The 72089-nt window shown below is 42.5% G+C and overlaps 1 protein-coding gene across 2 annotated transcripts; it reads right to left on the minus strand.

Moving 5' to 3' along the window:
- Positions 1-18621: 18621 nt before the first annotated feature.
- RASGEF1B (RasGEF domain family member 1B) lies at positions 18622-49148 on the minus strand. 2 transcript variants are annotated; one of them, XM_080399883.1, is made up of 14 exons: positions 49019-49148; positions 36116-36298; positions 34260-34382; positions 33139-33276; positions 29152-29364; positions 28979-29053; positions 27599-27694; positions 26910-27012; positions 26071-26150; positions 24672-24767; positions 22612-22707; positions 21250-21373; positions 20529-20601; positions 18622-19317 (listed from the first exon to the last, which is right to left on the minus strand). In XM_080399883.1, the coding sequence occupies exons 2-14, from the start codon at positions 36290-36292 to the stop codon at positions 19293-19295; spliced, it is 1419 nt and encodes a 472-aa protein (XP_080256009.1). In that variant the 5' UTR covers positions 36293-36298; positions 49019-49148; the 3' UTR covers positions 18622-19292. The 2 variants fall into 2 exon arrangements, with proteins under 2 accessions (XP_080256009.1, XP_080256008.1); XM_080399882.1 differs by lacking the exon at positions 49019-49148 and adding an exon at positions 43703-48567.
- Positions 49149-72089: the final 22941 nt, after the last annotated feature.

Consider the following 72089-nt stretch of genomic DNA (forward strand, 5'->3'; position numbering starts at 1 on the left):
TTCACCCAAAATTCTTTCTTGTCCCACTCACAAACTTAAAATTGCTAATCAAAAGTGCCAGTACTGGAGGAGAAATACCGAAGGTAGTCTCTAAAGCAGGGGTCCTCAAACTTTTTATTTAAAAAGGCAGCTGGCGCACAGATGAAGTGGCAGGCAGTCATCTGTGGCTGCTTGGTTTCCCCCCTCAACCCCCGGCAGGGGGTGGGGGGGTCTGTAAATACCGGGGGCCAGATTGAGGACCCTGGAGGGCCGTACCCGGCCTGTGGGCTGTAGTTTGAGGACCCCTGCTCTAAAGTCTTTGCTGGTATCCCTCCTACGTGCAATTCCTGGCAGCCCCCACTAGTGAAAAATCTCTACAAATTATTATCTATGAAACACTCCAGGCAACTCCATCAGATGCACCGTCAGGCTGCCTAACTATAAATCCTCTCTTGGCTTCACCAGACCTCAGGGTTCAGCAGAGCTTCCACAATCGCTGCCTACAGCTGGGATGAAGCAGCTCTCTTAAACTTTAACAGGACCAGCCTGAGAAGGGCTGCACATTCTTTTACTTCCAATGGAGATCTCAGTGACAGTAAGACTAAAAGTCTTAAGTCTAAGTATAAAAATTTATTTATTATATATAAATAAATAATGGCTACATGTATTTCACTGACTACTCAAGACCTCAAAACATAAATACTACAGTGAACAGAGAAGCATGTGATGAGAAAACACATCCCAGCAACTGTTTACTCTCTGAGAGTGAGCTGCTCTGGGAAGCAGCAATTCAGTCGGGTTCCCTTGAAGCATAAGGCTGGCTGTCAGCTCCCTCTTATCCTGTTGCAAAAGTCCATAAGAAATGCAGCTGGGAGTCGGGAGACTGCTCCCTGCTTACAGTACACCAGGGCTGTACGGGGTCTTGCTCTGTTGGCAAAGTGAAAAAGGCAATGGGTACCCTCAGTTTGCATATCAGGAGCCTTTTCTTTTTAGCAGAAATTATTCTCTCACCAGCAGCCCAACAGTCAGCAAGTACACAGCTACAGTGGATGCATCATCTCATTTAAACTTCTGGATAATAAGCGTTGCAACTGAGCTATTGTTGATCCAGGTTTAAGGGCAAGTTCCATTTCCACTGAAGTCAAAGGGCAAATTTTCATTTAACTTGTTACTGATTTTTTGGTACTGTTCATGGCACGTAAGTTACATTGTTAGAAATTTTTAAAAAAAAATATTTTAAAAACTCACTGGAGATACCACTACAGATTCCAACAGCAGTTTGGAACTTAAAAGATGTGAACAGTTCACATATGAAGGATGTTACCAACTGAGATTATTCTAAGGAAGATGAAGAATGACTAAAATCGTTAAACTGAGATTTTGTGGGAAAAACAACCAACCAACAATATAATAGCACTCAGTCCTCTGCTTTTATCTCAAATGCACAAAGAAACAGCCCTGCATCAAGATTTTTAGGAGTGGCAAAAATTGAGCCCTTAATAAATTGAGACCTGTGTCATGTATCAACTGCAGTGACAGCTTCAGAGTAACCCTGAACACACTCTTGCACAGCTGCAGCTGGGGTGCTGGACACAGGCACACTGATTTCACAGTGCTGCATTGTTCCAACACTGTGGCAAAACGCACCTGAGGCAAAATGTACTGAAGTCATGGCTGTGAAAGAAATGGTCTTGGGGCTGTGTTGGGCCAGGAGGTATGTGTACTGTTTGCACAGCACATAAGCTTTTGGAGGAATCCAACCAGGAACACACTTGTGCACAGCTACTACTGCTTCACTACCAGCAGACTCAGTCAAGATGAAGGCCCTCCTATGCTTGTTGCTCACAGGCACAGCATAAACAGTTCCTATGTTAAAAGTTTGCAATTACAATAGCCAAGGTGACCAAGGAGAGTGGAAGAACAGTTCCACACAGAGAAAGAAGTTGCCCAAGCTCACACAGAAGTGACTAACAGATGTCTGAAAGGTATAAGCTGCTGGGGCCCTAAGGACACTAATGAGCCTTAATGGCCCTGATTAACCCCCACTATGGGCCCTACACCTATACCTATTTACACTCATCCTGGAGGTTTTAGTTCTCAAGTACAGTGGTGTAGTAGCCTCCAGCTTAGCTACAGCTATAACCAACTGTTAAGGTACTTGATCCAGACCTCAGCCTGGCTTGATCTTGGTCCTTACTGAGTAGAAACCTCCCAGTAGCCTGGCAATGTTGAACTTGATCTTAGCCATAACCTGTGGACTGGCTTGACCTTGGACATGTCTCATCATTCTGATGTTGCCTTATGATCTTATCGCTCTCTACAACTGAAAGGAGGTTGTAGCAAGGTGGGTGTCAAACTCTTCTCCTAAGTAACAAGCACTAGGACAAGAGGAAACGGCCTCAACTTGCGCCAGGGCAGGTTTAGATTGGACTTTAGGAAAAACTTCTTCACTGAAAGGGTTGTCAAGCATTGTAACAGGCTGCCCAGGGAAGCGGTAGAGTTACCATCCATTTAGATGATGACTAAATGGCAGGTATTTAGAAGACATGTAGCCATGGCACTTAGGGACATGGTTTAGTGGTGGACATGGCAGTGCTAGGTTAACAGTTGGATTCAATGATCTTAAAGGTCTTCTCCAACCAAAATGATTCTATGATCTCTAGATCTGCAGTCTCACTCAGATTTTGCCTAACAGAGGGATTACTTTCCCTTCTGTACAGGAATGTCAAGCAACCTTACTAATTTAGATGTACTACAGCATTATACATTGTCTTCAGTTTTGATGTGCTCACTAAGCCACCATCTGTGCAACCTGAAGTTAGTAAAAGAGCTCATCCTGGATCCAAATAAATGTCTTATGTCTGATTTAAGAGGCTGTGATTTCTTAAAAGGCAAGGCAGAAGGTAGGCAGAGGGCTGCACCCCACCCAAAGGGGCTACTGGCTAACTGACTGGCAGTGATGCACAGGAATCAGCTGGGAGACTTGGTGAAGGAAGCTGAGAAGACAAAGAGAATGGCCACCAAGGGAAGACAGGGGCAGAAGGGATAGTGATCTAGCAGCCTCATGGAGGACCTAAAAAAAGGACTCTGAGAGCATGTACATAGCAAAGCCCTCCACTATTCCTGGTTGCCCTGGGCATTCAGAGCTCCTCTACACTGCCTGAACACCCTCAAAGTTTCTGCAGAGGGATGGGCCAGCAGACAGCCTGAAGAAGCAGAAGGTGCAGGAGGGATGCACCTGCAGACGCAAGCAGCATTCCTATGCCCCCTCACCATAAAAGGGACAAGGAGCTGAAACCACTCTGAAGCAACTCAGTTCTTGCTTTCTGGTCTTTCCTGGACAGTATGTACTGAAAGAAAAAGCTGTACAACTGTATTACACAAGCCCTGTAGTCTGCAATTCCCACTCGCCTACCTGCAAATGGCAGGGGCAGCAATAAACCTACAAAGCGCAACTGGAGTGTCCTGTTTTTAATCCTTTCCATTTGTATTGCTGGCCCTTAAGAAAAAAGGGATGAGGCAGTTATTGCCATGAAGTATCAAGGAGCAGAAACTTGAAAAGATGGGGCTTTAGATTGTGCCTTGCTGCTGCAGAGTTCATGTTTTGAAGAACAAAATCGATGGTAAATGTCTGGGGTTTGTTATTGTAGACAGGATTCAAAGAGGTAGGGATTACAAAATAACAACGCTTCTGCTTCTTTGATGCTTTGGTAAATGTTTCTGCATTCTAAGAATTTTGTTCTTAATTTTGTGGCTAGCCTGTTGAATCACTAAATCTAGACAATGTGCTCCTACCTGAAACATGACACATTCCCATCTGCCTATGGTAATCCTAGAAAGAGTGTTTTGTTTGGGGTTGGTGTCATGTCCAGTGTCGTGTCCCCCACATTCCCGAAGAGTTTTTTTTTTTGTGTGTGTGTGTGGTATTTTTGTGGTTTTGGCTCATCTAGCACCTCAGGGCACTAACCATCTTTGGAGCAGACCCATAATTAACAAACAAAAAAACCACTGTTTGAAACCTAAAGCACATAAACCATCTAAGCTCTATCACCGTAAAGAAAAAAAAAGATTGTAACAGTTAAATGTGTCTGTACTGCACCATCACTGATTTCAGGGCCTGTCTGGCTTTAGTGGTCTGCCTCATTTCTTTAACAATAAAAACTTTGTCAAATGAAACTGAAATGAAGCTTACACTTTTCTGTCATACCACAATAGAGAGTCCATTTTCCTTATTTGCTTTTTGTCTAAGTTTGTTTTAGAAACAGAACTACTTGTCAGAGACCTGAGATCAGAATCACAGACAGCACAACTGTTCTCTCTCTTCTGGCTAGAAATAAAGGCAACCAAAAATCACCACCCCCGCTTTGAAATAATAAAAGGTCTGGTACCTGACATGTGAATAGGGACTGCAGCCACACTGTTTATCAGCAGCTTCAGGATATACTTTAATCTCTCTTACCCCTCTCTATGCTTTTGAAAACAACAGATAGCCCAACTGGGCAATGGCAAGATTTGCAGTACAAAAATATCTTAAGTTTTCATTTAGAGGCCCCAGTGCTGACTTTCAGCAAGGTTCCTACAAGCTGACACCACTTGGCACCAGTGATTTATCACCACAGATATACTTCAAGATGCAGCCCCCCACATACTTGGGAGCCCTCAGGCTGTGAGCCTGCCCAGGGTGTTGTACTGCAGCTGCTCCACCAGAATTCATAGGCTGAAACAGAGGGACACACAAAGAGTGGCAGGAAAGTAAGTGGAAGGGAGACACAACCTAATGCATGGGTGCTCTCTCCACTTCAACCACACCAACCAAACATCCTTCAACCAAATCTGGCCAAGTGGGGCAAAAAAATGCATTAATTCTGTGACAGGGATTGCTCTAAGTTGGAAGACATGGGCAGGGCTGGAGACCTGAAAAGGTAATTGATGCTAGTTATTAATCTATCTTATAATAGCCTCCCACAAGCCCTAGAGCATTTACAGCCTCACTTCTGCTCAGAGCTTTTTAAGTATGTCCAAAGTTTTACCTGTGTACAAAGATTCAAGAGACGCCTCCCCCCCAGGGACCCTGCAGCCTGTGCAACCAGGACACACCAGCACTGATGGAGACAAAGGGAAGAGCAGAAAAACAGAGTCCTTTGGCCATGGCAATCCAGCAGATCAACAACAGTCCAGGTGTAGCACCCATAGCCTGCCTGCCATGCCCCCCCCCCCCCCCGCCAGAAGCCAGAAGTTTTGGCTCATAAGGAATATAACTACTACATCTGAAAAAAAGGCCAGCAGAATTTAGAGAGATTGCAGAATTTTCTCAGACTGCAAGATCACAATTCTAAGCATGTTGTGCAGGCACACATTTTTCTGTCTCTAATTATGCATATAGTTCCTTCTATGGCTTCTCTATATGATTGTGTACTCACCATGTGTCCTGGTTTCAGCTGGGACAGAGTTAATTTTCTTCTTAGTAGCTGGTGCAATGCTGTGTTTTGGATTTGGTGTGAGAATAATGTTAACAGTCATTTTCAGTTGTTCTTAAGTAATGCTTATATTAAGTCAAGGATTTTCAGTTTCTCAGTCCCTGCCAGCAAGAGGGCTGGAGGGGCACAAGAAATTGGGAGGGGACACAGCCAGGACAGCTGACCTGAACTGGCCAAAGGGGTATTCCAGGGCACAGAATGTCATGCTCAGTATATAAACCGGTAGGAGTTGGCCAGGGCCTGCTGATCTCTGCTTGGGGACTGGCTGGGCATTGGTCAGCAGGTGGTGAGCAATTATATTGTGCATCACTTTTCTCCCTTCCCTTTGGAGTTTATTCATCTCCCCTTCTCCCTCCTTTTCATTATAAATATTATTGTTATTATTACTATTATAGTTTTTCACCCTATTTGCTTTTATTTTAATTATTTAAATGTTCTTATCTCAACCCTCAAATTTTATATTCCTTCCTGATTCTCCTCCCTGTCCCTCTGGGGTTGGGAGAGTGAGTGAGTGGCTGCGTGGTACTTAGTTACTGGCTGGGATTAAACCACAACACCATGTCGGCTTTCTTCACTGCTGCCCAGCTCATTTCCTTTGATCTAGCAGAACTGACGCTTGCGTACAACCATGCATGGTTTTTCTTCCTCTGTGGCATGGCAGCCTTCTGTTAGCCTAAAAGAGAAGAAAAATAACAGTAAAAAGTGAAATGAATATAAGCTAAAAGTGTCTTGTTTGACCCACAGGGATACAGCCAACTATCTGTGTCCTACAGGAGGTCACATAGGCAGAGACAGCACAAACAGAAAAAACACATTGTAACTGGAAATTTCTAAGTTACAAAGTGTGAGGGAATTGTCTGCTTCTTTAATTCATCACACCTGACAGCATTTCTTAAAACACTATAGATGGAAGAGTATTTAAAATTGTAATTAAAATACTTTTAACCTTTTCAGGCAGTTTATTTAGAGGATTTGTTAAAACACATACATGTGCACGCACAAAAGCTCTGAGGTGGAGGTTAACTCCAGAACTAGGGGAGCACAGTACCAAGACATCTGCACCAGCTGCAGCCCAGCCTGGGCACCACACTGCTGAAATGGCTCAGGCTACATTTGCTGTGTGGACTTGGCAAGGCTGTGTCAGTCCAGGTCCTTAGCGGCTTCCCATCCCACCACAGAACTTGAACGTCTCCAGGGCACCCCTCACCTCTGCACTCTGCCGAAGTAACCAGACGAGACAGGCACCCACCTCTGAGCAGCCAGGTTAAATAACCACAGCAGTGCTCCCCTAACACATCCCACGACCACATCCTACAGCAACTGAAACTGGAGGGACCTCCCTTTTTCCTCCCACTCTCCAAAGAGGTCAATCTCAGTTCAGCATCGCCAGTGGTGGGAATATAGTCCTGGACTGTGAAACGAAAGCTCGACAAGAGAGGCCTGAGGTTCATCCCGCCTCATGTGTGCCCAGGCCCGGCAATAAGCCCTTCCAGGTTCCTCTGCACTTCCCCTCTCTGCCGCTTAGGTCCCCTTTCCTTTTGCCAGCTGTTCTCCGGGCTACGTTTCACTTTTCTGTTCAGTGCGGACATCTGGTGGTCGAGCCGGTGATGGCAGCTGAACGAGAGATCTTTTCTTACACCTTGGCCTAAGTGAAAACAAACCTCTGCTTTGCAGCAAGGATCTGATTTTGGTTTTGTTCCCCTTCTATCTTGCCACTCAGTTTATCCCCTCCTCTAGCTTCAGGGATCTGCTGCTCCCGGGTATTTAGAGGAAAGGGCAGGCCGTTCACCCAATAGACTGCACGTTGCTTCTGCAAATGTTCCCAGAGCCAGAGAGGAGGCTGTTTCAGCTTGGGACTTGATCTGCAGAGCAAGCAACATACCCACAAGCATCATAAATGCTCCATATTGCAAAGAACAGTTTCAGTCAGTCCAGCCTAGCACAGACAACTGCATTTTACTCCCCCCTCTGAAAGCCCGGATGAGCTGGCAGCAGGCAGCATTTCCAGACAATATGTGTGACCCTCCTGGAGGACCACCTCAGGCTGCCTGCAGTCCCCTACCTCTTCTTCTTGGATACATTTTATGTTTTTCAGTACAGCCTTCATTTCTTTCTAAATGAGAAAGGAGGGAGGATGATACTTGTCCCTCCTGCATGTCTATCGCATCCTTGGCCACTGGCACCTCTAGGCTCTGCAACAACCTGTTGCTCAGGATTCCTATTGCACCAGGCAAACTGGGTCACAACCAGTGAATGACCTGACAAGGAGGAGGAACAAGGAGGTTCCTCTGCTCTACAGGCAACACACAGGCATATACTTTGCCTATTAAAAAGGAGGCAGGTGAGGGGAACGCAGATAACACAGTCAGAAAGAAAACCCAAAGAGAGATGAATATAATATTCCTAATTCTAGGGAAACACTTGGGAAGATTGCATCAACAGAGAGCACCTCTTGAGTGCTCCAAGCAAAACCCATTAAATCACCAATCAAGACGTCAAATACTCGCTGCTTCTGCAGGAAGGCTACTCCCAAGCAGGCTTTTTCTGTGACACTTACATGAGAGACCTCCTTAAATATTTTTAGAGCTGCTTTATCAGAGGAAAACTGCCTTAGCACTGTGACAAAAAATCTGGATATGTCTCATCTGCAGGGGGTATCACTGTCCGATATCTTACTTAAAGAAGGAGTTTGAGTACCCCATGGAAAGCTACCATAAAAAAATGCCATGCATGACTGCATATGAAACCATCTCAGCAAAATGCCCTGTTCCCTGCTACAGAAATAATTAGTTTCAGTTCCAACCTTTGTAATCAAGCCAGACTCTTGTGGGAATTCTCAAGAGAAGCAAGCTGGAGAGCTTGCTGGTGAGAGCTATTAACTTACTTTGCTTCCTATAACAGAAGCGGATATCTGGAAAACTCTTGAGATAAAACTCTCCTTTAGAAACAGCATAACAGTGCATGTTTCATCATGCAGAGATGCTCCCCACACCTGAGGGACAAATCAGCTTTCCCGACTTGCTTACTCTACCATCCCCATGTCACACATGACCCATAGTGCAGCTGCGCAGCAAAACCCTGAGCAATGGGTAAACAGTAAATTTGCAATGGTAGAACTGGCTTAAACAACAGCAAATTGTGTCACTCATATGGACGCATAAGAAAACAAACTGTAGTCTGAAAAAAATACAGAAGTAGATTTTCACCAGAGCTGGCTGCTTTTCTTGGTTTTGCTTTGGTTTACAGCCACACTCTGTTTAGCAAATGCAGGATAATTCAACAGTGGTCTCGGCTTCACCTTGTTTGAAAAGCAGCACAGGCCACCAAGTATTTCATAGCTGCATTTTGCAAAGAGCTCTACATCCTGCACTTGACCCAGATCTGTGCTCTGAAATGGGTCTTACTGGTTGTAAAAATATATTTTTTTTTTTACTTTGCCCCTCTCCCCATATTCCTGATATACAGCATCAATGCTAAAATGTCTGAATATCAAAAAACCCAGTGAGGCTGGATTAACACCGAATATTTTTTCCACAATCTTTTGCATTTCACCTCTAACCTTTTCCTAAAATCGGTTTCTCTTTTTCATTCAAACTTACTGTGCCAATGTCACAACAGCTCATCCTTTGAGACTGAACATTAAACCCAAACTGATTTCAGTTACTGCTACCTAGATGAACTGTCACAGTGAACAAAAATCCACCCCGGGAAACAGTAACAGCTACTGGAGAGGGAAGAAGCTGTGGTATCAGCTGTGCATAGCCCTTTGCTGAAACAATCAATCCTCTCCCAATATGCTTCCACATCAGCCTCTGGTGCTCCACTGTTGAAGTCCATCGGAGAGTTTTGCCCTTAACTTCAGAAAGCAAGGAAACTCAGGTTCTGCCTACATTTCTGTGTAGGCTCTGCTGTACAGAGGGAAAGGCAAAGACCACTTTCAGTATACTTCAGGGAGGAAAAGATTGACTGCAGATGTCTCACACCTGTGCACACCACCTTTGCTGCTCCAGCAGCTCACTTGTAGATCTGTTGTTTAAGTGTACCTGTTGCAATTACTTTTAATTTAGAGATCTTTGGGGACATCTCTGTACCTGATGCTTACTTATAAACATCTTTAAGGTGGTTTGGTTTGGGTTTAAGACCCCATGCAAATCAAGGTATGAATTCTGAAACGGCAGCCACAACATAGCTCCTTCCACACAAGCCTCTTCAGAATCCCCTTTCCTGGAACATAGTTGTATTTTGTTAATTAATGCTGCAGACAGAAATAAGCAGGCCCTTCCACACAATGATGGTTTTGATCATTTGGGTGAGGTATGAATATGATAGATAATTTGATAGATATCTATAGATAACAGATAATGATAGAAAGAGTTCTATTTCAGAATCAAGCTAGAAAACCAGAGGAAAGTACACTTTTCATGAACTGCTCCCAAGTATTGTTGTGGTCTCTCTCCTTTTGACCACACACATTTACAGGACAGAACACTTCTACAGAAACTGAATTTTCTTACAGCTGCAGTCTGACTTCACTAGACTTTCACATAGTAATGACACACCTATCTCCTGTTATTTACAGCAGTATGTTACTCTGGGCTCAAGAAAATTTGGCTTTTATTATTGAATCACGTTTTACCAAACTCAGCTTTAGATGAGCTACTTGTTCTCCAGTGCTCTTCGTAACTCCAATCTAGTCTGCAGTTAGAACTAATAGAGTAGACAATATAAGGCAAAAATGTGACACTGTATATTTAATAAGGAAAACAAAAGCTACACTGACTCTGGAAGGCACAAAGGCTTCCACCTGGTATACTCATTTGCCCCAGAAGATGTCTGTCCTGCTTTTCAATTCACTAAAAGTTTCTGAGCCTTTCTCATTCTGCCTGTTTCATGTTTTCTATTGGTATCATCTACCCCACATTCAGTTACGTTCAAACTGAAAATTAATTTTCCTGATACCTCCGGTTCTTCTAAGAAGAGAGTCTCACACATGAGTAAATACAGTAATATTGGGAATAAAACACCAGAACTAGAACAAAGCCCTACGTGGGTTACTTGTAAAAAGCCTAATCTGAGAATGTTAACTGAGGTTACTAACCTTAGGAAATCTTTATGACAGGTGAGCTATTTCCCAAAGAGGAACACAAGTTTTAGAGCTATCTCCATAGAGATGAACTGGCTGGTCTTTGAAAGTATGCTCAGAGCTGTACCTCTACATAAGGAATACAGTATGTGAGCACGCAAGAGATGTGCATCATCTCAAATCCACCTTGCGCTCAGTTCCTAGAAACTCAGGAGGATCTCAGAGAACTCCCGTACTTTCCCTTCTTTTCTCCAAAACATAATCAAGTTGAACAAATTCTTCAGGATTTGGATTTATTTGGACATTTGACACGGCTCCACACGCCACAAGTCTGAAACCAGCCTGTATCTCCCAAGCACTCCCCATCACTCTCCACGGGAACCAAACGATGCCCTGCCATTCACCGTTACTCTTTACGTGAGCCCCGGGGCCGCCTCACGTAAAGAGGCTCCCTCACGCCGCCGGGCTCCCTCACGGCGCGGGCGCGGCAGCGCCGCCCCGCTCCTGGCCCCATCGCCCCAGGGCTGGCACTCACCGCGGGCAGCCTGGGGCCGGGCCGGCGCCGATGGCGTCCTCTGAGGGTGCAGCGACAGGCGAGGTGGGGGCACCGTCCCCGCGGCCGAAGGACAGCAGCTCCCGCTGCCATGGGGGCTGAGGGGGCGGCCCCGCCGCCTGGCGCCGCTGCCGACGGCCACGAGCGGCGCCCCCGCGCGCCTCGCGCCCCTTCTGGCCGCCCCGTGAGGAGCCGCTGCGTTTCCTCACAAAGTGCCTCTCACGGCCGCCCCGGGGCACCGAATCGTGCCAGCAGGGGACAGCAGCGTCTCCCCATGCCACCTCGTTCCACTCGCCTTCAGGCAGCCGCCCACGGGCCGGGGGACGCGCCTGTGGCGGGGCTGCCCTGCGCGCCGCGGCCCCCCTCAGCCCCAGGCGGAGGCGCCCTGCCCCGGGACACCCGAGCTGTTCCAGCTCGCAGCCTGCCCGTGCCCAGCTCAGGACTTCTCTATCCTCTGGAAAACACCCAGAAACTTGTCCTGCAGCGTGCCAGTCCTGTGCTCCTCTGTTGAAAGGAGCTGCTATGTGGGCTGCGTTAAAAAGCGTCGGCAGAAGTTGAAGAATATGTGAATAAAGCAGTTGTTGACTGCTGGGTATAGACACAATCAAAACATTTCTTCTGTGGGCCTTCAGTCTTACTTCCTCATCCCCACCCACCTGTATGTCTGGATTTGTTTCATTTATAAACAAGAGGGCACCCTTCACCTGACCGCAGTAAGTTTCCCATTCACAGCTTGAAGGGCAACAGCTGAAACCAGCAAAGTCCTCATGCGCTTACAGGGAGAGGGGCACAGAAGTAAGAGCCACGGGGAACAGCCAGTCACACCTGCAGAGGCAGTGACCTTTCCTCACCCGGGAGTGAGAAATATTCACCCCCCTCTGCGTGATCCCTGTAGGAAGAGGGCTCCTGTAATTTTAAACAACGAATGCAAAAGTAAACTAAAAATAAGGCACATAAACAAAACAACTGCATAACACTGCACTGAGAAAATGCACTCTCAGTCATGCTGAAGCTAACTGAAATGCAACACTTTCTTTCCTTCGCTGTTAACTGTTCAGACCTCCAAGCAACCCAGCTGCCAAAGCAATTTAAAACAATTTTGCTAGGTTATGTGGAGCACACCATTTTTGACATCAGTTACTTGGCTTTCTCCCCTGCTGACAAGGTCCCAGGCTCCCAGTGAGAACTGCGCCTGAAATAGTCTCCCTCCCCTTGTTTAGTTTTCTCTCTTTTGGTCTCTGAGGCCAAGCAGCTGTTTAAAAGAAGGCAAGTCCCTGATATACTAATTAATTACTAGGCAACATAGTCACAAATAATTATTGAAAACCAGTTAAATATACAACTGTACTCTTCCCAAGACATTATGCAACTAGCATTATTATTTTGCAAGGCAGTTAATAAAAAGGAAAGAGTTTTATTCTTTGCAAAGAAAAGCAGCATTTAAATAACCGAACAAAATATGCTTCCGTTATATAAATGGAAATTTTGTATAGACAGAAATACTTTGCTTCTAAAGAAGGTCACCAACTGTTTCTTAAGTATAACAAGTGTTAAATAGCACACCAAGAAAAGATGTACTGTGTCCTATAGCTCTGTATTATAAAAGCAACCTCTGGGATGAAAATATTCTATTTTCTATGGCCTGTAAGGAAAATTTTGTCTATTAAAAAATTAACACTGTGATGCACTGTTCTCATATATTTACCTTTTTCCTCAAAACCTAATTAATAATGACATACCCTGTGAATATTTCTCCAGAATATATTTTCACTACAGTCTTTTGTGAAAACAGCTCAACATGTGTTGCAGTTTCAAGTTTTCACTGTAAACCTGTTGAAACAGAGATTCGCAGATCAGATGTCCTTAATGCTCATCCCTCAGAATTCACGGTGGGTCTTCAAATGAGATCTGTTCTCTGTGATGTTGCTTGACAATATGTAATGCTGTAAACACTTTTTAATGGGGGGCAAACAGCCTCTGAATATAGTTCTGTTGATTATCCAATTGGCTGGGCTTACACAGGGATCAAGGAACACCACCTGCTATTTCCTCGAGGCCTGATTCTGAACTGCCATACAGAAATGAGTATGAAAAAAGTAATGCATTTGCTCAAACAGAAATTAAGGGGAAACGGTAACATGCTCATTGTGAGCATCAGAGTAGATTGTTACCTTGGCAGCAGCAGTAGCAACTGCTGCCATAAAACATAATGATGTACAAACCCCAATAAAGATACTTTTTTTTTTTCCTTGTGTTTCACATGCTAGTTTTCTAAACTATCACCTAACCACACTGGTAAGTATATTCTTGAATAATTGCTCTGAATTTATTCCAGCTTCTGCTGTCATATTATTAGGTTACTCTTGTTGGAATGTCACGTTATTTCCATTTAAGCAACAGATCGATATTACCCAGTTTAGCAGATATAGCATATCTCTGACTCCCTTTATAAGACAGTTGCTATGGTATTTTCTAAGTGGAGCCTCTTTGCCAGCAAACCTGAAGTTCAACATATGCATGTCAAACAAACTGTTGTAACCTAAACTTGGTTTGCTTGCAGTTCTCTCTCTTCAATACCACTGGCCACAATTAGGCGATGTCTCAGGAAAGGGATGCCAATTCATTTCCTGTCAGATCCTCTTCCCTATTACTCCCTAGATCCTCCTCTAACTTCTTACCAAAAAGCCGAAATGCAGCTGTCTGAACTGTCCAGAGAAGAGGTGGTCTAAGGAAAATGCAACTCCTTCTGAAATGACTGACTTCTCCCAGCCCTAATTATTTCTGACTTTCTACCAGTCTCTAGTAAAAACAGTCCTCCTGTATATGTTAAGATCAGCAAGAAGCATAGTTTTTCACGTGTTCTGTCTTGTTTCCATACTTCCAATTTTGGGTAGGTTGGCAAGATTAGAAGTGTGAAAGATGGCCCTGTTCTGAAAGACACAGCAGAGAAAATGTTAGTGTGTTTCTTTATTACTAGAGAAATAGTAAACCCTCTATTGTAGTCGCACACACAAAGAAAAAAAAAAGGCTCTGCCTAGGAATGTTGGCTGTCTGAATGTGTTACTACTTCTGTGGTTAAGTAGAAAACAAAGGATTGAGGTGGCTGCTTTAATGCTTCCCACTGTAGCTTCAAAACATGCTTCTGTTAGAGACAGCATTATCAATAGATGGATTGCTTGTACAAAGGAGGTTGATCTGTATGACTTGACAACAAGATGAGCTTCTTTGAACTTCTTTGCCCACATCATTTGCTCTATTCTGAATCACCAGCATTGAACTTTCAGCCACAGCTCTTTGTGATGGTCTTCTATATAGTTTTCTCCCAGGAAAAACACATTTAAAAAGCAGTGAGGCATCCCAAATGTAAATGCTATTGAGTTATCAGACAATAAAGAAAAGCAGTTGAAAGACCAAGGGGCTCTTCCCCACCCCTAGTATTTATTAATGTTCCCTGTACTCGTTTATAGCTTACAGGTTCTTTCTAAAGAAAGCTATTTCACCTTTTGACCACAAGACCAAGCTTGGGGGCTTACAGAGGATCCTGCTGTAACACCAACACAGATGCTTTGTTTCATTTGTCACCCTCTGGAATGGACTGGCTCCAGATGCTGCTTTCCACTGCAGCTAGAAATCCACCTAAGAACTGCTTCCCCTTCCAACCTCTGGACTTCACAGGCCAGGGAAGAAAAGCACCAACAGAAAGAAGAAAATCCTGCCCTAGTGTCATTGGCTCATTGGCACTCAGATTGCTTTGGCTACATAAATAACTGATGAAAAAACAGCTGCTTTATTCACATTATCTTTTACATTTTTCTTCTTGAAAAGTAACAGCCATGAAAGAAAGACAGTATATTTACTTGGGCTTATAAGGAGACATCCTTTTGGGTCATAGTATAGCTAAAATTTTCTAATAAAGGAGAAAGACAAAAACATATTCCAGAACAACTTAATGCAGCACAGTGCAATAACGGCAAAGTGTCTGTCAGTATCAAATTATACACTTTCTGGCACTAAACTCTTGCTTCTAAATGTACTGAACTTTAGTCAGTTTTGAGTGTGAAGCACTAGCTTAGCAAATGCCTAACAACAGTAACCTTGTAAACAGACTAGTTCCCTTGAAAATCCTTACCAGCCCTTACGAGCCCTGTTCTCAAGCTAAAAACCAGCTGATGACACAGGACCCCATGACCATAAAGCACAGGTTAGGATACAGTTGCTTGGTAGAAGCAGGCTGTCTGGATCTGACCGACAGCAGCAGGACAGATGCAGCTGTGAGGGAATGCATCTCTAGGGATTAGCTGCTCCCTTTACATGGGGAAAATCTGCTCAGCATGACCAAGTGGAGACAGAGAGGGGCTAAGAGAAAAAAAGACACTTGCGCACTACCGAAGTACTTTTCCAAGCAGAAATACTGCAACGAGCCCACAAGGGGTCCTGCTGCACACAACTAGTACCAGAAAATCCACCCAAAGTGACAGAGAAAATTCCCCGGAAGAATGGGAATCTTTGCTTTTTGGTTTTTTTTTTTTTATTTTAATAAAAATAGGAAATTTTGTCTATTATCCAAAAGAGTTCTTTTTAGTGCTAGATCAAGTACCAGTTTCAGCTCCAACAAGAACAGGCTGTCTAGGAAGGCCGAAAAAAACCCCCAAACCCTCAAAACCCACATGGAGGTAGGTTCTTGCTTGCTCTTTTAGAGATGACATCTGTAAATAGACTTTTGCACATTATTGCATGCAACTGTCTATTCACATTTTCATGATGATGCCACAAAGCTGTATCCAAGTAGGAGAAAAGGGAAGTATTTGGATGTAAGGACAGGTATTTTTCTTGCGGGCTCAGCCAGACATCTGGACTCTTTTGAACAAGTTGGTTCATAGGGGTCCATAAGACCTACAGGTTTTGTCTCTGCACCACAAGAAGAAAGTGCACCACAAAGAAATAAGTAATGTTTGAGCCATTCATACAGGACACTTCAGTGTTGCTTCTGTCCCCATTAAGCACTGAGCATCTATCAGCACTGAGCTGAGATTTGCAGTGCCGGCTGAACACTCAACTCATAGAGTTAATGAGTTCTTGCAACTCCTCATTTCAGAGTTTGTGATGTTTCCTTTAGGAGCTGGTTAGTGATAGAGCAGTCAGTCATTTTCTCTCTCATTTCCTAGAGACAGGTGTGAATGGCTGTTCCCAAGCCAACAGATCAACAGTCTGACAGTGGCTCAGGATGTTAAAAATTAAAGCTCAGCACTGTGGCTGCAGCAGAGTACAATGCATGATGAGACTCACACGGCTCTAACATCAAACACCGAGTTCATTAATGCCTACAGCAGTAGCCTCTGGCTTGCCAGGGGCTAGGGAATTTGCATTTCCCTTTCAAGCACCAGCCACAGGCTCCTGTACCTGCTGACCAGCTTCAGTGCCAAGGCAGACCCTGCCTCCTCCTCCATACCAATCATTCCCCTATGTGCTGCCTTTTCTTGGCAAGAAGCTGGCCCACAAGCCAACACACAGCCTGCACTTTGGACAGAGGCTGTTTAATGCTATTTTTCCTTTTGTTTACAAAGGCTTCATTCCAACTGCATCAATAACAAACCCATTTCTCAACCAAGCTAGCAGTCAAACTGTGTTATGGTGGAGGAGGGACAGAGAGGTTATTTTTACAGGTAAGTTAACCCTTTGTTCAACCCTCTGGCTTTCCCTAGAACTAAAAACGTAAAACAAATAGGTTAACGAGGAGAGAAAATATTGCATCATGGAAGCTCATTTATTACCTTATTATCATATGATCCTACTTCCAGAAGATGTGGAAGAATGTCCTGGTTTCAGCTGGGACAGAGTTCATTTTCTTCTTAGCAGCTGGTGCAGCGCTGTGTTTTGGATTTGGTGTAGGAAGAATGTTGATAGGACACGGATGTTTTTAGCTGTTGCTGGGCAATGTTTATACTAAGTCAAGGGCTTTTCAGTTTCTCAGGCCCTGCCAGCGAGAGGGCTGGAGGGGCACAAGAAACTGGGAGGGGACACAGCCAGGGCAGCTGGCCTGAACTGGCCAAAGGGGTATTCCAGGCCATAGAACGTCATGTTCAGTATATAAATGGGGGGGCTTGGCCAGGGCCTGCCGATCGCTGGTCGGGGACTGGCTGGGCATTGGTCAGCAGGTGGTGAGCAACTGCATTCTGCATCACTTGGGTTTTTTTCCCTTCCCTTTGGATTTTATTCCTCTCCCTCCTTTTCATTATAACTGTTGTTATTATTATTTAATTATTACATTGCTCTTATCTCAACCCTTGAGTTTCACCTTTTTCCCCGATTCTCCTCCCTGTCCCTCTGGGGCAGGGGACTGAGCAAGCAGCTGCATTGTACTTAGTTGCTGGCTGAGGTTAAACCATGACAAAGAGGTATACACCATCTTCCCCAGCTTTTTATATACACTAAGTTCTACCTGTAAGCTTCAACAACGGGGGAAAGACACAGAGGGGAAGATGGGAATGACCTCACCTGAAAGCTGGGAGGCAAGTCCATGAACTGCAAAAGCAGTATTCTCTTTTCAAAGAGTCACCCTCTTCTTTCTCCTTCACCCTAACTCAGTGAATGGGAGAGGCAGAGAGGAATCCTCCTCCACCATCAGGGCTCAAGGCCCTGGTACTGGTGCTCATGGAACATGTAACTCAGTGACTTCCAGCACCTTGCACCAGCAAACAGGCTGTAGTAAAGGACAGTATGCCTGTTAACAAAGGCTATTTCAGCATGTTCTTAGAGACTTCAAAGATTAAATACTTGCCTGAAAAGGCATGGACAGACATAAAAAACAGCTTACCTGAAAACTCGAGAGATGCAGTGCAACAAATAGACATATTTATTCTTTTTTCTTTTTTTTTTTTTTTTTTAGTAACAGTGGCAGGATAATTGCAAATTCCTTTTTTCGTGAAGTATGTGCTTTTGCTTTGTGATTTTGCATCCAGGGTGATCTACAGCTACAGTTTCTCCCCCCGCCCCCCCCGTCCATTGGGTTCTTCCTAGGGTAAATAGACTGACTAAGTATTCAGAGCTACTTCAAACTTATTAGATGTGTAACACAGTGAACTACTTCACAGTCATAAACATAATCCATAAAGCAAACACATAGGGATACTGTTTTGTTCACAGCTGTAGTAGAGAAGAAGCCTCATCTTTTTTTTCTTTTTGGCATCTTTCCGTTTCAGTCAAAGTGGGTTATGTTCTTCACTGTTATCCTTTCAAGAAAAGCAATTATAAAAATGACTTAATAAAAACATACTTTTGTACTTCAATGCAGTTTGTACACCAATTTCTCCAAGACTATTCTAGAAAAGTCAGCATATTCAACCTAATATAAGAAGGTCAAGTATGGAAAATTAGAGTAACAAAATTGTATAGTAAAAATAAGAATATCTGTAGTATGTAGTAGTTAGTTGTAAACAACTGAAACAAAGGAAAAACCTCCCACGAAGCTGTAAAATAGTCCAAGCTATACAGCTACTATATTTTTGTAGAAGGTGTTTTCTACCACAGCCTTGATTTTTATTACTTTTTATTTTTTAAATAACTTAGAATAATAATGAGTTTGCCTACCAGCAGCCAACTCAAAAACATAATGGAAAAAGAAAAAAAAAACCAAAAAACGCAGCCACCATTACAGTGGCGGGGAGAAACTCTTCCCAGCAGCCAATTTGTTGTTTTCAGTCCTTTCCCTTCTTAGCAATCCTGATCAGGCAAAGTTCCTGGCTATCTTCAGCTTATTAGAAATGGCAGTTCTTCAGCGTAGACTTGGGTTTCACTGAAAGGAATGGTTGATTTTTTCCCCTCCATAATCTACTACCAACTCTACAGTGTCTTTGTAGCAGCAAGCTGCAGCAAGAGGACAAGGAAAAATATTCCATCCAGGTGTGAAATGATTCATAGGTGGCAGAGAGCTCTTCAAAGGATTCTGTCAGTGCTGTCCTCAATCAATACTTTAGTCTGAATCACAGCCAAGTGGGCTGTGATTTTATCTCATCTGTCAGATGTGAGAAGCTGCCTGTTTGTTCTTGAGTTAACTTGTTTCATCGTTGCTGACACAATATCCCAACTGACTGCACATTTTTCATCACTTTGAATGCCACTCAGTGTACAGAAAAACAAACCAAGCCATGCCCCCTGGTAAGCCACATAACAGCAACAGCAGAAACAGCAGCCATCTTGTGCACTAGACTCTGCCCAGAAGTGCTGACCTGAAAGGAAGAGGGAAATTGTAAATAAGTAAAGACAGTCATTAGGATGATGTAAATCTTCTCAGACAGCTTCAGAGGGCCTCAGATAAGGATTCTGTGAAACCGAGGTTTGTGTTATCACAGATTTTCAAGCTCAGAGTCTTTGACCGTCTATCTTGCGACTCTTGTGTAATGCAGAGTATCTGTGCACTGATGTGAGTAACTCTCCCTTTCTGTCCTCTCCCCAAAATAACTGCGATTAATCAGATGGAATTGTTACATCTCCTTGTGGTATGCCAGGAAAAAACAACATGGACTGAGAAGAATCCTTAGGGCTGTGGTGTAGGGTTGTCTCTGGTGCTGCAGAGTGGATCAGAAGAGTTGGGATTTCATATCCATGGGATCCTCTAAGTGTTAATGTACCACTGCCTGCAGCAGTGACAAGAACACCTGGCTAATGGTGAGTCCTTGGGATATTGGTTGTTTTAATACTAAAGTGAAGGTATGGCTTAGGGGTGAAAACAGAGACTACTCATGTACCTGCTTAGTTCTGTGTCTCCATCTATGTACCCGGTTAGTTTTGTCTGCTGCCACGAATTCAGCTTTTTTTTTTTTTTAGAAAAAAGTTGATAGGCAAAGCACAAGCTAAAACACTCCCATAATGGTTCATGTATCCTTCCGCAATTAGCAAAATGAAAGAGGTGATGAGGCTGTTCAGCCAGCAGCAGAAGAAAAGCCAAAACCAGGATTTTGTCTGATTTTTTTTTCCTAGCCTGAACTCTACATTCTTACCTGGTTTCATCAATGCATTTGCCCCAGAGTGATCTTTGTGCAAACCTCATCCCTGTCTGAAAGGCTAGGTGCATAAAGGGATGCAATAGCTGCAGAAATGTCTGCTCGGAAACCAGAGTGCTCTGTATAGTACTGATAAGGAAGTAGAGATTTCTTTGAAGTTTAGAAAGTATTTTTTCCTACACTGACAAACACAAGAAATCAAGATACAAAATTACTTATTCTAATTCCCATCCCCTAAGGGAGAAAAGGCTTGAAAGGGTTTAAGATAAAGACTGACTGTTCTTTTTTCCAAGAGTCCCAGATTGGAGGGGGGATTTACACTGATGCTGTGCCCCATCTGTTGAAACATGTAGTGTGCCATTTGGTTTTAACTGTTTGATGCTTGCTCTGTATCCCATTCTCTTTACTTACTGATGCGGGTAACCTTTGACACAAACCTTAGTGTCTTCCATCTGTCCTTTTCAACGTGATTCTCAGGACTTTCGCTCTCATAGGAAGCCAAGTAAAGTGCTGCAATCAGAAGCAAATACAATATGTTAGGCCTACTGGCATTTTAAGATTTGTTCTCCCTGGAGAGTGGACTGAAGTTAAATGAAGCAGGCTTGTATTATCTATCTCTCAGATTAGGGCTCCAGAATCCCATTAGGAAGTATAGCATTGCTTATAATAACCTCCAGACAAGGCTAACGAACAGCGCATGAGTACAAAGACTACCCTGAGGGGGGAAAGAAACAACTAGCGAAAATGCAAAAGCACAAGGGTGAAAGTAAACACTCAAAAGAAAAAACTGAGCCCAGGGACATGGTGCTTTATAAGCAGCCAGCAAAACCCCCACTTTCTTTCTCAAGCAGCACCCTTTAGTGTAAAGCACCCGGAAAGTCCATATAAACACACTTCAGATGATATTTTGTAGGGACCACATTTTTTTCATTCCATTTCAGAGAAAAGGATAATGTCAATTCTTACAGACCAAGTGCACATAAAAAGAAAAATTGTACTTTCTTTCTCACTTGTAAGGGAAAAGCATTTTTTACTTGCCCAACAGAGATGCCTCAGGACAAAGTCTTTCTTTACTGTAAGGAAGCAACAACTTAACATGGAGAGAAACTAAGCAGCAGCCAGTGACACCAGACCTGCAGGAAGCCCATTGCTCCTTACCATCATCACTGAAGACTGGGACAGTGAGCAAGTACTGCAGAATCTTCCGATCCCTTTCAAAAGGACATTCCACTTGCTTCCACGTCATAAATTCACTGACTTGTTTCGCCAATTCCCAAAATTTCTGTCAGAATAGAACAGAAAACAGAAGAGGTGCTATATATTGAACAGTACTATTTACCCTGAGCATTTTTTTTTTTTTAATATATATATCCTGGTTTTAAGTCCAAGGCTTAGATTCTCCCCAGCTTTTAAGCTAGAATTGAATGTGATCTGACTCACAACTCTGCTTCTAACTTCTACATTTCTGTTTCAAACTGGGATGACTCCCCACCCCTCCACCCTGGTAAAATTATTGTTATTTATGAGTATAAATAGTATATCATGATCTGCACTCAGTTGCTTTTCAAGGAGCTGATACCACTCCTTATGCCCAGCTTTTCACTTTGATTATGCTCATTCTTGTTTGTTTTGCAGTGAAATATTTAGGAATTTTCACATCAAAAGTGTCTAGATGCTAAATACTGAAATTTTGAAATCCAGATATTCCATTTTAGTTACTTAATCTGAAATGCTCAATTTTCTTGCTGGAAATTCATGCCAAAAAACCACATTCCCCACGCAGGATGTTGATGTCATTAATTGATAAACTCTTTCAACTGAAGTTTAACATGCCTCAAATGCACATGGATTCCTGGAGTAAAAGGTTGTTCCAGATCATCACATAGTCTAGAGCTTTAGAAACAGGCTAATTCAGGCCAATATCTACAAATGAAGCGTACTGTAATTTTGTGCAAGTGACCTAGGCTTCTTGAAAGCTGAAAGCACCAGAAAACAAATTATTGGGTAATCCACACTGTCAGATAACAAGCGTGAAATTGGAGGCAGAAGAACAATGAAAGACAAGGGGGTCCTTCACTGCTGCTCTATCACATGTCTCTTCAGAGATAATCTGTACTTTTATGTACAAAAATACTGCATCTATATCTTGACAAAGGATGAACTTTTACATATGGAATTCAAAAACAAGCTCTATAATAGTAATTTGAATGATTCTGTCATTCAGTATAATAAACCTGTGCGTTGAAATATTCAGATGGATTTGAGCACTGAGAAAAAGTTGTTACTTTTTTCCCCACTAAAAAATTGTGAATATCAAAAGGGTTTCTATAAACACTCCATCTTCAATAAAACTGCTTTTTCCTGACTACCTCCCAGCTCCTGTGAGAGGTGACAGACACACTCAAATTCCAGTCTAATTTTGCTCTTCCAGAATCCAGCGGAAGCTGAACCATCATCTGCTTCAGTTTTCTGTTAAAGGAGCTGACCCTGTATCAATACCCCATTCAGTGCTCTACTTACTTCAAAATTGACATGACCATTTGGAAGACGATTGGCACAACCTTCATTGAGGAAGTAAATATCTTTGATCAAGAGGCTGAAGAAAGGTATTACGATCTAAGGAAAGAACAACATTATTCTCAGTCTGGTGCTGAAATCAAAACATAATGCTCTACAAGCCAAGTGGTACAAAAGGTAAGCAAAATACCAAGGACTAAGATCTGATCATGACACAAAAATTCTGCATTCACTATGTTTTGAAATATGTGATGTTTCTCTATAAAGGAAGTCCTCACTTGGATGGTAAGCTAATCCTTATGGTTTTATTTCCAGCTTTGTGCCAACCTGCTTCCATTACCTTGAACCCTTCTTGGCACGTAGCTCCCTCAAGGTCACAATTAAAGTACCTGTTGGTACTCCACTGCTTGTCAACTGTGGCTATGAGGCGTGTTTAGAACAACAATATACCTAATTAATTTAATTTCTGTGTCATGTCCCTCTTGTTTTCACTTTCTCATTCTTCCTTGCAGATTCCACAACATAAGAGCTCAGAGATGCCTACTTCTTACATGTAATTCCTGCAGGGTATCTCTTAGTGCAGCTTTTCCTCTTGACAGGAACTTGCTTGATGAGGGGAGATGCATGTTAAAGCACAGCATGGAAAATATGGGGCTAGCAGCACAAATGGCTTTCAAACTACTATTCCCCAAACTCATGCAAGAAATTGAACCTTGGCACTCACTGGCTCAAAATGAAGAATTTCCTGCCAACTGAACAAATCAAAGTATTTTTCCTTGGAGAATGTTGGAGCATTCTCACATTCTTAAAATGTCTGTATTTTAATCTGCATCCTATAAAAATTTTCACAGCTGCACATCCTTGTTGCAGCTGGGGCTAAAACAAATATCACTTATCGCTGTTTCCATGGAAGACTTTACTGCACCATTTCAATACCTGTAAGTTCTTTCTCTCAAATCTTAAAACTCACTTTTCTCTGAGAAGAAGTAAGCATCTTACATTTAAGCTTCTGGTGCTTTGAATGATACATAAACAGATCCTTAGGACTCAGAAAAATAATCCTCATTTTTATTTACATGTATATAAAAACAATATAGACCAGTAGACTGCACATGGATCTGCTTCATCATTCCTGGTAGTTTATTCTATGAGCACAAAGATCAGGTTTATTAAACATAGTATGAAATCCTAATATTAAAAGCAGTTGATGAGCAACTGCTTCTAAGCAGGAACACTACAAATAGCTAGGAAGCTATTTGGCTTCTTTCCACAAGAATTACAACTGAGATTCTACATTAATGTGTGACCAAATCCAGTTTATTTCTCAAAGGCTTATTTATTTTAAAGAGTAAAGAAAGATGTCACCTCTACTAAGGCATAGCTCACAGCCAGTCTTGAAACTGGAAGGGGGATTTTAATATACACAAACACCTGATTCATCTCACTATTTCCACTAAAAAAATGCATAGTATATTTAAAGCTTATCTAAAACTGTACACAGGAAGGGGAATCAACAGAATTTAGACAGAAGCTCTGTCTAGATTTGAGTTTTAGAATACCTTTTCTGAGTAAATTTTAAAGCTTTTCCACCCTCAACCACAAACCACTTAAAACTGAGCACAAATAGCAGCTAGAAGGACAAATTAGTAGCAACCTCATTTCAGTCCTTAGCCTTTCTATCTGTATTACTGGTTTGTCAGATAAAGCTCTTTGTCAAAAAAGAAATGAGCTGAGGCAATGTACTTATTTTATTTAAATAATCAAAGCAATCACCTAATGTTTGCAGCTTTCAGTCAGCTCCAAGCTGAACTGGCAGACCTAAGATGGTAATTTCCATTGAGCCACCTGGTTTCCTCAAATATTCCATTTACTTTCTCTGTAGCTTACAGGTAGTATTTAGACATTCCTAGTAAAAAGGGATTAAGTTTTGAAGCTTTTTATTCTTTTTGAAAGCCCACCAGGGGTAGAGTTGATGAGATTCAGAATCCCAAGACAAAAGCTTACCACGCAACTTAAGAAGCACACTTCATTTTTGCCCGCTGCCAAGTCATTTGTAAACGTACCTTCTCTCTGTTGCTATGAGCTGTCAAGGACCTTTGAGCGGCTCCACGCAGAGCAGTTCGGTAATTATAAAAATTGCTAGAAGGGTCCATCTGATGCTACGAGGCATGAAAAAATGTAAATAATGAGCTAGTGTCATCACCGCACACAATACTTTTTCACTTCAGCAACTATTTTAAAAAGCAAGAGGTCTGCTGAACAGCACCACAAATACAGCCTTTTAGAGGACTGCAGTATCCCTTTATCTGTTCGTTCAATCAGAAGAGAACTTTGTTTTAAAAAACGTTCACTCAGCACAGCAAAGGATCCAATACAAGTCAAGGGGCAGGAAAGCAATGGCAGGCTTCATGGACCTCCTTTCTCTCTCTGCAAAGGAGGTAGCTCAGCTTTAATTCAAAAACCAAAATCATGAAGCTACGGTAACAGTGGTCTTGGCACTAATATTCTGCTCTTCCTAGTACGCAGGTTTCTCAGAGCTGATTCATTTGCAGTGGCAAAGTAAGATCAGACACCTAAAGCTGTTAGTGCCCCCACCTCATTGCTCCAAGACTGACTGCTGCACCTCAAGGACTAGGATGACTGCATGGCTCACAAAGCACATCCTTAACCAGCAAAGTCCAGCCTGCACGATAAGGTCAAACGAAATAGGGCTGTAATTTTAAGAGCAACTTCCTGAGCTGTGCAGCCACTCTTAACACAAGGAAAGCTATTTCCCACCCAAGGGTAGGTGAAGGAAGTGTGAGGCAGCTACAGCCATCCAGTTTTCATCTGTTGTCATAACACAAGTCAACTGTCCTGATGATATTAATAAACATTTCATGCTTGCGTCAAATACAAAACATTACATTTTCTTTATCTTACTAATAAAGAAGCTGAATTAACCAATTTCCATTTACAGCAGGATAATAACTTGTTGGTAAATAATCTGTTGGGTAAATCACAAACTCATACACTGCTGCACCTACATGATCTTTGACAAAGGTCTCTGCTACCTGAAGGTAAGTGGCAATCAATTAGTTCAAGACAAATTTCTCTGAAAGGGCAAGGCAGCCACCTTACAGCTCAACTTGATTTTCAAAAGGCAGAACTCCATTAGGTCAATCCACACCATCCCTCTCAAGTACATCTCCCTTTCAAAAGGTTACCTACATTTTTTTTAAAAAATAATTCTTAGGAGGTGGGTTTGGGAATTCAAAAAACCTGACACTACTTCAATTTCCTCCTTCCAAATCTAAAAAGCACAAATCAGCTGAACAATTTTTATTACATCATCTAGAATTTCCATCAAGAGCACAAACATACTAAATTCAACATATCATAATGAAGCCAAACTCGCATGTTAGAGCAGTGAAAACTAAAATGCTATTAATAGCCCCATGTCCAAATATTGGCCAAACTTACCTCAAGAATATCAAATTTGGCTGTCTTCACTTTTGCCCAAGTTTTCTTTAACCGAGACACAGGACTCATGTTCATGCCCGCTTGATAAAAGACAGAGAAATTGTTGGAGTATTTAAAAAAAAAATATATTTCAAGTAGCTAAGGCTAGTAAGTGTTTCTAAAGCAAAGGAGCTATTAATAATAACAAGTATTTTCCACAGAGCTACTCAGAAATCAGACTCATCATTTTCTTGAAATTCCAATGTTAAAAACAACTTCGGAAACAAAATCAACATCTCTTACAGAATGAAAGCTCTAAAAAATGATATGACATTATTTAACGTGGTTTTAACAAAGTATGAATATACAGTAGAAAAGTGCAAATTAGTTTTCTCAACACTGTCTCTTACATATTTCATTGTAAATTACACGTATTTATGAAGTTTTCACATTTCAAATTTAAAAAAATATTCCCAATATTTTCCTATCAGATCTAAAATTGATGTGGAATTTTTACACCACTAGGACACTCATGCTGCAACAGAAACAACGGTAGACATCAATCTTCCATATTACATGAAGATTTTTTGTTCCAATCAAGCACTAAAGTTGGTTTCAAAAAGTGGGGATTCAGAACTTTGAACAGCTGCAATAAAAACTTTGTTTTTCTGTAATTTACACTACAGCAGTAAATCATTCCTTACACACATGACGCTACAATAACACTGAACAATTGTCCACCGCTTCTCCTCCTAACTTCACACTGCTGAGCATGCTAAGCAGGAGATTTTTGTATAAAGCACTGTGCTTCCTTTATCCAGATTCAAACAGGGACAAAACATCTCGGGACACATACTTACAAATGATAGCCATTAAGGAGTTAAAGTTGCCAATGTTAAAACATTCCCGTGCCACATCAGTGAAATATTCTATCACCCTTGCTCTGTGCTTCTTCTTCACAGGCTGCAAGAGATGCCATCAGAGTGTTACGCTCGGCAGGAAGAACAGCACTCTGACCCACCCCCAAAAGAAACACCACCCTGGTTAAAAGTCCTTTCCACATGTACCACAACTGCATACTAGGCTTTACATGTACAGGAAGCCACACTATTGTGTTCAAAAGCCCTCAGGACAGCAAAGACAACCCAGATACCAGGCAGGTAGGGAGCAAGGACAACAAGTAAAGAGGCTCTGCCAAGAAGAGCACGAAGAACAGCAGCACAGAGGAGAGAAAAGATACCTCCATTCGTAAGGGGCATTCACAGGAAAGAAGGACAGGCAGATGCACTTCTGTGCCAAGAAGGGCTAACCCAGCATAACATCACCACTGTGTCACATGAACAAGGCTGAGGCACAAGCATGATGCTGAAAATATGGAACTTTTTTCTTCTTCAGCTCTGCACTGACTTCATCTGCATGTGAATAAGTACAGAGCTGAGAGAATGAAAAATCAAAGGGCGCACTGAAGGGGCAACAAACCTGAAAAGGCTTCACAGTTTTAGACAACTAGATTAAATAAAACCTTTTAGCAGAAAAAGCCCCAGCTCACCATACAGATTTCTGTTGCAACCAAGTAACTGAGCCTGTTAAACCATTCCACATAGGCTTCCAGATTCCGGGTCTTCTTTCGATTTCCGTAGCAGCTCTGCAGACAGAAGAATAGCAGATTTTAGTGTAATCTTAATCTTTTCCCTGAGAGAGACCTTTTGGCTTTCCATCTTGCCACCCCCAAAAACTATCAAGTAACCAGGAATAACTCAATTACCTGAAGTCATGTAAAGCTTAAAAGGAAAGTAGCAGGGATAATATTGAGCACGAGTAAGTTCTTCCTGAGCTGTTGGCTCAGTAAAGCACTCAGGCAGGCATGCTGGAATCCCACCTGCTGTAAGCCCTACAGGGATGCTTTAAGGACTTAAGATAAACTTATGCAAACAATCAAAGCTAAGTATCTGCTTAAAGCTTCCTTGAATATGAGCACTGTTTCAGTCCTTGCGCCTGTCCCACTGATACAGCAGAGACAACACTACAACCTCTGCAAGAGCAGATGGGAAATAGAGGCCAGACCATTTCACTTGGCACATTATGTTCAGTTGTTGATGCCAAATTAACATTCTGCATCCTAACTGGGAGATCGGATCTACCATTTTGATTGGATTCTCCCTTTCCTAACCAGCGTTGTTTGTTCGGTAGTGTCTTGGAATGACTCTCACACATCTCAGGGTTGTCTAGAAAGGGGTAGGCAGCAGTTTTAGTGATCTCTACCTACAAAATAATTTTCAGAGACTGTCTGACTGAACATCAGATTGTAAGCTTGAGTCATTCTATTCTGTTTGTCAGTTCTAGGAAGGACAGTAATTCAAGTTTTAACTGCCTGACTTTAGTACAGTTTATTTACAGAGTAAAGATGACATAAGTCATCCTGAAAGCAGCACTCAGGGAGATGACAACTCTAGCAGTTAGTTAAAAATACTGTGTCTTTGCCCTTCATCTCACATGAATCTAGAGCTCACTGCCCCCTTTTTGTGATGTGTGCTCTACCTGCAAATTGCCCCACTTGCCAGTTTGCTGCAAAGAGTTCAGTTTACTAAAAGAAAGAATGGATGTTGAAAATGAGTAACGTAAAAGCCAAAGTTAAATTCAGCTTCTTCCAGCTGCAGACCACATAGGTGGCCTGGAGAAAACATTCACAGGATTAAGTTCTCTGTTAGCTTTATTTAAATCAATTTGTTGGCTGAGCTCCAGGAGTTGTCCTCCAGAAAGAGAAAGTATCAGCAAATTTTTAAAGAGGAATACTAAAGCATTTTCACTATAAAGCTTGTTTCTGCTGGTCCTCATTTATTACTGGACCTCACTTCCAGCTCATGGGGCACCTGAGCTCCAGGATGGTAAATGCTGCATTTCAGAGCTGCTCCAGATCTGCTCTAATTACCTTGTCATTATCCAAACGATCCTTTTGCACAAATGCCTGGACAAATTCTTCTGGTCCAATATAGTTGAGTCTCTCCTAAATAAAGCACAAAAGCAGCCAAGTCATATCCTATGTTAACATGCATTTCAAAAAGAGGGGAAGGATGGAATCATGTTCGAAGTATAACAACTCACAAGCTCTATGTGTGTCAGCTGCTGAGCTAACACATAGGGATCATTGCAGACTGTGATGATGTCCCTCTGGATGGACTGGGGCTTGGTCTTCAGAACCGTGAGGCGATCTGTAGTTGTGGCATTAATTTTTGCAAGTACTTCCTCATACTGGCTAACAGTGGCGAGCTTCCGAATCAGGTTCTGGAGGAGCTGCTGTATGTTCTTCCGATACATCTGTCATGACATGAAACAATTGGGAGACATTTTCAAAACGTAAGAAGACAGTATTAAAAGTCTGCATGACACCAAACCAGTTTGATGCTGATATATGTATGTGTGGTCAACTTGAAGATATGCTCTACTGTGTGAGTTTCCAATATTGGGATTTCATCAGACCAAAGGGAATCCAGCTGAGGATTTAAACACTGACTGTCTCAGAGATTCAGTAGTGACCCAGTTAGCTCAAGGAACAGCAGAAAAGACATGCGCTATGTAGTGCATGAAAAGTAAAGTACCACCAATCACTGGACAAAATACAAGAAATGAAAATACACTATTTTCTCCTGACTAAGACCACAGAAAAACCACTATATGCTCATTCAATGATGAAAAAAAGGCCTGCTTCCCTCTGGAGTAAATCAAGAACAATTTCACTGAAGTCAGAGTTAAAACTTCCAGTAAATCTGAGAAAAAGGAGAAGATAATAAAACTATCTTGCTTTTCTTTCCACGCGGCAGTTTAAGTTAAAAGGAGTGACAAATTTAAGTAGGAGCAGGACTCAAGTCTTAAGTAGACAGATCTGTGTAACTGACCCCAACGTGGTTACTCTTCCAAATTCTAGATACCATCGTAAAGCCATTAAAGCAAACCCAAATGGCGGAAAAAAGGAGCATCCAAAACCTACCAGCAGCACAGCATAGTGGGATCAGTCCAAGGCAGGAATGTTGCCTGTATTCTAATGAATTCGTCATTCCCTCCAAAGCTGCCATTGATATGGATTTCCAAATTTACTCAAATACAACAGCACTATCTTGACTCAGACTAATTTTTGAAGTCAGTTGTGTTCAACCAAGGCTGAATTTGTTGTTACTTGGTAAAGAATTGTTTTCTGTTTACATGTATTTTGATTTTCTAGACAAATACACAGAGCATAATATTTCACCAGAGTGGGTGGGGAGAGACTAGGAGGATCTCAAGCTTTTAAAGAAAAGGAACTACATTTTCCTCAGGAAGGCACAGAAGTATTACTTCAGGTGCTGCCCTTCCATAAACAGGTGTTGGGTGACGCACACCCTGACTTGCTTCACTGACCCATTCCCTCCAAATTCTTTGAAATTCCTTGTAAAAGAACTTTACAAAGTGTTTTGTTGCCCAGCTGGTACATCTAAAGTTTTCAGGATGAATTCTGGCTGCTGATGGAATTCACGTAATAGTGGGGATGGAAATCACGCCAGTGGGTTAAGGTTCAAAGCAAAAAAAATAAACTTTGCCTGAATTTATGGTTCATGTTGACCCAGAACTGACAGCAAGATCAGGGAGAAAATGGGTGAAGATAAAAAGTTGAACCACCTAATTCTGGTCAATCTGCTTCTGTAGCTGGAAAACCCCGGAGAAAAGGCAAACTGGCACAGATACCCTCCAAACCAGAACAAGAAATCAGGAATTAGCCCACAGTCAGTCTCACTATATGATATCATGGTGGAGGAAAATAAAAATAATAATAAAAAAATTTTTAAAAAAGGTCAGTGCAACGCTGGGCTGCACATCAAAAGGCATCAGGATACAGCACGTGGTTTTGGTCTGACTGCATACACTCATCAAGTATTTCATAGAAAAAGCCATTGATAAATGTTTATATGGAACTAATCAGGAGATGAGAGGCAATGGCTAATGGGAATGTTTCCAAAGATATAACTTGAAACAAAGGTCAGTTAAGTGGTAAAAGGCATCAGAACAACTGAGAAATATCTCATGTGTGTGATGCCCTATCAGGATATAGAGAGGGAAAACATGGAAGGAATAGAATTAAAATGAGGGAGAAGGGTGGGTGGGTGTGGAAATAAGCCCACCAAGGTTTTTCCAAAGACATTTTTTTGATGGAGCAATATGTTAGTGTAGTGAATGATTTTAGATGGACTCTTGCTGATAGCTCTTAATAGTACTGGAGCACAATAATTTGGGAAGTGGAATAAGAAGCTACAAGTAGAAGAACTGTAGTGAACAGGAACAGGAAATACTGCTTCTTTTGTATCCTTCAAGGCAATGATTCACAAATCTAAACAAGGTCTATAGAAAAGCAAGGTCAAGGAAGTTGCCATTTTACTGTTACAAGCAGTTCACAATAACGCAAGTCAATTTACTGCAATGCTTGCTTTCCCTTTGCCTTTCTAAAGGAAATCTCAAAGTAAAAAAAAAAGCTCAAAGCTAGAGCTAGAAAATTTCTACAGTTGCTGCCAGAGTAGGATTGCTTCCTAGTGCTCATTTTCTAGCAGTTTGTACATCTGCTTTTCCCTTCAATAGATGATTTCACTGTTTAAACTGTCTGTATTGCCAGAAACTTCGTTGTAGACAACTCTTGCCTGTTGCCATTTCACTCTTGCATCCACCAACTCAACTTCCTCCAGGATAAACAGTGTTCGCTCTCTTTTTGTGCCAATGTTTTTTTTTTTTCAAGTGGATGTGAGTCCTCAATCTTATTCCTTTTCCTTGAACTGAACTTCAGTTCCCTGTCTTCCTATTAAGAATACCCAGGAACAAAGCAACAGGGCAAGGTGCCTCCTGGCATCTCCACAGTGAAGGTAAACCCACTGCCTCTCCAGACTCCAAAGTCCCCTCCAACTATCTTGGACAACTCTAAGCTTGCCCATCGAATTTGGTATCTTTTTCGTTTGCATTTCGCACTGCATCTCACTCTCTCGTCCCATCTTCTTTTGTCCCTCTCCTCTGTTATATCATCAAAATGTATTTCAGCTTCCCAGTTTAGATTGGTTCTCTTCCAGCATTGTTTACAGGCACTCAAGATCTTTCCAGGCCTTTGGCAGTGCTTGCAACTCCTTCTGGTAAAGCTTACCTACATGCTTCTTAACATGCCATTTGCTGCCTCGTCCATATCATTATTCAAAAGCTTACATAAGGAACGCCAGCCCCTGAGGAACATCAGAAACACGATGCCATTTAGCAATTGCTCTTTGCATTTATAGTTCTTCCAAATGCCAGCTGTTCCAGTGCCTTTTGTAATCTTAGTATTAGGCCAGCTACATATGATCTGTTTACTGAAACCTTGCTAATTGCCTTTCCTCTAAGTGAATGTAAGTGTTGGCATTTGGCTGAGTTTATTTCAGTACTCATAAGACAGGCATCAGTTAAGCATCAAAATATTTCATAATACCTCTGTGAAACTTTACTTCCACCTGAGAACCAGGATTTAGAAAAAGGTCAAGTGATTTCCTTGTGTGCTCTATCCAGAGGAAGAAATATGACAGACTTCCTGAGTCTGTATGTGATGCTTTAAGCTCAAAACAATTCTTCCTGGTCCAATCTTCTTTCATAAACTTTTACCCAAACCTGCTATAACTCTTCCATTGACCTACAGGTCAGAGGCCCAATTCCAACACACCTTAGTCACGCAAATGAAAAAAATTATCAACATTAGTAGGGTTTTCTCAGATATGCAAAGTTTCCCAGCATCTTATCCAGCTTCTTCCAAGCAGAATCACTACAATGAAAAATACTAACATCCACGAAGTTGCATCTGTCTGCACAATATGCAATTATATTAGGTGTTTAGGGATGGAGTGAACCTTGTTTATGCTTTGAAAAGGATGTGCTTATGCTGTGTGGTTTCTTCATAGGCCTAGGTACCAGAGAGAACTTTTTGCCTACCAGCACCTTCATAATAAGTTAGCTTAGCCATCCAGAGCCTTACTATGTTGTTAAAAACAAACCTGCAATATCAAAACATTAAAGGAATGCCTTTGTATCCAATAGCTTTGTGCACTGACAACTTACCTCATCACCACTAGCTATTCTTTGTGCCAACTCCTTTAAATTCCTCATCATTCTTTCATCTCGGAAATCATAAGGAAATGTCTCTGTCCATTCAGTCAACAACTGTAGGATTTTGGGTGCAATTTTTCGTATGCGGTTCTATTTGAAGGAAGGAGGAAGGTTACATGTAACAGCAATACAACACATATCTAATACAAAGGAAACAGAATTCCCTTCTGAAGGATACTGTGGAGCATAAGGCTGTGAAGGTCAATAAATTTTTAAGCTTAATTTAATTCAGCACTGGATTACAAGCCAGAGCCAATACCCATTGAAGCCAATGAAGAGACTCTCATTGGCTTAACAGACCTGGAAATTAGGCCCCAGGCAGGTGGAAATATTTAGAATGATTCTCCTCGCTATCTGGAGTGTCTCAGTGCAAGACATTTATCAGTATCTCCATAACTTATGGCTATCAACAATGAAAGTGATAAGCTCCAGCTCTGCCAAGCCTTATGCACGCACTTTTATACCTTACAGTGAGAAAGCAGTGCAATTATTCCAATATCTTAATTTAATTCATTCCATTTTCTACTGGAGTGGAGGTTCTATCCAAATATCCACATCCTACCCCCTCTCAACTCTAGACATGGCACACAAAGAAGCATGCATTCCCATTCAAAGGGGCCAGCAATCTAAGCCACTCCACAGACTGTAGCAAGACTGTAGTTTAAGCATACGAGACAGGTCAGTGTAATTCCCGTTGATGTGCTTAATTAATCATTAAGTCTTTACAGTGTTTTGGCATTATTATGGCAAGATGCTGGGAACTCTGAAACAAAAGCAACCACTGCAGGGCCCGTGCAGGATACGCCATTAAGAGCAAGCACTTTTATTTCTGGCCCATGTATTGGTAAAACAAACTGCAGAAGCAGCAACACTCTTCACAGAGGACAGGCTAAGCAGTGTAGAAATTTCCCATGAATGCCAGTGAACAAAGGGTCAAATTCTAGTTGCTTGTATCAGACTTTCAATCTGTTTATTCCTACTCAAGAGTATCCTCAATAGGATTATTTTGTTGAGGGCAAGGTAGAGATATTTGACTGGCACTAAGAGGAGTTCCCTGAGAGTGAGGGTCTTACCTTGTCCAGGCCAGGCTCACTTAGTCTCTGCTGCTCAATGCACAGATGGCAGACCTTGGCCATGAGTTCATACGGATGCATGAACAGGCGTGAACTGAGAAGGAAGGTGAAGATGTATGTCCTCTGCAAACAAGACACAGAAAGTTACCATCAGTTTTATATGTTCTCAAAATGCGTTCCTAACAGATTGGTTCCTAATACTTTACTATGTGCAGAAGAAAACTCTGCACATGGCTGTGCCAAGAGCTATTACTACAGCAGTAAGCATTTAATTTAAGACTTGTCATTGCTCCAGAATCAGTGTTATAAATTCGTGTTTGAGCCAAGTTATGCAAGATTTAACCAAAACAAGGCAGGGCTGGGCTGGTTTAGCTCTCCTATTACACACAGCCTTATTATAAGCTTACTCAGAATAAAACTTCAACTCATCTTTTCTTGCTCTACAGTAAACCTTTGCGAGAGCCATTACCAGATTACATAACTCTTTATAGCCAAACAATGGAAGAAAATTAATGCTGCAAGTCCAAGCTACTTAGAATACCAATCGAGAAATCTTGTCTGCTACCACGTTACTGGTGAAAAGGAAGAGTCTTCAGAAAAAGAACAAAATAGATGCCAGTTGATCAGATTGTTGAGCTGACTTGATTTCACCACATATGCCATCCTTACTATGGTGTGTTTGCCTGTCTGACTTCAGTAAACCCCACACTATGACCTTGTACTTCCTTTAAGAATCCTCAAACACTGTTCATTTCTCATAGTATTGCTTGTCTCCTGGGTGAAAGAAGAGGGAACTACATAGCTTGATTTTACAGAATAAAAATTAGTAATTCATTCTGAGGTTACAAGAGGCTCCTGATTTTGCTTTAATTTTCCATATATCATGATTTGAACTCATTGTGAGATGGATATTCAGAACATCCACTCCACTCCCCATACTGCCAGTAGTTAAGAATCTACAGCACCCACAAGATTCTACAATGTTCTGGTTCTAGGGACTTGGAATAAATCATCATATTTGACCAACTGGTATCTAAATTGCTACATGTTTAAATTTTATATTAAGAATTAACGGTAAGCACTAGCTTAAGCACAGTCCTGTGCTGCTATCAACTCTGACCCAAGTTAAAAAAGATCCCATCTTGGAAACATAAATAAATCTATGACAAGCTGAATATAAGTGGAGTTATGTCTTCAGCAGGAGCCTTTCAATGAGCTGAGATGCAGTTTCATCATCCCTCAGTCATCTCCAACTACCCCCCCTAATCTTTTGGTATTTTTTGTGTTTTCTAAGAATTATAGGAAATGTCTCAATGCACGGATGCGTCTAGATAGGCCAAAAATTCTCAGATAACAAATGTCCTGTTCTCATGTCCAGTCTGTGCTGATTCTGAACAGTGTGATACTAGTTCAATGCTTCAATTGCTAATCGCAAGATACATGTGGACCTCAGATGAGCAATGGGAAATATGCATAAAATCTGTTTGTTTTTAAACTAAATGCATTCATCCTGTCATGCTGGTGGTCTTACCTTTGTCCTCAGCTTACCTGACAGATTTTTAAAGGTCAATGGTACATACAATCCATCAAACAGTAAGCCACACTAGGTACTTACTTCATAAATGAGTCACCAGGGTTGCACACTTCACAACAGGAGTAATCAAGCATTAGACTTCCTAGGTTAGGTCAGTTACTGCATGTGGCACTCACATGAAGCACATGTTTATGCTATCATTCTTGAACCCCCTCCTTAGCAATTTAATGTGACACATTTTGCTTTTGCTGCACACGTGAAAGTTCCCCTTTATGAGATGCATCAGGCCTAGCCACATAGTTAGCTGGGTGTATAGACTTACATCAGGATAGTAATCTACGTTGGGTACCAAGTGCTGGATCAGAGCTTCCAGAGACCCTGACAGGAGGTTGTTGTCGTGGTAACAGAGCCCTCCACAGTTGTCCTCTTTTGACTGATACAGATTCCTGTTGTAGCCACTGCTGTCAAACATAGCTGCAAAGGGAGGTGTCTGTGGCATCCTTTCCTGAGGAGGCACACAAAAGAGATTCAGGATGATTACTAGAAGGTGCAATGTAAGATGCTTCCTACACTCCAGAGCTGTCACGGGTTGATGCAGCCCCCATCAGTGCAGAGGGAGAGAGACTGAAGTGAAGCCCTAAAGAGGTTATGTGTGAGGACAGTCTCCTTATGCAACGTGACAGCCATGTAACTGCAATCAAAACCTCCAATTTCCCAACTCCACCCTAGTAAATCAGCACTGAGTTTTTCCAATTAAACTGTGACAAGTGTGACCCAGGCTAAAGCCTGACACTTCAGCACAACTGTCTCCACCTACTCTCTGAGTGGCTCCACAGAAATCTGGAAAAATATGCTTGTGTATAGTTACTTACCAATGTTGTCCAAGTTTACCAATGATACCAAAGATGTGAGCAGAGCCAGAGATCTGTTAAACCCTCTCTCCAAGTTCTGTGAGAATGTGAAAAATCCAGCCCTGTATTTTCCAGCTTCAGATTTTAATACTTAAGGAAAAATCAAGCAATTCTTCATCAGTCTGTGTCTCAGTGCTTGTGGAATAAAAATGTCTTACCAAGGAAAAGATCAGTCAGTGCTGCAAGCTGTTCAGAGTAGTGGGTGGGTGGTGAGGGGAATATGACCACCCAAGAGCTCTTTTGGTAACAGAGTACTGAAAAGACCAAAAGATAAAAATCTCTCTGATTACTTGAGAGTTGAGTTATACCCTCCTCCCCCCGCCTCCCTCGCCTTCTAGGAGTAGCAGTTCTTGTCAGTTAAAGGAACCTGGGTTTTATAGCCTTGACTGCAAGCTAAGTTTGTGCCCAATTTTAACAAGTATGTGCTGGTTTTAACTCTACTACAGCAGTTACTGGGCTGTGAGTGCTAATGCACCAGTCACATTTGGGGAGCAGACAGATCAAATGCAAAAAGGTATCACGTATTGCTTCCCATCCTCCCGACAACTGGAAGGCAAGGGAGATCAAATTGAGAAGACAATATCCACAGGCTGCCATGCTCGTGTGTTGACAGAGCATGTACGTGTGCCTGAGAAAAGCATTAATGCCTCTGAGCCATCATTGTAAGTGCAGATGCCATTGCTTTTCTCTCCATTGTATCAAATCCTATTTAGGAAAAGGCTCTTTAAAGCCACAGACCTCAGTGAACACCAGCCTTTGAAGGCACCCCATTTTGAGAACAAGTAGTGATGTGACAGCCTGGAGATAAATGGCGTGCGGCCATCTGTGTGCTCCACCACTCAAAACAAAGGACTTTTCAGAGGGAGTGCATTGGAGATGAGAAGCTATTAAGTTATTAGCTAGATTCCTGGGGACCTGAAGCACCACACAGAGAACCACAGACTTGCTGCTGCTGGCAGCAGGTCTGGACAATGGAGGCATTCAAACCAGCACAAAATGGAGGGATTCAGTAAGTAAACAGTAAGACAGAGCCAAAAATGGTTGCAAAGACAGAGAGGGACAGTGAAGAGAGCCTCCCGGTCTACATGACCTGGGCTTATTCCACTTTGTGAGATACCAAAAGAGATCTGCATCAAAATAGGAAAGAGTGAGGAGTCTCCATGTCTGAAAAATTACATTAGTCACTCTATGCAGCTGTTCAGCCAGCGATTCACAGAATCATCATAGAATGGTCTGGGTTGTAAAGAGACCTTAAAGATCATCTAGTTCCAACCCCCTGCCATGGGCAGGGGCACCTTCCACTAGACCAGGTTGCTCAAAGCCCCATCCAGCCTGGCCTTGAACTCTTCCAGGAATGGGGCACCCACAGTTTCCCTGGACAACCTGTGCCAGTGTCTCACCACCCTCACAGTAAAGAATGTCTTCCTAATATCTAACCTAAATCTACCCTCTTTTAGTGTAAAGCCATTATCGGTTTAAAGCCATTACCCCTTGTCCTATCACTACAAGTCCTTGTAAAAAGTCCCTCTCCAGCTTTCTTGTAGGCCCCTTTAGGTACTGGCAGGCTGCTATAAGGTCTCCCTGGAACATTCTCTTCTCCAGGCTGAACAGCCCTGACTCTCTCAGCCTGCCTTCATTCAGTTCCATCCAGCCCAATGAACTGGAAGAGAAGAATTAAGTAAATACACATGCCACAGCATAAGAGCACAAAGTGCAGGACTGAACAAAACAAGGTTCTTGTATGAGAGAGTTCAAACCACTGGGCAGGTGAGGTGCAACCCAACCACGATCATGCTCTGCAACAGTAAAGCATTCTGATACAGACTCTTGGTTTTTCAGGCTCTTTGCAAGGCTAGCAAAGTTTAAGTAACAAAACACTCCAGGAGCTGACAGGAATCTTCTGCAGCATTTCCTAGGTCTTCACACTGTGTAAAGTTTACCATGTTTTATTCACAAATGGCAGACCTGAACAAATCCAAAATGTTCTGCAGCTCACTGGCACTGAAAGATGTTCTGTTTGCACCAAAACTCAGGACTCTTTTGAACTACTGTAGCAAAGCAGCAGTAGTGGATAGCATGTAAACACTGCCAACCACCAAACATTTGTAGTCCTGTGGCTCCCAGGTAATACTCTGCAGAGAAAGTGAGCAAGGCTAGTTTGCATGAGCTAAACAAGTTGACATCAATATTGGCACTAGAAAAAAACCCAGCGTCAGTAGTTGTTTCAACCCAGATCTTGCATTAACCAAAACACCCCAATTCAGGGTGAGGCTGGAATCTGCAGTGGTTTTAGCCAGCCTAGTCCGCAATTAGTTGTGATTTCATATAACCCTCATCACCCAAAGCAGACTCAGGCAGTATCTCATTTCATCAGTGATACAGTGTTTGGGGAAAAACCTCCGCTTCCACCATTCCACTAATTTCTAGCACAGTGAGAACTGGAACAGGTGTGAATCACAGAATGATTTTTCTTCAACATATTTTAGACATTCCCACTATATATTACTGCCCATTAAAATACAAGACTTTTCAGGTCAGCAGGCAATACTTAAATTCTAATAACTAACTCCCAAAGGGAATGAGACCTGTTTGAAGCTTGCAGTCCCCTAACTCTGAGCACAACGGCTACTCCCAGGACCACACGGATCTTTCTTCAGACAAAACTAAATTTGAGACACACAGAGCCTCCCAGTGCCTCAACAAGAGGAAACAAAAATAAATCATCAGGTCATTAGTAGACATACTGATTTATAACAATAAAATAAAATTCCCCAGAGGCTAGCCCCAAAAGGTATGTATTGGCTCACTTGTTTGCTATTTCTGGAAGCTGCTTGACAGAGGTGGTTCAATTCTGCATCAGTGAAACATCAAGTTGTACCAGCTAAGAGATTTTCTGTATGCTCCCTGTTCAGACACTGAGGATTTCGCTTGTAAGAGAACAAGACACAGGACACATTCTCCATGCGATGAAAAGGGATGATATCAAAGTGTGACAGAGATAAATATAGCATAGCCAACAGGATGATTCATACAACACGTGCTTTTCCAGCAGGACTCCTTTATTACCTTGACCTTGACTCTTTTGCTGTATTTTATAAGGAGGTGGAGACACAATGCAGCATGCTTAGTTAACACCAAACCCTGCCTTCAGAATAACCCGAGCGGAACTGAAATTTGGTCACAGAGCAGAATCTGGTCCACAAAGCCTTGACGTATAGAGCAGAAGTGACTTGGGATGTAAAAATATTGATGAACCACAGCAACACAATGTCTGACAAGCAGCAATCAGAAAAAAAGACAGGAAATACGATTCTAGTGAAAAACATCCTCAGAGTTAAAATGGAACTTTTTAACTGGGCTCTGGAAACATTTGGCTATCACTAACACAGAAAACACGTCTCTCTCCTCTCTCTCTCTTTTTTTTTTTTTTTAAAAGAAGGAAAAGAGTGGCTTTTTTTTTTTTTTTTTGGTTAAAGAACCAATTTGAAGGAAAGAGCAATGAAATAATTTCCTGGCTCTACCAGTGATGTTCTCCTGTGACAAAGAGAAGTCGATAACTCTCAGCATTGTGGAAAGAGGAAGAAAAGATTTTTTTATGCATTTAGTATCATTATGGAAAACGTGACATCTTGGGCATTAAGGTCCAAATTCTGACTTTAACTAGCCTCTGACAAAAAAGAAGTCTCAACCTTCCAAATAACAGTATTGTAAATAGAAAGCGCCAGAGCCAAAGACAATGTGCTCAATACCCCACCACTTCCTTGCAGGAGCTGAGTTCCAGTTTGGCAAAACTAAAGGAATCAGATGTAGCTTCCTGGCTGCCAAGTGCTTGTCCAAACCTTTATGTTCAGCAACAGGGAAAAAAAAGCTAAGTTTTCAAGTAGCAACAGTGGAAAATTGCATTGGTTTGTTTTAATTTACATTAAAGAGCTCAGTCTGCACGTCAGGTGTATAAAACAAAAGCAACCATATGGATAGTCATATCCGTTATAGGAGCACCCACTGAGGGGCTCAGTAGTAGCCACAAAAGGTGTCTTTAAAGCCACTGGCAAACACTTTCAGCTCCTCTGCTATGTACGGGTATCTTCCATACTACATCCCTACACCAGAGGAACGGTGACTGTATTTGTTGAGTCCCAAGGCACACCTTCTCATAGAAGATACAAGCCTCAGGTGTGCAATTACATCCCCTCAGAGCTGCTTCACCATACAGTCAGAAACCCCAAATCACATTTAGCAGGTGATTACCACCCCCCATGGTTCTTAAGGCCACTGTTAGAAAATTGAGTTATGGCAAAACAAAAGACTGCTGGGGAAAGGACTAAGAATCTTTAACAGCTTGCACCAACTTCGGAAAGTCTGAGCAAGTCAGAACAAGCTTCGGTTTTAACATCTTGAAAGAAAGGATGGACTAGGTGCTTGCCAGCAACATCCAGCTTTAAGTGTTTCTGAAAACTGTGGAGTATTTTACGCAGTGACCTAGGCTACCCAAAACAAATGCACACCACACAAGAGGCCACCGGTCGCATTCCATACACCTGTGCCTGTTTACTTCGCTCACAAAGCATTTGTTTTTTGCACTGAAAAGTAAAGTGAAATTCTACCGCTTAAGCTATTGAGAAGGAATCTGAAAAACTCCCACACTGGTGTTGAGTACACCTTACTTGCAGAAACAAAGATCACAGAACTATCCCATTTCAAGTCTTCTTGTTTCCATTCTTCCATGAAGAATTTGCCATGCAATTATGGCCATGTGACTTCAGCACCAACTTTGACTTACAGTTCCTTCCCATAAGTTGTCCTCCTTAGAAATACTTCTTATTAACTGTAGCCTGTAAGAGGCCGAGTACAGAATGGTATTTCATACTCACATAGGAGGTGGAAAGAGGAGTGACATGGGCTTTTTCCTGGCTGAAATCCAGAGCAACATTAAGAGCACTTCAGAAGGAATCCACCACAGAGTAAGAGACTAAAACTATCCATAGGTGATACTGCTGGACAGCAACATAACAGCAGAAATACATCTGGCACGCAGCAGAGACCAGTGAATTGCAGACTCTGGCAGGGCAAGCAAAGACCTCAGGAACGCATAACAAACCTGACTGAGCCTTGAGATACTTCTTCATTTTCACTAAAACAGCAGAGGATGAACAATTTCTTAAAGTTCTGAAAAAATTACCCAGGCAACAATAGACTGCAAAGGAAAAAGAATAACCCCAGTAAGCAAAGAACAAACCTGAAAGTGAATTTCAATGAAAGGCATTTTCCTCCTGAACATGCAAAGGAACTCTTTCTTAGTTCTAAAAATAGATCCAGCTGATGATATGGGAAGGTCACATGCAGCACTGCTGACTGATCACTCACATATGAGGACTTTGGCACTTACTAGTGGATCCTGAATCACTCAAAGTCCTTGAATACTGAACTCCAAAAGTGTGATGGATACAAGTACATTTGTGCATATGCTTGGGAGCATTAGGAAAAGTGCAGGAGTTTAAGAATGCCTTGAATTTCTCAAAATCTGCAAGGGTGGAAAAAGGGATCAAAACAAACAAGTCCCTCTTGATGCTGATGTGTTGTCAATCCATGTACCCTTGGCTTAAGCCCCAAGAATCAACTCCCCTTCTTCCCTATGCTCTTCTTCTGTGGGGCAGGAATAACAATGCGAGTCTAACGATGCTGAGCGTGGCTATGCCACAGCATTGCTGCAGTGCCAAGCAAGTACATGCAGGCAAACTGCATCAAGGCAAAAATCCCAACTGCAGGAAAATTACCCGGGCCAAGGTATTCCGGCTTTCCTACCAAAACATATAAAGCAATTTGTCTGTATTGCTGGACACACAAAGGCAGCAACCTTGAAACATGGAATATGAAAAGATCACCACACGTAGAACATACTAGCTTTCTCAACACACTTGTACCTTACCATGATCACAATGCAGCTGAGACTTCCATCTGTAGGTTAAAACTGAGGAGGTCACAATTATTAAAAATATGCTATATGAAGTGCGCTCCATCGCTGACTGATTAATCTTCTTACTCAGTTCACTTCTAAGTTATCTTTTAATTTATGGTATATTTCTTCATCTGGATGATGTCCTTTTAACATTTAAATTCAATTTTTAGTTCAAAATAAGGCTGTTCTATAAATGTGGGGGTTTTTAACCTTATAAATCTTTTTGATAGTCCCATATCTTGCGTTTTTTTCCTGGTTTTAGAGGAGAAGTTTAAAACATGAGCCATAGAGGATAAGTATCTTTTATAAGTGACACGATGGATTAGCACAGCAGTAATTATATGTCACAAGCCACTAGAGATTCTAGAAAAATTCAGTTCATGCTCCATAGTGACTCCTGTAAAGCTTGAGTGATTTACAGAATGAATGAAATGGAAAAGGATGCACAAAGGCCTCAGATGAGCCAAAGCCAGCAATGAAATACCATCCACCTGAAAAAACAGACAACACATGTAAGCTGCTCTTTTCTACCAAAATTTATGGGCAGACAGCTGAACTGGAAGCAAAGAAATTTTGATAGACAACTAATACTGGGACCGTATTAAGAAACAAATTCCCTCCACCCTTTAGGAAAATTTGTAAATAGACTGACTTCCAAGCACTTTGTTTAAACCCACACCAATGCACAAGCTGAGTATGATCTCCCCAGTCCTACATGTTAAATTTTGTTCAAACTCAAATAGCATCAGGAGAGGCAGACGGCCTATGGGCTAGCCAGCACAAAGTGTTAAGAAGCTGGCTGGAACTGCTGACGGCAAAATTGAGAGCTTTGAAATAAGAGTACAACTATATCAAATGCAAAGAAAACACAAGCACACTATCAAAGCCTTATGCTTTTTAACTTACTGAAGCAGAGGGGGTTTTTAGAAGTACACAGCATTCCCCTAATTGCACTCAGTGAAGTACAGAGGAGTTTTGCCATTTGTTCTCTTGGGAACAGAGGGCTCTTAAATATTACAGTGATAAAAGATTAAAATCCCACCTCTCTATTCAGCCAGCTGCAGACTGGCTCCGTCAGGGCTCCCATCCACCAGCAAGGTGCAGAGCTCTACAGACCTGAGGAGGTTACCATCCCAACCTCCCACACTGCTGAGCGGACAGCTGAGCGGCTGGTCATCAGTCAGCTGATGAATTGCTGCAGTTTTCAGTCAGGAGTTTTAAGGCAAGCAAGCAAGCAGCAGGGATGATTTACTTCAAAACATCACGCTGTAAATGGAGTGATTCAGCAGCTGATTCACGGTGGCTCAGCTGTCCAGGAACGGGGTATGGGGTGGGGTGGACAGCTGGGACCTGTGATGTCATCCATGCTATGCCATCCCCACTACTGAATCAGAATCCTGACACTCCATCATTCTCACAGCATGCTTTTTGCCTCCTATGTACCTCAAACGGAAGAAACAGAAAATTGATGATGTTAATAGAGATGGAAGCAGTTTCCCCTGCACTATCATCAAAGAGTATCACTGATTTCAATGTGGTACTAGACTCCCACTAACCCTGGGGAATATTATTCATTTTATGTGACAGGGATGCGAACCTCTGTAATCCTAATCCACCTCAGGTGCCCAAGGCCAAAACATAAACTTTCTGCATCTGCACGGTCAGTAGCTAAGTGTGGATCCGATCTAGTTCACAGTGATAACCAGGTTCATCAAGAACTGTTCACACATCTGTCTACAGTCAACAGAAAAAGAATCATTCCAGTGCTTAGACCTGGGAGCCTGGATGTGCTTCTGACTCTGCCACAAGCTCCTCACGTGGCTTTAGTCAAGTCACTCAGTTTCTCATTACTGCATTCCTCTGCTTGACAGTACAAAGAGGGATTAGTGTGGGGTTATTTCCTTTCATTAAGTTCCAAGACCTTTTTTCAAAAGGGGTGCAGAAGGTGTATCACACTGTATTAATGCCAGAAGCACAGTACTAGCCTTAAGCATGAAGCTCTCTTGACACGGTTCCCTCTCCAACCTCATCAAAGCAAGACACCTTCCGAATCCAAAAGCTGTTGCTTTTTGCAGACATCCATGCTTGGCCTTTTGGTGAAACCTACAATACCTTCAGAAGAGAACACCATTCCCTTTTATAATCATAATGGACAGCCAACTTATAATTCACAACAGCAAGCTGTAATAGTGTTAAGTAACAGTACTAATTTAATTTAATTCGTTCTACCTAAATACTCATCACTAAATGCCTCTTTTTCCATCTAGATGAAGCAGAAAAAATGCTGGTTTAAGGCGAACAGTTCACATAATCTCTATTTTTCCATTTGCTAAGACGTTATGTTTTAATGAACAGTACAGAATTTTACTGATATTTATAGAGATATTTAGTAACTGAAAGGCTTCAGTTAAAATTACACAACAACAACCACAAAAGGCACCTTCCAGTGTTTAGGCTGAAGATAAAAAGGGATGGTCCCACTTTGGCAGTTAAGCAAGCAAATACAGCTCTGTATCCAGATCACTTATACTTGTCTCACACCCATTTATACCTGGGCTGAATATCAGCCAGTGGTTTCTAGACTAGAGCTGGGTCTGAGGTATGAGGGACCTGTAAAACAGTTGGCTCCAATCAGATTGACTGGCTCCTTGGGAAATCAAGGAGAAGACAAGTCTAGCTAAACTGGCTGAAAAGAGTTTTTTTTCCCCTAGTCTAGCCAGGGCCATAGCAGAAATCTGTTCCCCTCACACGCTGCATCTAATGGTTTGTGTCAGGCTTTAAGACCCGGCAGCAGTTCCCACGCTCGACTGAAGGTGGCGCCTTGGGCTCTGCAATCGATGGGTCAACGTCTCCTCGCCTCGAAACAATTACGCCTATTAAGTCAAGTCACAGTAGGTAAGGTGTTGAGCAAAGGTGTATCAGCTTGGGTTGTGAAAGGACCATTGTAAACACGGGCTAATAGTGTCTGAACCCCTGCAGGATGTTTAAGCAAGGATCAACTCCCAGCCCTGATGGGCAGGTACTGTCAGGTCAGCGTGGAAAAGCACCAGGCCCTCTATCAACGACAGCAATTACCTCAGAAAATACCCCTCCCCAATCTGACTCAAGCATATTTATCCTCTGTCCTATTGCTTATGAATCTAAATGCCTCATTGTGCTGGCTGATGCAGAGTCACAACTTCCCAGGCTCACCTCTCTACTGGCATGTAACCTGGTATTTCTGCCCCTATTTCCAGATGCGACAAGACGCAAGCAGAGTATCTGACCCCATGGGAGGGGCAGGTGATCTGAGGAACATTTTACTCCGGGGAGAAGACGCATTTTAATGAACCAAAACCAAAATAGCCATAATACGTGGATCTGAGTCATGCACTGCTATTCTAGAGCTGCGTAGGAAGACTGAGCTGTATTCTTTCCACGATCCTGCTCATTTTCTAATTAAAAATACAGCCATACTGAATACCATCCATTCACGTTTGTCACTGTAGTGATACAGGTTTTTTTAATACTACTACTCACAGCAGCTATAATAGAGGAGAAATTAGCAATAGCTTTTGGCTAGAGGTAGAGTCTTTGCCTCCTGATTGTAAATTATGTATTGTCCTCACTGCGGCTGCAAAACACACTCTGGAACTTTTGTTTGCAAGCTTATTTTCTAATGAAGTGTTTATTAGATGATGTGGCTCAATCCCAGTCCCACAAACCCACGCCAAGCAAAGGGCACTTGTCAGTGCTTGCAGAGTACACCTGTGTATCTACTAACATTTGGGAAAAGATGGTTAAGTACGAGCAAACACAAATTCTGCCTCCTTCAGTGAACCACAGGCATCCTCTCCCAACTGACAGCTTCTTCCCCTACTGCCCAACCAGCTACCAAACAGCAGAACAGCGCTCAAATGAGGACATGTTGAGACAAAGGCAAAATTAGCTTTTCATTTAGAAACACTGCATAAAGATAAAAGGAAATAAATGGTTTGGATCATCTCTATCTCCAAAAGTCAAGGGCTGTCTTCTGAAGACTGCGCTTTAAATTAAATCTCCTATGACAGCTAACCTGCTCAGCACTGGAGCTTTGACACTAATCTCTCCAAATGGGCGAGAAGGATCACAGTTAATGGAAGGAACTCTACAAACTGCGCAGGGACACAGTTGCTAAGAACGACACACCCACATCAAGGATGTGCAAGAGTCAAGTGAGCACCACAAGCTTGATTGAACTGAGCTCCCATCACAATGACACTCCAATTAAAAACAGTACTAGCTGACTGACTGCCACCTTGTGCAGAAAGAAAAGTTTCTAAACCCTCTGATTTAGATAGGAAATCTCTCGAGTGCGAATCACCCAATACTTCTCACATCACCTCTGTCTTCACAAGACACCTAGAGCTTGATATTCAGAAAAGTTTAGAGCCACAATGCACCTCTGTTATCAAAAGAGTTCAGCACCTTTGGTCCCAAACATCACTTAACCCTTTCACATATGATCCATCTCAGACGTGCTTGAGAGTACCAGTTCTACTAAGTTTTAACCACGTAGCTTTGCAGCACTTTTTCAAGGGTAACACCGATGCCCAAGTAGCCATGTAGTCAAAGGTAGCCAAGAAAGATACCACCCACACAATTCCATCAGCTCTAGAGTCATCATAACACCAGACCCTTACAGTGATGTAGCACAAACTGTCAATATGATCCACACACAGCTTCTTATCTTCACCCCAGGAAAACATCACTTTTTAAGTACTCCAAGTTACAAAAATAAACTCCCATGTTTTCAGCTTTTTCATTTCACATTCCTTCACTGATAGGGCTCCAGTGTTGAACTGTGCCTGTCATTTCTGACATGGTGTGACAGCAGCTCACCCTGCAGACCATGAACAGGTACGGTGAATCACTGCATTCCCCGAAGACTGTTTAGATAACTCATATAACTGGAGCACAGGTCACAAAATACTGCGCTGTCCCCAAAAACCTCAGCAGAAAGAAAGCATGAAGAACATGAACCAAAAAGGATTCATTGTACCATATAAAAAAACATTTCACTCAGCGTGTGGCACCGCTGTGAGCTTAACACTTTCATAAACCAGTACTTTCTTTCCTCTTTTACAAAGAGTTAACAAAACCTACAGTGGCTTGTTTCAGTCCTGCCTGTTTAAAGGAGTGATATCCCTATCACTGATCCAAAATCAGAGCTAGGTCTTACCTACGAAGTCTCTCCAGCACAGCTCACCAGTTAGCTACTTGTCCTGAGTACACTTAGCACTGATTTTCTGTTGATTACCAGCTTCTCTCCAAGACATCTCATTTGGAAGCTGCAAGATAAGCCCGAGGGACCAATCCCTCAAATGCTGCTCTTGGCTTTCAAAATAAAGAGACAGACTAGAGACCCGGTCCTGCCTGCCCAAGTCCCCATTTCCCAGAGACGGCACATTATCTCAGCACGCTGCGGCTGCAATCTCACTGAAAGCAACCCCCTCAACTCTCCTTGTTTAGATGGATAGCTGACTGAGGCACAGAGTACCTCTTTGTTCATGGCTCTCTTGATTTTTCAGGCCATTCTTCCCCTTTGAGAAGTCAGCCCTCCTCTGCTCTATTCAGGGGAACTCTGCTGAAAGAATTTTCCTCATCCCCCAGTGCTGTATTTAGCTTTACACACAGAGCAGACAGGGAGGCACTGCTTGTTATTAGGGCTGCCTTTGTTTACAGTCTGGCCTAAGCACAACCTAGCAGACTTAGCTGACAAGCAACACATTGGTCTTGGGTCGTTTAACAGCCATTACTCTCCTTCTGCCCCTGTACTGCTCCTACCTCACTCAGCACAGGCGCCTGAAGTTCTACAACAGTCACACACAGCAGATGCCCAGCGAAAGAGAAGCTCGTAAACACACTTGGGTGACACCACACACACACCTGTCCCACCCACACACCCATTTTACGCAGTCCTACAATCACAATCTGGCAAATGAATGCTTCTTCCCTCCTCCCATCCAAAAAAGCTGCCATCAACTGAACCCACGGGCATAAGGAAAAATGGGGAAAGCTTCTCTCAGGATTACAGCCACAGCAAGATCACACCGCACGGTTTTAGGACCCTGTTCCATCTTAATACGTGGAAGGGGACAGGGAGAAGGACCCAACCACTGCACTGCCAAGCACCTTTTCTGCTGGGCTGAAGTCTCTCTCTCTGCCCGGCATTCTGATCCCCCTGAAACGAGCAGCTCTGCCTGCACAGAACTGGGTAGCTAGTAAGGAGATAAACACCAGGAGGGCAGAGACCATCCTGCCGGGGCCACCAAGCAGACGGACGGACGGACGGTCGGACGGACGCACATCCGAGTACCGCTGCCTCCCCGGACCGTACCTGGAAGTGGGCGCAGGCGTCCCCGGCCCCAGCCACTGCTTCACCACCCGCAGACACGCATCGTCCGGGGCACGGCGCGGCTCGGGACGGCTCCGCTCCCCGCACCGCCGCTTCCCTCGGCGGGACTCGGCGGGCGGCAGGCGGAGCACCGGGAGGCGCCGCTCCCCCGGCCCGCCCCGGCCCGCCCCGCCACCTCCCCCGGGCCGCGGGAAGGGCGGGGGGCGGCGGGGGAGGCGCAGGGCGGGCTCCCGGCACGGCTGGGCCCAGCCGCCGCGGGGGCACACCAGCGCGGAGGCGTCGCAGCACCGCTGTCCAAACCGGCACCGCCCCCGCGTGTGGCCGGGGGCCGCTGCCCCTGCCCCGCCGGCCCTGCGCCTTGCCGCCGGCCGCGGCCGTACGCCCGGGCGGGCAGGGGCTGCGCACGCCTCCCCCGGCAGGCTGCCGGCTGGTGGTCTCAGCGCAGGGGAGCTTCTGCCCCGGCGCTGCTGGGCTCTTCAGTGGCCCGCAGGTCTCTCCTTCCAGTACTTGTCCAGTCTCCCCTGCAGCCCATCCACAACGGTCTTCGAAAAGGACTTGCGCAGATCCACACAGCTCCTCAGAGAGCCACCGTCCGCTGCTTCTCTTGAACTTGACATACCAGCTTCCATCCGATGTCCCCCTGCTCTTGCAGGGAGCGACGCTCACTTTGCTGCTACACGCTCTCTCCAGCACATTCTGAGCTTCCTCCGTGTCTTGCGCAGCATTCTCACTTGCCACTTTTCCAGGCTGAAAAGTCCAGGTCTGCCCAGTCACTCCATGAACAGGGTCCAAATCGCTGACGATCCTTATTACCCTTCACCGGCCTTCCGCGGTACTTCTCAACCTTCTGAGATGAAGGAAAGAGAGCTGCACACACACACTTCAAGGTGCAGCTGAACTTCAGGTTTGGAGAGCAGTGTGCCAGCCTTCCCTGCTCTCCATCCCCTCCTAGCAATTCCCCATCCATGCTCAATTTCCCTTTTTGACTGCCACCCAGCACCAGTCCTGGAGCCACCCCTTGGAACACCCAACCGAGATCTTCAAACAGAGTGGCAGCAGCCAGGTCAGAGCCCGTACTTTCTTCACACGTGAAGCTAGCTACATGCCTCAGATCTTTCTCTAACTGAAGAAAACTGTCCCTGGTAGTTAAATGCTTGAAAGACAGGTGCCTCTGGATGCTATTTCTGCACATAAGCATAGAAGGAGCACATAAACCTGAGTTCCTTTGGCCAGGAGGATTTTGGAGGCATCACTAAATCCTGCCTACCTGCATTTACATTTCTTTAAATTCAGTCTCCAGAAAGAAATGCTTTAAAAATGTGTTTTTAAAATAATTGTGCTGGCAAGATAACTAATGATAAAGGGAGCCCTGCACAAAGGGCCTTTGCTCACAAAACTCCCTTTCTGGAACTGGGGCTTAAATGCGCATGTGATTTCACTGTGGATTCTAGAAAATACTTGCAAGTCTTCCAGTTCTGGATTCACACAAAAGCCCACTTTGTCCCTTTGTACAGTGTCACATAGAACGTCAAATATAACAAAAGAACATTCCAATGTTATTTCTGAAGGAAGATGACACAGTTACAAGTCAGAGGTCACAGCACTTACACACATATCCTGGTCCTTCTCCCATTTTGGTATGTCAGAGGATGGTGTTACATATCTTCCTCATGCTCTGCTCTGTGATGTTTCTAACTCCATTTCCTCTCTGTGACAGGTTTCCCAATGCAATAACTATTTAACTTTCTTGATTCCTGTTTACCCCTACCATTCTCTTCATCAGACAACTCTTGTTGCCGTACCTACCAGAAAACAACCAGGAAAAGATTTAAACTTCATCCAGATAAAGGGTTTTCCCTTTTTTCTTTCACTCCTCTCAGATTTGAGGACAAACATTTGTTCCCCCTCCTCCCTCCCCTTGTCTCCTGTATTCTCAGACATGATCTCTGATTAAAGCAGAAATATTTTATGGCAGTAACTGCATGTACAGACACATTTACCCTGGTTTGTTTTGGTGCAAGCCAACAAGAGTGAAGGCAGCCTGTGGGCTCCCTGACAGAGAGGAGTGATGGGTGGTGCGGCGAACAGGGTGTGTGAATCAGCAGTGCTGTGTGGCTGCAAGACTGGGAAATGCTACAGCTCAGTGGGCTGTAGTCAAGTATCAGTGTTAAGCAAGCGAGGTAATTTGTCTGCTGTGCTTGGCCTTGCTCAGGCCTCATTTACAGTAGTGCAAGCAGTTATGAGTAACTTGGCAAGAGCTGAGAGGAGATGAAAAATTCTAAGGACATAAGAGCTACAGTTATGAGTCAATGTTTCAAATGCAGAACATGCCCAGTCTGCATTGCTCAGATGCTTTGCTTATTTATTCTTCCCATTTTCTATATGGTTGTGCTCACAACAGCAATGCGGATTAAAGGAATTAAGCACAAACAAAACCTAAAAAACCTAGATTAAACCAATTAGACCAATGCTCGCTAAACAAGTTCTGTGCAGGCAATGTTCTCCTAAAAACCAGGCCTGGGTCCCATGGCTCAATCTGCTGACATGAAACCCAGCACCTAGGCTTTAACATGCAGCCCTCCACCGTGGTAGAAATATAGACCACAGGCTTGGACTGCAAACCAGGCCTCTGCTTTGCCTAGGTATTCAACTTGTGGAAAATTTCATCCACAGCTCCATCTTATCTCTGTTATTACTATAAAACTGTATTTTTCATCTGAGTATGAAAACTGAATGTGTTACTTCAAAACAAACTGGACTTTAGGAGAGAAGAGATTTTTGTATCTAGTAGACACTGGAAATCTCTGGACCCATGTATGCAAACAAACTACAGTTCTGGCTAGTTGTAAGCAAGCTCCTGGGCTTTCAGACCCTCTCCAGAAAAGGGGGGTTGGAACAGCAATGCCAATATCAGCTGCTGAAGAAGCAGGAGTTTAACTCCCAAAATTTCAATACTTACATAGAATGAAAATGTATTTTTCCAAGATATTTCTGTTTACTTTTCTGGTGACTAGCAGCTGAGCTGATAAGGTTCAAATCAACATATCATACTATCCAGTGTTTCTCCAAGACATAAAAATTAAAAGTTATAAATAATAGGGAGAAAAAGTGTATTTAATGGCATCAGACAACTTGAGGAAATTAAGCTTTAGAAAAAGCACCAAGCCAGGGAATACTGAGAATAGAGTTGTTAACTCTATGCAACTTCTGTTGTGGACTAACTTTTGTTATGTGGTTGAAAAATCTGCCTACTGATAAAACAACCCACCCCCCTGCCTGTCTCTGTCCTGATCCCATGCAGTGGTGCTTGTGCTATGTGCCCCAGCCAAATACACGTAACTTCCAAGTGATAAACCAGAAACCACTTTCCTCAGTTCACCCAGTAATCTTTTACTGGTTAGGTCATGCAAGAACGGTCTGTAAAACAGTTAAGTGATGCTGAATTTTAAACATAAAGAGAGAACATTTGTTCTTGTTTCAGCAAGTAATGGTCTGGACAGTTCTCAGTCAGAGTAAAGTGAAACCATTGGCTAAACTAGCCGCCCTCTGCCTCCAGTAACTCCAAACGATCATCAAATAATTAGTAGAAAAAAGCCAATACACATCCTTTTTTCATTTTAATACTTATTGCTGTGCAAATATATCAACCCTTACCCTGTGGTTTGTAGCACTTCCCCACATAAAGCAGAAAGACATCAGGTTTCATTTAAGCACTATGTTTATTAATTTTGAACTCAAACTAGGATCATATTAAAAACACATTACAAATCACTTAAGAACTATTAATGCCTGCCAAAACTAACCTGTGGTTTTAAATAAGAGGAAAGTCAAAGTAAATGAAAAGTAGCATTTAACTCGCTGTAATGTTACATAAAAAATGCACAACATATGTAGCGTTTCAAAAAGTACTCAGCAGAATCCCATACACAAAGAGCACTCTTGATACAACCCAAGGGAAGGGAAGGACTTAAGAGTTTGAAGTCAATTGTCTGAAACGCGAAAGCAAGCATCAGTCTGGCAATATTAGCAGACATTTAAAGCTGTGCACAGAACTCCCAGTGAAATCACTGAGACACCCTGCACAGGCAGAATTATTTGCAGAACTAGATACCAAACTCTTGACCACTTTGAATTTTCAAAAACCTGCTTCTAATTCTATTCACACTGTAAACATTTAGATTAGAGGTATCTGTCCAGCAGATCACTTACACCTTGCCTTGGCTTCAAGTCTGAAATTACGCGCATACTTCAGTGATTTGACAGAGGGATTCAAGCACAGTTTTCAACGTTTAGATGGCGTGGTGTGACAGTGAAACTGTTGTGTGTGGAGATTAGGATGGACAAGCACTCAGGGCACTTGACTGGTAAGCAGACACTACTTCCTGTAACATTTTTTGTGATGAGACTTTGATTTTAGCTCTTTACAACTTTGTCAGAATTTAAGCAATAGGAGAAAAAAATGTTGATGGCAGGCGCCTACTTCAGGCTAGGGCAAAATTCAGATAAGATAATTTATGTGCTTCTGAAAAGGTGGTAGACAAAAATCTGCTGTTATTGTTCATGTTCCTGTGTTGACTACAGCTTTTTTATTTGTTACTGATACCTATTGAAGGAAAACATTCTGTGACAAACCCTCAGACAGGGACTTGAAAACTGAAATATGCTCCCTGTAATTTGCTTTTCATGTCTTGCCTTTAATGCAAGAACTGCTCGAATTCAGCCAAGCTCTTCATTTCTGAAACATATCTGCCCTACAAGTACATGTGAGAATTTGTCAGCATAATTTTTACAGACCTCATGACCAACATTGTCAGTCCCAAGCTTCAATGGCTTAGCTGGACTCGTACTGAAGTGACCCCCTTCTGTGCAGTGGGTGCCACAGCTGTCTTCCATATTCTCTGTGCCCTTCCTGTTAGCACCAAGACAGTGTGAAAAGAAGGGAAAAAACAGACAAAAATGTGGAAGGATCAAATATTGTATGTTGAAGAGAAACAAGATTGGATGAGGAAATTGAGTATTGGGATAATATAGTTAAGGAGGAATCTTACAGAAGAAATTAAAAAGTGTAGGTGCCTCTCAAACGGAGGCATCTCCATTGGAGCTCAATGCCATTTGCAAAGGAGGTCAGCACTGCCCAGATGAGCAAAGCAAGGCACGAAAGTATCAAATCCTGTATCATATGGCAGGCCAGCAAGAGGAACATGCAACTCCTGAATCCCAGTCCAGGAGCCAGTGCTTCAGAGACAGAGAACTCTGTCTTTAGTCATTTCACACACCTGAGCCTGACATGGTACTTCCATCGTTTAAATGGGTGACAATCACTGTGTGAAACTGGACATAGATCTTTAAAGCCATTCACCTTTGAGAATGACAAGGCTAAGCCTGACTGACTGGGTGGGGGAACAGAAAGGAACAACAGACATCCTTGAAGAGTTTATTTTCTCTCCCAAATTACAAAGAAAGTCTATCTGAAGCACTGCTCACGTGTCCTGAGGCAGTCCATTGTAAGTCCTGCTTTATTTCCTGTGAAACCCCCACATGAGGCAAGCAGTGAAGAAAATACCAATGGCTTATCACAGTATTGGTCTAAGGAGGGCAAACAGCTTCACTTTCTCTTTCATCACATCTAACTGGGTTATCTTGACCTTTCCCCGGGTCTGGCCCAGTATGACAGTGAGGTATCTGTAAATTAAGCCAGATAAGGCTGAAATTAGGTTGAAAAAGCATCTTCAAGCTCTAAAGGACAAGCAGCAACTCTTTCATTTAGGACAGTTTATAGGCTCCTTCTTACTTGAGTCTCACTGAATCCTTCGATGTTGATGCAGTGTGGAACCACTAGCCATGATGGAAACTGTCAGGATTACCTTAAGTAAGTATTTATACAAGGAGCAAATGGCTCTGTTTTCTTTTGAGTGAACATAACTTTGCCAGTACTATCGGGGCACTTTACAAGTTCAAAAACGTCAAAAAGAGTGTAGCTTGATGCATGATGTCCTTTACAATCTGTGAGATATAGAATGCAGGTAAAGTCGATACCAACTCAGCATGCCTTAATCCTGATTTTTATCTCTAAGAGAACTTACTGATTCATTGCAATCACTTGCATTATTGATGGCCTCTCTTTAAATGTCCCCAAAGGAATAAACGGTCAAGAGTGAAATAACTGTTTCCTGAATATTTACATAAATATTCCCCAAAGTATTTTAATTAATAAACCTTTACAGCTACCTGCAAATTTGAACAATATTCCACCTTGTCTTCAAGACAAAGAAACTGAGGCATTTTCAAAGGCAGATGATGTAGCACATGAACACCTAACACCAAGAGCAGATCCTGATCCCAAGTCCTCTGTGGCTTGGGAGATCAGAACCTCATAGACTGGCAAGTATGCCTAACTGCAAGGCAGAGTATCCAGAAGAAACAACATACCTTGCACAACTACTGTCCTTATCTAAAGGTGAAAGCTCTCATTTAGGATGCTGTCTGATGATAGACACGTGATGTATGAATACAGGAAAAATGGGAGCACTGATGAACATGATCTGGGTTCTGCTCCTTGTGGATAACCGCAAATGCTTTGGACTCTCAGTGCCGCATGCCTTAAGCTTTAAAAGCCCTGAACCCCTCCTTTAGTAGCATTATTCCAAAGCTGGATGCTGGGATCTTTATTTGTTTAGTTACTGATTTATGGTTGCTGTTGCTGGAGGCTTCTCCCTCACCCCCTCAAGACAAGGAAACATTTACAACTTCTGCCTCCTCACCCTTTCTTCTTTCAGCCTGAAATCCTCTCTAAGGCTACCTGACAGACTGCAGCAATCACCCTGTGAATGGTAAGTAATTTCCCTATTGACAGCCTCCCACTTACGCTGACACCTGCCAGCACTCCCTGACACTTGAATAAGCATTAAGACATTAACAGAGCGGTACAGGTTTAAGGGTTTGAATAACAATGTTCTGTAGACTCACTACATTCACACAGGCAGCCAAAAAAACCCTTGTGCACTAAATTTTGCCATCCTTGGAGCCCGGGAAGGCTGCTGGAAGAAGGGTGGCTGCAGCAACAGACTACCTACGTGGATGAACCGACACCTTTTGCTATTCCAGACAGTGAGGTCTGATCTCTGGCCAGTGAAGCTTTGAACGTCTTTCTGTGTACCGCAGTACAGCTGGGATTGCGGCTACAAGAAACGGACTCACTGGTTTGGGAAAGTAATAGTAAAAGAGCAAACAGAAACAAAAACAGTCTTCAGAAAACAAAACCAAACCAACCAAACAAAAAAAAAAAAACACAAAAAACAAAGCCCCAAATTAAAATAAATAAACCACCTCCTCCCAAAGCCAAGGCTAATCCTTCTGAATTTTGTAATGTTCATAAACCGTCCTTGAACTGTTGAACTGGAACTGCAGAGCTTTGAACTGCTTTTGGAGTGCATAGTCTTGTACTGCAAGTATCACAAGGACAAAACAGTCTCCATTTTAATAAGAAAATTATCCCACTATGCTTGCTTGAAGTTTATACTAGCACTTGGTTTATTTCTCTTGTGTGTTCGCCTAGCATGTAGCCAGTCTGGGACTCTGGTATAATGGATGATCTATTAGCTTGAAAGACATTCTCTCCTGTCACTTCCAACCATACCAATCATGCCAGACTATGTCATGGAGGAAAATCATCCTTTTAACCTGCAGCAGTGATGGCTCTTAAGAGAAACCTCAAAGTGCTGGTTACAGTAAGAAGCTTCTGTACCAGATGACTTGCAGGAAACCTGGTATGCCTCCCAGATGTTTAATAAACTTGACAGTGCTCTCTCAAAATCTTTGGCTAGAGTTCAGTCATCTCTACCCACAACCAGTGCACAAAGGATTCAGAGAGTTCACAAACCACAACTTGTTGTTTTGAAGTATGGATAAAGTATGCACACAAATTTCACTGTGTTTGCTATTTTGTGAAGGGAGCTGGTGTATTTTCCACCATTATGTGCTGCAAATAGGCTTATAGTTCAACAGAAAAGACAAGAAAAATGAAGAGATGTCCTGAAAACTAAGAAAACAATGCCTTTATGACTTTTAAGGTGTTAGTTCAGTTGCAGGTCAGTGAAGTAAAAGGAAGATTTATTACAAATGAAAGCTGTTTGACAGCCTATGTAAAGGAATTTGGTGGGTGACCTCCGTTCCAGAGAACAGATCCACATTTTCAAAACTATTACTACAGCACCTAGGTAGCTGCATGAGGAATGGCTTTCCTATTCTGCAAGTATTTGTATGCCAAAAATCCCTCCCAAACCATAACGCAAATTTGAGATCACCCCAGAAAATGCATGTTCATGAACCAAGAATCCCAAACATATTTTATACAGTTTTTAGAAGCATAAATTTCAAATTAAAAATCTTGAATTATTTAGAACCTTATTTAAAAAATTAACCAACGTGTGAAAACAAAGGTTGGCTTGAAAAAAAAACCAACACAATTTTTAACATTCAGAAATAACTAAGTAGAAAATCTCAAGTCTTTTTCAATTCTCCCCCCAGAAGAAGATTATCAGATTGTTTTTGCAAAAGCTACTCTTTTTCCTAACAGTTTTGAGTTTTGCGAATTGTCTGGTCAATAGGGGAAAAAAGTGTCATTGGAAGATTTCCTGCTATCTCTGCTTAATTGAAAGGTTGCCTGCTGTGTCCTCAGCTGTCCCCTTCCAGCTTCCACTGGAGAGGAGGATTACAAAGCTCTGCAGAATAAAACCCTCCTGGAGCTGTCCCCCACGTACACACACACATAACGGAGTATTTACTACACCCAAACAGAGAAAAATAGCTGGTGCTCAGCCTCGAACCCCTTTATTAGCATGGGGTATGTCTCCCAGAAAGCTTGGAACAACAGCCCCTGGGCTCATAGATTGCAGGAGGTACTGCTCACCACGGAAGACATACATACAAGGCAGAACACAAAACTAAGCAAAACCAACTTCTGTAGTGACAGGTAGAAGCCCTGGCTACGTATATTTCGATAGGCACAAAGATCTGCTAAGACCTTCCTGAAAAAAAAAAAAAAAAAGTGGAGTAGAGGAGTATTTATGGTTTTCCTGCTGCTATTCTCTGTAACTGCAAAGACTTGCCATTAAGTTAATACTTTTGATGGGTAGAAAATAAACACAAGTCTCAAAGGAAACCATGCAGGCTGAGTAGCTTATACTGATACCATTTGACTCTTCAGTATTTCTTTCTATTAAGTAAGTAACAGTCATTTGAAAACCGTTTAAATGTTACTTCATGCAACAGAAATGGCTCAAAACAGTCGTTCTTGAAACAGAATACACAGTGAACACTTCAATTCTTGTCTAAATATGGTTTAGCAGCTGTACTTATACACCCATGATGGACTGCAACTCTCATCTGCCGCGTCAGTTCACTGTCTTTCAATGGCAGTTTGCTTTTTCCCCCTCTTATGGCATAATAGAAAGGAAAGGCACCTTGCCAGAAACCAAGATTCAGATTCTGCAAACTGTTACTGCACATGGTCAACATCAACAGGAGCTGACCTGAGAGACAGTCTTATTAAACATTAACACAGTACTTCAGACAGAGCACATGAGTACAGGTATGTAGGACACAGGCTGAAAGGAAGGACGTTTAGTCTGAAGAGTGCAGTATCTTCCACAGATTTACAATACTGTTTAAATATTATTGCTTTATTGTCGTCTACTTAGCAGAGCTGTAGTACTTTATCAGAGCATAACCTCAGCCAAGTAAGATGTTTCTCATCACCTCTGACTTTAACCCTGGGATAAACACCGCTGCACAACAGGCAATTAGGAGAAATTAATCAGAAGGCTAATTTTAAAAAAAAAGAAGGGCTTTGACTCTAATATCATTGGGGTTTTTTTAATGAATTCTTGCCTCTTTCTTGTACCTAAGCAATGATACAGCCACAGTGTCAGAATTCAGAAACACAACAACAATTAAATGCAGAAGTTATTATAAAAGAAATCTGAAAACACGTCTCTGGAAATCAGCAGTGCCACAATTTTCAGTCTTCTGGGTTATTTGGGTAAAATTCTACTCACCTTTCATATTGCAACAAAAGACAGAATTGTCCTGCCATTTTTCAGCAATTCAGTTCAATTTGCCAGCTCCAAAGATTTTATCAGAAATGTTATAGCATGAAAATATTTGTTTCCTTGCAATGAAATAAATTTTATAAAGCAAAAAATCAAAGGTTTCCTTCATTTGGTTTTATCCAAGTTTCATGGCTATAAGAAGCAGCATATATGTATGACCCACATGTATTTTTAAGGCTCAAAAGGCATGTAAAAGTAAACCTATTTTTACATCAAGGTATTTCAGCTCATCTGTCAATTGTTTGGGAGAAAGAAGAGGCAGAGGTGGAGATGTTACCCCTGGCACCCTCACACCTCTCACAACCTATGTAGTAGGCCTTGTTACAGGCACAAGAAAGCGCACCTGGCAAAATACATCTATTCTGGTTTGTTTAGGACCATGTAGGAAAAAGATTTTGTTATTTTTTTTAAAGTGATTTCTATTTCATATTTCAAAGTAAATAAAATATTTTCACAAATTAATTTTCACTTGCTTCTACCTAGAGAATTTCAATACAACATTGATTTTAGCCGTTAGTGGAATGGGCAACTATATATCAGCATAGCTCTCTATTTCTGAAGAATAACCATAAATTATTCTATTGATCAAAAGGCCTATACTTTCCTTTTTCCAGCATAGGGGAGAATTTCCCTAAATTCAGATTAAGAAATAAGAAATTAAGAAACAGGTACAGACTGCTGAGGATAATCTATGTAAGAGAGAACTTCCTCCTGCAAAATTAATAACATTCTTTGAGGACAGGATTAATTTAGCAGTAGGCTTAGATGCAATTCACAATGCCAAATGAGCAGGTGGCATTCTACATAGTCATACAGAAGTTTCTGCCTCTCTTGGCAAACACAAATGTTTGATGTGATCAAAGCCAAAAGGGTTTTGGCCTTTGCTGAGCAGTCAACACTGTTTTCAAGTTCTCATAGCCTTTTCTTCCTCTGTCTGCATATGGGCAGGGACATATGGGCCTTGTTTCATGTTACTTGTTCACACAGATTAGAGGTTATTGTTAAAAGTATTCTGACTAAGGCAGCACAAAGCTCTAAGAAGGTTCCCTCTTCTTAAGAAATGCCCTCAAATATTATGCTTTGGAAAAGGGAAGGAGGAGGGCATTTGGATAAACAAGGACGGACTGGCTAGAAAAGAAGTCCAACCACAAAAGCAACAACAAAATTCCAGGCTGCAGAATATAATTAAGGGGGACTGCTTAAGTTCCTGAGAGGAAATCAGAAGTCACTATGTACAGTTTTCACTAAACCTTTTTATTGCAGTTTAAGCTCTGCACAGCCGTGCTGCAATCAAACAGGAAGAACGCCAGCAAGGAACAGTGTGAAATCCATGTGTATGAAAGTCTGCTAAAAGTCTCTGGGTTACCCACATAGGAAAACCCCAAGCCTGCACTGAGCAGCTTCAAAAGCAAAGGCAGGTAGGTGATTACATATGTTTTCCTAGAGTATGTGACAGACTAGTGGACTGCAGTTTTATAAACATCATAGGCCTTGTCCACCCTGCAGAGGATATAAATCAGAACTGCAGAAACCCACAGCTGAATGGTTGTGGACATTGGAGGGGGTGAAGGAAGAGATGTTTAGTGAAACCTTGGAGATAATGTTGCCAATGGGTATTGATACCTCTAATGAACTAGAGAGCAAGGAGCGAAGTTCTTTTCCTGGTTCTGTCACCAGTGCTTTATGTAGCTGTATGTGCATCATTTTCCTTCTAGGCCCCCATTTCCCTTTTTCTGTTTCCTACAGGATAAGCCCTTCAGTGCAAAATCAGCTTATTTCTATGCAGCTGTCAGATGATCCACAGCTCCAAAGGGCGTCTCACACATGCAGAGTTCTGTGTGCTTTCAAAACATAGAAGCAGAAAAGAAAAACTCTTCCCAAACCAGTTTCTAACAGGAGAATGTTTATGAGCATCCTCTACAACTGTATCCACCAGACTTCACAGCACCAAGAGAAGCTGCAGAGTATCATTAGGACATAGCCTCTTGAAATAAAAGCTATGGCAGCAAAGTGGGTGGTGGTTATATCATCATCAGTGAATGATCACCCCAATAGTTTTACGTATTTAACTTGATTAGAGAATGAAGTTACTCTGGATTCTGGTATTCTACAGTGCCATGGAGTTTGAGGTGAAACCCACAAAATTAATATTTCAATAAACATCATGGAGAAGAATATAACATGCCTATAATAAAATGAACCTACTGGCTTGAGTGCTATGAGATTTCTTTCCAGAAGTTTTTGCCAACAGACCTCCCCTGCACTCTACAGAATATATTCAGCTTTCATTTACAGGCACACAACCTCTGCTACAACACTTAGAGCTTTCCCATCGTGAGTCCTGAAGGCATGCAGGTGATGCACATAAAGGGAACAGCATTTGTCCTTCTGTATTGCTGAATGACGTCATATGGGCCCATTTGGACTGAGGTATCAGTCACTGAAGGGTGAACTCTTGGTGACACTCATTTTTAGAGGCCATTTCAAAGAAGCCACAAGTATGACGAACTCTGATAGCCTGGAATCTAGAACTAGTAGTAAGATGTAAAGAAATTCAACTTGTGCTAAAACAGATATTATAACTGAGTTCTGGAAGGTAAAATAATATTCCCTTCTCTCCCTTTCATAATTCTTCTATGTACTAGCATCACCCTGAGTGGAAGAGAAACTGTAAACTCAAAAACATTGACAAGAAGAGCCTTTTGTTGTAGGAGACCATGACTTTAAATGGCAGCCAGTGCTGCAACAAATCACCCGTCTGCATCGTTGATGATATAAAAATTACTTCAGAGAGCTGATATGTGGACTACAGACATTATTTAATGTGGCTGCCAGAAAGCCCTTCATAAAAATTTGTTACTCCAGCAGCTGGTCCTCATTACCATGAGACTTCTTGTGTGTTCTTCTATGGAAGGCAGAAAAACCAAAACCATATTCCACGTTTCATCAGAAGAGCTGGGCCTGATTTTAACTAAATTGAACAAAGAAAGGCTCGCCTCACCACCTATTACAGCGGCAGCTTCTTCATCACCTACAGCTCAGAAGCATCATTCTGATGTGCTCTACTCTCCATAGGATCTGGCAGCAATGGGCTTTAACCATTATGATCAGACCCAGCAGAAGCAACCCAGAAAGCTTTAGGGGGTTTGCTTCATTCATCCAAAGGAACAAAATCCTCAAAGGGGCACTGCTACTAGTATTGATGTCTTTAAAATTGTTCAAAATTTTTACTCAACAGTAAGCACAGCTCTTTACTGGGGAATATAAAAATCATATCATATGGTGGTACACAAATAGTTCCTTTCTGGACAAGGCCTTACAAACATTTCTTTTTATATGCCTCTGAAGCTGTCAAATTGATCTGCTTTAAAGGGGAGAGAAAAATACTCACGTGAAGCAGAGTGACATGACTTCCCAAATTGCCCTACTCAAACAATAAGAAATAGGTGATGAAGATTAATTAAAGTTTAATCCAGCACATTAGCCATCCCATCTCTCCAAATAAAGTTTAATCCAGCACGTTACCCAGCCCACCTCTCCAAATACTCTTTAGAGATTACATATCACTATTAACAGTCAGAAACTAATAATCCATAGGGAGAACGAAACCCATGGCTCCCACATCCTTCTCTTTCAGGTGTAGATGGCCAGGTCCTGGCAGCAGCAGACACTGAGGGTGCTCAGTTGCTTCCTCAGAAACACACTGCTCAAGAGAACGTTGCTCAGTTAAGACACTCTCTTAACTGGAGCTCTCTGTACTAGGTATCTGTATCAGGAAAACACCTACTTGCAAATCATTTAAGCATTTTTAAGCTCTGGCCTTCTGACACAGAGACTGACTTGCTAATGACAAGGTCATCTTTCCTTCCAGAGACAATGAGGGTCCCAGACCAAGAGCTGCTGAACACAATAGCCTAGCTCAAGACAAGGACCACGAATTTCTACACCACCTCCTGATAATGCGTAACTTACTACTCACAGAAGGCAGGCAAAACTCCTGGGAGTTTTCCTTCTGCCTCGTGCACATTTCCAAATCTGGCTCATGTCCACTATGTGAGTTTACCAAACTGCCTTGGATAACCTGTTCTCTCCATACACTTCCCAGTCTCTCCTTCCCTCACTGCTATGTGTTGTTAATGCACATCTGTGGAATAGCTACCAGTTTGTTTTTGAAAATCACTTTCTTGCCATTTCATTGTTTTATTGGAAAGTGCAACTAAAGCAGAGGGAAAAAGGATGCAACACAACAGGAGAGCTCTTAATTTTCAGTTCATTGGCTGGCAGGCCAAACAAGTTGCTTGCATCAGTAGGGGTTTCCTAGCTGAGAACTGGCTTCTGCCTGGAAGCTGTGTTGCTGGAGTACAGAAGGTCTGGAAGACCAAAATGGTTTTGTTTTGCTCTCCCAAACCACCATTTCCTCCTTGGTTCTCATGTGCCTTTTTAATAGGAGAGATCTGTAACCCAAGGAGAACAACTTACTCCTGTTTATGCCAGCATTCAAGTTCCAGAAGACAGACAGTTTCAGAGAAGGCTTGCTGTAATTACAAGATTCATTTCTCCCCCTCTAGTTTGTGGCATTGCTGTAACAATAACTACTACTTTTAACGCTGAGATACTGAACAATAAATGTGTAAACTTCCCATCTCTCAAAGTGCTTTCAACAGATGAAATGCATTGATTTAAATAATTACCATACTGGGATTTAGAAAACAACACAGGAAAAGAAAACATCCTTTTAATTGACACTTTACCACTTGTTATGTCTAGAATCACTATACTGATGAGAGATTCAGCATAATATTAATGATTATTTTACTGATGTCAGTATTTCTGATTCTTAGGACATTCAGCTACTGTTTCAGAAACAAGAAAAATATTGTTATTCTGCAGAAAATATACAGAATTACATGAGATGGAATTCCTATAGCATTATTTTCATTGAAACACAATTGCTTCAAAAGCAATTAAAAAAAAAATCTACCGGTTGTGATTTTTCAAAGCTTTCTTTAATTGACTGTACTTTTCATTTGCAGTATTATTTTTTTTTTTTTGTGAAAATGGTAATAAGGGCAGTGAAATTTCAAGTTACACAGATATTTCTTAGTTAAAAAAATCACACAGAACATGAACAAATTATACTATTCAAACTGTTCAAGAATAATAGAAGCAAAACTGCAATCTTTTCCTATGTGGTACTTTTTAGTAGCTCTAAATGAAGCTAACTGGTTTTCTGTGGCACATGCAACTAGGCAAAGAGGTGCAGAGGCTCGTACAATTCTTTGGGATATATTTTTCATTAATATACACCAACAACATAAAATTCGGCTGCTACTCCACCAAGTATCAGCAAAGTGAGTTAGGTAGCATTTTTCTGAGAAAGCTGCATAGTGAAACCGAAGTCTCAACCCTCCTCTGCCTCATGTTTTGCAAAGTCATTATTGCCTTTGCAAAGCAGACAGGCAAACCATTCCTTAAGCACAAAAACCTGGGGATAAGTGTTCTGAAGCTACCACAAAAAGTTACATCACCTTGTAAAACTATATAGATGCTGCGACAGAATGCCGAGTCTTTCACATACAACTGTCTCTGATGGGCAAAAAGGGAACTCTGGAATTTCTGGCTAAAATTCTACCACTGAACAGAAAAGGTGCTTTCTCTGCTTCTAATGGGATCATGCCCTCCAGCCATTTCCTGAGACCATGTAGCCCTGCAGAAGTAATGAGAGAGAAAAGACAAGGAAAAGCAACAACAGGAAGGCACTGAATCCTGACTAAAAGTGAGGTGTTTACATTTTGTGGCAATTGGTTATCTTTCCCCAACTAAAATAGCCTGTAGTCTGCAGAACACACTGGGGAAGGCTTCTGGTTAAGGCTTCAGAGCAGTTAAGAGGAAGCTCCTAAAGAGATGGAGCTGAATTCCTACTTCTGAGGGATGAGGATCTGTGTGAAAGACATGCTGGGTCTCCCTAATACCGCAGCTCAATCTGCTCACATTTAGACAGATTTCTTTCTCTTACTCTTTGTTGTGACATGTGGATCCAATCAGTATCCTGATCCCTTCTAGATCACATACTTGCTCTGGTTGAATTTTACCACCCCACCACACACTTCCTTTGAAAGCCTGCCTCCCTCTTCATCGCTCACTTCCTTCAGTTTAATAGATCCCAAACTCTGTGTTCTGGGCACAAAGGGAAAGTTTTATTCCTGCAAGCAAGATCTAGACTGAACAGCGCACTCTCTTTGCTGCTGTCATGCTGCAGCTTTGGTTGGCTCCCAGGATGCAAGACATGGCAGGGCTTAACAGCTCTAAATCCTGTTGTTAATGCTTTATAGACTTTACACTTAACCTTGGGCATGAATACTGTCCTTTAGCTAAGGCTGGCTTCTTCAGTAATGCCAAAGGGCCGGTCTGGACATGCAGGAAATGGAACAACACCTGGGAGATGAACCTGCTTTTGTAGTGGTCATGCCCAGAGCTGTGAGCTCTGAGGGGTTCTGCTTTGCTCAGTCTCACCACTTTCCAGCCCTGCTTGGGGGTGGGACATGGCAAGCTGCTTTGTTAGTGCCAGTGTACATATGTCACTGCCAAGGTGAACTGTGCTTTCCCCCAGGGTACCGTCTCGGTTTCTCTCCAGTCTTCAATCAGTGATTGCCTCTCAGTAACCCCACTAAGTCCCAGGCCAGCTGCCTTGACCACCAACTGCCACTGCTATTCACAGCAGAAAGAGGAACTGGTGAGATAGCACACTGGTTACACTTTGTAGAAAGTGATGGGAAAATTTGCTAGGTAGCACAAAGGCAACTTTCAAAATTTTACAGGGCAAAGAACCCCCTCCTCTTCCAACAACCTCATTTCCCCCTGCAAGCTTAAAGCTCCATCTGCCAACATATGAGCTGGATACAGATTGTCATGTGTAGGCTTAAGGTGCTTTATCGAGTTCTCCAGCTAGGAACAGGTGCTTCTTTCTAATGCCCTTCAAGTAACATATGGGCTTCAACGAAAATTCAGCAGGGTTTGCAGACCTCACTCTTGTAGCTACGTCTAGTAGGACACTATAGGGAAACCTATCTGTGCCAGCTCCAAAGTTCTTTTTGTTTTCTTCTGCAACTACTGTCCTGACAGTTAACTACCACAGTGCAGACTATAGAGCTCCTATTTTGAAGTCGATGTAGGCTACATCTATCTGTAGGACTCTTGAGGTGTAATAAGGCTTCCAGAAATGTAAAGGGTAAATTCAGGAGTTAACTGCTTTGCATACATCCAAAACTCTCCAATGCTGTTTAGGATTGAAGTACAATAACTTCTCCCACTCTTTACTCCTCACCTTATTTTTCAGAGTTCAACTATGACAGCTAACAGGATTTAGCAAAAGTGCATAAGTGTCTGAGGAGGCTCCATAAATCTTGGCATGATGTGTGAGCTGATGACAATTGGATTATGGATTCTCACCTTCCAAGGCAGGGTTTCAAACTGGGAAAGCGCAACCTGATGAATTAAACTCAGACATACGGACTATCTGATTCTGTCAGATCCATCTGGGTTAAAGGCATGTAAATCCAGTGATCAAATAAAAAATATCCAGCCTAGAAATAGTATGCTTTAGTTCTCATTTCTGCTATACTTAGTGGTTCCCAGGCTCTGCTTCTTAGCACATCTGCTGGGCAGGTAGTCTTTTTCATTTATGTATTATTCCAAAGGCAGGTACCTCTTTTCCTGCTCTTGGAAGGAAAAGAGGTGAGAGGTTTGTTTTTCTTGCCTCCAAGCAGAGACCACTAAACAGATTGTAAATAATGCAAAGTTTAACAGAAAATTAAATGTAATAAAAACTGAGTAGTCTAAACTCCCAAATAAACTAAGTTATATAACTCAAAATAAGATATAAAACTCAAAAAATTACATTCTGCATCCTTACCACAGGGTTATTTTGTCTTTTTCCCATCACTTGCATACTGACATTCATTGCATTACCACTATCATCACAGAGCTTCTCTATCTGTACAGTGCCCTGCCATCCATATTTTTCTTCTTGAGCAGACCCAGGTCAATCCAGCCATCAGCAAGTTCATCAGAGTGAGTGCCCTCCAATAAATTCAGGGCAGAAGTCCTGGATGAGTCTCCTCACCAAGAAATCACTCTTCATTTTATGTTGTCTGCTGTATATAGTAAAAGACAGTACTGAAAGACCTTAATTTCTGTAGCTTATATCACCAATTACAAACTGGGATGAAGGCATCTTACTAATGAGGGTAAATGAACTGTAGTCACAAGAACTTCCTGACAAAAAAACAGCTGGCAAACAGAGCCACCATGGGCTTGTGTTCACAAGTCACAGGCAGCAAGCAAACCCCCTCCTTGCCTACCTTGCCTTCCCAGGTGCCTCTGTACAGCAGATACGATGGATGTGGAAGGCCAGTCAACAGGTGATGTGGATGATAGTCCATCTACATCACAGGCGTTGCCAAGGTCAGAAACACCCACCCCCTGTATGAAGTCTACCTCCATGAGGAAGAAAAGATGAGTTACAGTTGTAGGTGACTCCCTTTGGAGGGGAACAGAGGGTCCAATATGCTGAACAGACCTTCCTCTTAGGGAAGTCTACTGCCTCCCTGAGGCCTGGGTTAAACACATCACTAAGAAACTTCCCAGCCTGGTACAGCCCTTGGGCTTTTACCCATTACTGCTCTTCCATGTGGCTGGTGATGAAACTGATGAAGCTCCAAGGCATAGTCCAAGGGCAATCAAAAGACACTTCAGAGCCTTGGGATGGTTAGTAAGGGAACCTGGAGCACAGGTAATTTTTTCCTCTATTTTTCCAGTTTCAGGCAGCAACATTGGAAGAAACAAATGGACCCAGTCAATTAATACATGGCTCCGTGGCTGGTGTCACTGCCACTATTTTGGGTTTTTTGATAATGGAATGGTGTACATGGCACCAGGCCTGCTGGCATCAGATGGGATTCACCTTTCTCAAAGGGGGAAGAGGGTCTTTGCTCATGAGCTAGCAGAACTCATTAACAGAACTTTAAACTAGACTTGAGGTGGAGAGGTGTAGAGGAATGAAGGCCGTGGGTTAATTAACATTGATAACATGCAGCTGTAGCCCTGCTTCAAAGGCATTGGATTGATTGACACGGATGATGTGCAGCTGTAGTTCGTTCCAGCTAAGTGGTTAAATAGCCCTGAGGAGGGTGGGTAGTATGGCTGCATGGAGCAGGAGCAGTGTGATCTGGCCTCTGGAGGAAGGAAAAACAGCTCAGACAGTAGAATCTGATTGATGGTAAAACCTTGTTGCAGCCTGATAGCTTGCTTGTGCTGCAACAAGAAGAGGGTAATATCAGGCTTATCTGTGACAAGCTGTGAGGTGACACCCCAATGGTTAGAAGGATGGGGTGCTAGCAAGGGCCCTCAGCCTATTGCTCTGAGATATGCCTGGTACACTGAAGCACACTTGAAGTCTTAGAGATGAGCCAGGGGCTCCTGAGGTAATAGGAGCCAACAGGGAAACACCAGTGAAATACCCTCAAAGGAATTAAGGTGTGTTCCTCTAAGAAGGTGATATGGCCAACAGCCCAGCTAAATGTTTCTACAACAATACACACACAAACAGGAGGAGTTGGAAGCTACCATACTGCTAGAAAGCTATGACCTAGTTGCCATTACTGAAACTTGGTAGGATGAATCCTATGACTGGAGTGCAGCTACAGGCTGTTCAGAAAGGTCAGATGAGGAAGGAGAGGTGGAGGGGTTGCCCCTCTACATCAAGAAATGGATAGATTATGAAGAGCTGTTTCTGAAGAAAAGTCACGAGCAGATTGAAAGCTTGTGGGTAAGAATTAGAGACCAAGGCAACAAAAGGAACTACGTGGTTGGCATTTACTACAGGCTGCTCGATCAAGGGGAGCCTACTGACAAAGCCTTCTTACTCTAGCTACAGGAGGCATCGTGCTTGCAGGCTCTCATCCTGCTGGGGGATTTCAACCACCCTGACATCTGCTAGAAAAGTAGCATGGTGAGCTGTAGGCAATCCAGGAGACTCCTGGAGTGCATTGAGGATAACTTCTTAAGCCAGGTAACAGACAGCCCTGCCAGAGGGAATGTGATACTGGACCAATGGTCAGCAATGCAAGTAAGCTAATAGGTGACGTCAAGACTGGAGGCAGCCTGGGCTGCAGTGATAATACACTGGTGGAGTTTGCAGTCCTGAGGGATATGGGTCAGGCGAAGAGTAAAGTCAGAACTCTGAATTTTAGGAAAGTAAACTTCCAGCTGCTCAAGGAGTTAGTCAGTAGGACCACCTAGGAAACTGCCCTCAGGGACAAAGAAGCAGAACAGAGCTGGCAGACCTTTAAGGATGCTTTCCATAGAGTGCAAGAGCTCTCGATGCCCAAGTGTAAGGACCCAGGAAAGGAAGGTGTCCTGGTTTCAACTAGGATAGAGATAATTTTCTTCTTAGTAGCTGGTGAGGTCCTGTGTTTTGGTGTGAGAACAATGTTGATAACACACTGATATTTTTGGTTGTTGCTGGGTAATGTTCATACTAAGTCAAAGACTTCAGTTTCTCAGCCCCTGCCCGCAAGAGGGCTGGAGGGGCACAGGAAACCAGGAGGCGACGCTGCCAGGGCAGCTGACCCAAAATAGCCAAAAGGATATTCCATACCATATGACATCATGATGAGTACATATAAGTTGGGAGAAGAAGAAAGGGCAGGGACGGACACACACACACATTTGGCATTACAGCGTTTGTCTTTGCAAAGTAACTGTTAGGCATGATGGAGCCTGGCTTTCCTGGAGATGGCTGAACACCTGCCTGCCCACGGGAAGTGGTGAATTATAACTCTTTGTTTTGCTTTCTTTGCTTGCATGTGCAACTTTTGCTTTACCTATTAAACTGGCTTTATCTCAACCGATGAGTTTTCTCACTTTTACTCTTCTGATCCTCTCCCCCATCCCCCTGTGGGGGGAGCGAGAGAATGACTCCATGGGGCTTGGTTGTGGGCCAGGGTTAAACAATGACAGAGGCAAGAGACTGGCATGGACGAGTCAAATTAAAAAGCAAGAAGGAAATGCACAGGCCACTGCCTGTGGCAAGGACAAGTATCCTGGGAAGAGTACAGGGACACTGTCCAATTGTGTAGTGATGTGGTCAGGAAGGCCAGGGGAGGTAAACTTGACAAGGGACACAAAGAATAATAAGAAGGGCTTCTATAGGTATGTCAGCCAGAAAAGGAATGTCAAAGATAGCGTACCCTCCCTGATGAGTATGACTGGCAAACTGGTAACAACAGACATGGAGAAGACTGAGGTACTCAACAACTTTTTTGCTTCACGGTTCACTGGCAAACTCTCTTCCCACACCTCTCAAGTGGATGAATCCCAAGATGGGGGACCGGGGGAGCAAAGTCCCTCCCACTGTAAGAGAACATCAGTTTGTGACTGTCTGAGGAACCTGAACCATAAGTCTATGGGACCTGATGAGATGCGTCCCAGAGTCCTGAAGGGACTGGTTGATGTAGTTGCCAGCAACTCTCCATGATAATTGACAAGTCAAGGCAGTCAGGTGAAGTCCCTGGTGACTGGAAAAAGGGAAAAAATACACCTGTTTTTAGAAAGTGTAGAAAGGAGTACCCTGGGAACTGCCATCTGTCAGCCTCACCTCTGTGCCTGGGAAGATCATATCTAGATCCTCCTAGCAGCTATGCTAAGGCACATGGAGGTCTGGACATGATTTGAGACAGCCAGCATGGCTTTACTAATGGCAAGTCTTGCCTGACCAAGCTAATGGGCTTCTATGATGGAGTGACTACATCAGTGGACAAGGGAATTGAGCACATCACTAAGAAGCTGTGGCAAAAAGGTTATGTGTGACGTGAGGGGTTTTCAGGATTCACCAGACGTATCTCAGAGGCAAAACCCCAAAGCTGGCATTTAATGATATAGTCCAAAAGTTTGCATGTAAGGGGCTATTCACAAACACCAATATAAACACGCTGCCCAAAAGCATCTATTCATCCTTAAAGGTATTTTATCAACACAGCATTAGCCTAAGTTATCCACACACAGTAACATCTCAAGAGTTAACCCAGGTCTGGACAACAACACTGTGCCTGTATTCCCACTGCATGTCCTGATGGACAGCAGTGACCAGCCTTCGAACTTTTTCTTTCAGTAGGCCAGTTAGCATCCTCTGGATCAAGCAAAGGATTTCTAATTTTTTTTTTTTTTCTGCATGGCAGGAGTGGAGCCAGAGTCCACACTCAAGGCAGCATTGCAATAAGGACAAATCCTACATCTGCTAATAATTCAGTTCTACAACATCACTGAATGACACTGCCTAGGAATTGTCAAACTTTCAAGTAATTTTATAACATCCGTTCATTCTTCCAATGTTTGCCCAACTTAGCTGCTGAACTGTGAGTCACAACTTGAACACAGGAGAGCAAAAAAGGTTACTCTTACTTCCACTGTAAATAGATACACAGACAAAATAATGAACTCCTGTCACTCAGACTCTGCTTTCAGTTCTGCCACTGAAAATTAGTAAAGATAAAACAAATTTAGGATGGTATTAATTGAAAGCCAATATTTCCATTTTGTTCCTTTTGCATAAACATGGAGTTGGTCAATCAATCAAGTAGTCTGGGGGTAGCTGAGAGACTCAAGAATTTCATTTTGAGTAAGTTCCTGAGAAAGACTGCCACATGAAAAAGGGCAATGTTCTCCCTTGTTTCAAATCAAGTCTGGTGTTCATATTTTGACATTTTTGATGCCTTGTAAATCACCTTACTTCATAACCACTGGACCTGATGCTGATGGTGGGGAAATCTCAGAACTGAACATTTTAGAAGCAAGCCACTGGAAATGTTTTGCCAGTTGTTCACATTTCTGATACTTGTAAATGCAAACGGAAGTCACTCAGCTGGTTTAATATGATAGCCTTCACC

Source organism: Falco punctatus, assembly GCF_963210335.1.
Source record: "Falco punctatus genome assembly, chromosome: 1".
In the NCBI taxonomy this organism is placed as follows: Eukaryota; Metazoa; Chordata; class Aves; order Falconiformes; family Falconidae; genus Falco; species Falco punctatus.

Coding starts and splice junctions, on each gene's coding strand:
- RASGEF1B (XM_080399882.1), bottom strand. CDS start 43,747: ATGGGAGCCCTGACGGAGCCAGTCTGCAGCTGGCTGAATAGAGAG. Junction 34,383..36,115: donor ACGTAGATTACTATCCTGAT/GTAAGTCTATAC, acceptor TCTTGTTTGCAG/AGGACATACATCTTCACCTT. Junction 27,013..27,598: donor TTGCAACAGAAATCTGTATG/GTGAGCTGGGGC, acceptor CATCTCTTGCAG/CCTGTGAAGAAGAAGCACAG.